The 72,089-nt window shown below is 30.7% G+C and overlaps 3 protein-coding genes across 4 annotated transcripts; 2 read left to right on the top strand and 1 right to left on the bottom strand.

The window, feature by feature from the left end:
- Positions 1-27,507: 27,507 nt before the first annotated feature.
- On the bottom strand, positions 27,508-27,981 carry LOC124924467 (bZIP transcription factor 11-like). The gene has a single exon (XM_047464501.1). It carries the CDS (start codon positions 27,979-27,981, stop codon positions 27,508-27,510), a length of 474 nt encoding a protein of 157 aa, XP_047320457.1.
- A 15,079-nt stretch (positions 27,982-43,060) lies between these two features.
- On the top strand, positions 43,061-44,489 carry LOC124927610 (protein NONRESPONDING TO OXYLIPINS 2, mitochondrial). Of its 2 annotated transcripts, none has more exons than XM_047468058.1 (3): positions 43,061-43,343; positions 43,416-43,534; positions 44,148-44,489. In XM_047468058.1, exons 1-3 carry the CDS (start codon positions 43,186-43,188, stop codon positions 44,165-44,167), a joined length of 297 nt encoding a protein of 98 aa, XP_047324014.1. In that variant the 5' UTR covers positions 43,061-43,185; the 3' UTR covers positions 44,168-44,489. The 2 variants fall into 2 exon arrangements, with proteins under 2 accessions (XP_047324014.1, XP_047324013.1); XM_047468057.1 differs by lacking the exon at positions 44,148-44,489 and adding an exon at positions 43,695-43,996 and having other exon boundaries at positions 43,062-43,343.
- A 17,891-nt stretch (positions 44,490-62,380) lies between these two features.
- On the top strand, positions 62,381-66,346 carry LOC124925914 (cyclase-associated protein 1). The gene is made up of 10 exons (XM_047466049.1): positions 62,381-62,831; positions 63,033-63,201; positions 63,298-63,362; positions 64,153-64,486; positions 64,566-64,713; positions 65,126-65,235; positions 65,325-65,380; positions 65,480-65,536; positions 65,632-65,775; positions 65,961-66,346. Exons 1-10 carry the CDS (start codon positions 62,550-62,552, stop codon positions 66,045-66,047), a joined length of 1,452 nt encoding a protein of 483 aa, XP_047322005.1. The 5' UTR covers positions 62,381-62,549; the 3' UTR covers positions 66,048-66,346.
- Positions 66,347-72,089: the final 5,743 nt, after the last annotated feature.

The following is a 72,089-nucleotide window of genomic DNA, read 5'->3' on the forward strand; positions in this document are numbered from 1 at the left end:
CAGTAACAAAACCAACACATGTCTATTCCAACAACAAAGGCTGCAAATCACAAGCAGCAATGGATTCAAGCAAGCTTGTGTGAGGAACACCAAATACATCCAAATATGTCGTCAAAGTATTCACTGCCTCAAATACCCAAACAAGTTCATTAACATCGTGCCGAGACTTGTCGTATACAACTATAGTTTTGTCGTCCTCGGGCTCAACAAATGGATTCTCCATTTCTTTAGTAGTACCTCCTCCAGCAATTACAAACCCCATCAGATCATGTTTGTAGGCCGGGATGAATTTCCCTGCAAATATAAAGGTGTAACTGTCGAACAGTTTCGGCAGCTGAAAGAAAATACAAAACATTTTTAGTTATCATGGAGAATTGAATATCATATGGAGGAGGAGTAGGAATCAGACAAAACTTACATAGTTCAAATACCGCATTCTGCCAGCTCTTGGACCGCCAACAGTCCCATGATTATCTCGCTGCACCTCGTACGGTTCCTCGTCGACGTAACATTTAGATCTGATTGATAATTTTATCCCTGTACAAAAGCAATTGGTATTTTTAGTTTCATAGATGTGAAAATGAATATTAAGTTAACAGTTAAGAGTTAAGAATAACAGAGTCTCACAATCAATGGTAAGGACCCAACTTTCGTTCAATATTGCCTTCAACACTTTCATAGTGCGACCGCATCCACCATTAACATCGGTGGATGCTATGACGTGGGTCACATCGTCTCGCCACCTCATTGTCACAGTGGCACCACATGTGTTAGCATATTGTTGCATCAAGTGCTGTTTAAGAACAATCATAAATATTTCAGATAAACAGGATGAAAACTTAAACAGTATGGAAAAAAAAGGGATATATGTCAAGAATAGTACTATCTCTTCACTTGTTAATTGATTTGGGCATAAAATCCAGTCTTTGCCAAAGTTTTGGACGGATGCATTAGCGGTGGCCTGCACATGCATGAAAAAAACAGTCTTTGTTAGTATTTACTAAGGTTTCATGAAAATAATATCCTAAACCCTAACACTAGGTAAGTTTTCCTAAATAAGATGGATTTTCATTCAACGTGACATCTTAAGAGTAGGGTTTCCTAAAGATTACCGAGACAACGACATCACATAACATAATCTAGGGTATAGTGGTTTCATAATCCTAAATATGAAAAGTTACTATTTAGGAGTACGTACCATTGTGGAGACGTGAAGATGTTGCTTCTGGTCTGGTCGACGGGGAGCCGGTTGCGAATCGCCGTGAAAGGAGGCAGGAAGAGAGAGAGATGAATCGGGCGGAAATGATTATAAAATAATCATATTAGGGTGTATATATATTCATGGAACCTGGGCGAACATGTCTTCTATCGAAAAGCGACTATTCATTCCATTTCACATGACACCTGGACCAGGGGCGAATAAGTGTTCTCTCGAAAAGCGACTATTCAATCTATTTTACATGGAACATGGTCTAGGCGAACAAATATTCTCTCACAAAGCGTCTATTCATTCCATTGAATCTGGGCGAAGGGGTATTCTATATGGAAATCAAATAATTGAAGCGAATAAGTATTCGCTCCTGAGCGTCTCCCCGCCAAAAAATAAATAAAACAAAATAGTGAAGTACTTGAAGCAAAGATTTGTTCGGTTGCTTCATGTTATTTTTAATAAATTGAATTAATATTTAATAAACGGAAATATAAAATCCATGTAATTTTGGTCTTTACATACACGGGTAAGTGTATTTACATGGCAGGCAAGCGGTCTTCTCATGGGTGGGTTGGGGGGTTTACATGCAGGTCAGGTTAAAAGTAATTCAAGCGAAGATTTCTTCGCTTTAATTCGTCTCCTAGTTAAAAAAAATAATATAAAAAAATAAAAAATAACTTTCAAGTAATTGAATCGAATATTTGTTCGTTGCTGCATGTAATTTTTAATTCATTGAATTAATATTTAATAAACGGAATTATAAAATCCCTGTCATTTTGGTCTTTACATAGACGTGTAAGTGTATTTACATGAAAAGCAAATGGTCTTCTGATGGGTGGGTATGGGGGGTTTACATGAGGGTCAGGGCTCCTGGGCGTGGAAATCTTCGCTCCCATCGCTTCTCACCCTTCCCTCTGACACGGTGCCCTGAGCGAAGATATCTTATCCGGGTTTCATATGAATATTATATTATTTCCTGGCGTTAACAGGCGCTTCCGTTAACGGCGTCTGGTGTGAACCCGGAATGAAACCCGGATTCCGGATTCCGGATTCTCCCTCTCTCCGTCTCCTACCCAGATTGATTTATTATTATAATAATAATGCTGCAATTTGATTGGTCCGCAACAGGGGACACGGGAATCGGTAGCAGAAGATCTAAATTGCCAGTAGGTACTCGCATGATGGGCATTTTTGCGATAGGAGAGGAGTGTAATGATAAATTTGAACATTTATTAATAATATAAAAAATTTAAATTAATTGTTTTTTATTAATTATTTACATATATAATAATAATAACTTTTGAAACATGGTTAACAGTCCATCAACACAACACATAATCCATCCGCCTTCTTAACTAACTTGAAACTGTTAATTATAAAAATATATGATTAAAAATATTAAATATATGTGTTGAACTTACTTGAAAAATATTAGATGTGTAACAATATAATCAACAAAACTATTTTCAAGAATAAAAAATTTAAGAGTGAGGTTCTTTAAACAATTTAGAAGATATTGTTCATATAAATATATTTATTTATATATTTTAATATATTTCAATAAAAAATCAATGTTTTATTATTGTAATGTAATATAAATTTATAGTTAGTTAGCTTAGTATATTGGTTGAAATTCTTAATAAAGATTTTTAAATATTTTGATAGTTAGATAAATTTATTAAATATTATCTATTTCCAGCAATATTTCTTATTAACGGAGAAAATTTAAAATGTGGTTTTATTTCAAACTTGAATTTGAAAATTTATATTATTAAAATAAGATTGTATTTAATAACTCAAAATGTTAAAATAATGGAAACAGTTATTAATTGATTATTTTCTTAATATAAAAAGAGAAATGCTTAAAATCTTTAAAAATATTATGTGTACAAATTAATTTAAGTTAAAATAATTAGATCTTTTTAAAAACTTCTATCAATGATCCCGAAATAAATAATTTTGGTGGTTTATAAAGTGGTAGCTAGAAGAAAAGAAAGAATTCAAAATATTTGTTTTCCCTGTCTTTGAATATGGAGTTTTATTATGTACTCAAACAGTAGTTAAGACCCATCTTAACCTAGATTTTATTTGATATAATTTTTGTAATGTAAGAATTATTGTTTAGTAATTAATACCGAGATATTATAACATTTTTAATCTTTCTTTCAAATTCTTTTCCTTATTTGTAAGTTTTAAATAATAAATGATAACTAAATATTTTAAAAACATAAATTAAAATTAAAATTTAGAAAGAGTTAGAAAAATTATTTTTACCACTTTATAGCCAACATTATTTATTTTTAACATTTATATATTACAATCTCAGTAATAGTTAATATATTCACATGGTCATCAATACCCAATTTTTCTAAATTATGTCAGATTTAAATTCAAATTCTATTTAATGAATGAAATATTGAGTTATTTTTATATTTCTTGATTGGAACAAAAGATTATACAATTTTTAAATTCATATTCAAAGTATAAGCTTGAAATTAACATGTGTTTAAAGTTGAAAAATTATTTTCTCTGAACCCATATATATAATTATTTAGTTTTAATATAATAATATTTAAAGAGAAGTTATTAATCTGTATTGTACCACAATAAAACATGTTTGCAAAGTTAACATAAAGGATTGGTAAATAAAATAATAAATTGATCATTTTAACTTCTAAACTAACATGTATATTCTAAGTAATATAATACATCAAAAAATAAACAAAATTACTAGTTCGAATTGTTAATAGTCTCGAAGTTTACACCAAAACATTAGGAACAGACATGTCTTGCCTCATGTGGCTTCCTGAACTTCTCGTCCACACAACATTTCTTCGTTGAACAACAACACTAACTCATATTTAAGAGTTTTATTTAAATTTGAGTTTTATTTAAATTTAAAGCACTTCAATTATAAAAGAGAACACAAATTCATACAAAAATGTTATTATTAAGAAATAAAAAAGGTAATAGTCTTGCACTTGAAACAAACATGTCATACAATAAAAAAAAAAAAATTTTGAAGTTTATGATATGATATGTATTAATTGTAAGTTATATATCTACGATGGTTTATATAGAGATATCACAAGATAGTTAGATTAAGATATATATGGGTTTGATGATCGCAAACATCAAACACAAATATATAAATATCTTACTAAAATGTAATTAGTCTATATAAGCCATCATAAATATGTACCTTATTATTTATACTTTCAACCTATTCTAACCTCAAAACACATAGATTTTAAATTGCATTCTTCTCAAATGTAAAATTATTCTATTAAAGTTTAATAAAATCATTGATTATATGTGCTCCCACTATAACTATTTCAAAAAATAGAGACTTTTAAATATAAGAGAGTAATGTTAATGAAAAAAGATAAATTAATTTACAAAATCAAGTTGACAAGATTAAAAATTCTTCCAATAAACTCTACTTCATGATGCAAGAAGTTAATTTTAATAATTAATATATAATATTTCTTTTAATATATGTAGATCTACTTATAACATTAATAAACATCAAACTTGTGATTGAAAAAAATAACAAAAATGAAAAATGTATCATAGAAGAAAGAATTATAGAAGATATGAGAGTGTGAGGGTGATTGTTAAAACAACTTCTCTATTTATATATCTCTATAGAGTATTCTAGATATTACTTGAATTTATATATGATAAAAATAATAAATCTCATTAAAATTGTATTAATTTTGTTGTAATCCTACTTGGATTCTAGAAATAACTTTTATGTGTAATATAAAAATAGATTTACGTAATTAATTAAAAAAAACATAAATTTGTATTTTTAGATAGAGATATATATAATTTTTGATTTATTTCTATATATATCTTGTTGTAATCATACTTGGATTACATAAATAAATTTTATGTGTAATATAAAATTAGATTTAATTAATTTAATATATTTTTATATATATATATATATATATATATATATATATATATATATATATATCTTTAAAGATGTTTTCATACAATAAAATAAAATTTCAAAATGTTATACTAAGTAAAAAATAATAATTTAATACTATAAAACCACACTAAATTAATTAACACAAAGGAAAAAGTAACTTATTTTATTATTTTTGAAATAAAATATTCTTAATATTTGATTATAAATTTAATATTTTTATTACATATGTTAATGCCTATCTAAATAGTGAATGTTGTATACTCAAATATTTAATCTGAATAAATTTAGTTTGAGACATAAAAGTTTTAAATTGATTATTAATTTCATTTAAAATGTAAACCCTAAATAATGCACTCACTGGGAATACATCTTAATATTATATGTTATATATAATATTTTAATTGATGATTAATTTTACTTCATATAACAATAATATCATCATAATATAATAATATAGAATCATGTATTTTTTTGGTGAAGATTAAAAATTTATTTTGAAAATAAAAACGACTTCAAATCCAATGACCTTTGGGTCACAATTTTGAAAGGAACTCCGAAATTTGCTTATATTTTCACTCTCAAAATATATTTTATGTGTCAAGAATGAATCATTAAAGATAGGAGTTATGTGCTAGATTTCACTTAGAATATTTTAAGTGGAAGTGAAGGTAATAGTTATGGATATAATGTTAATTTCTAACTTTCATAAAAATATAATTTAATAGAAAAATATCACACTAAAACAAATATGGAATACAATGAGAATATACCATTAATGAATTTTTTTGATATTATAAGTTTAATAGTAAGATATATTTTATAATAATTTATATAAAATAATAAAATGTTAGTTATATTAAGATATATATGGGTCAATAAACAAACTTGTTAAAAGTTATAAAATAATTTTTAAATCGTTAGACACAAATATAGTTAAATCAAATCAACAATAGATTATATACCTAACATTAGGTTTCCAAAATATATTAAACCTCGAAACACTTGAATTTTTATCGTATTCGATATAAATGTGAAACCCTTAAATTTTTTTGCCATATTCGGTATAAGTGTAAACTCTTAAAAAATATTTGTCGTATTATGTTTAAGTGTGAAATTAATATATTTATTTAATTAAATAATAAATATTGAGTACTGTCCCAGTAATTACAATCTTTACAACAGCCCCAGTAGGTGCTCGCACTATGGGTCTCTTTGCGATAAGAGAGGAGGAGTGTAATGATAAATTTGAACATTTATTATTAATATAAAAAATCTAAATAAATTGTTTTTATTAATTATTTACATATATAATAATAACTTTTAAAACAAGGTTAACAGTCCATCAACACAACACATAATCCATCCCCCTTCTTAACTAACTTGAAACTGTTAATTATAAAAATATATGATTAAAAATATTAAATATATGTGTTGAACTTACTTGAAAAATATTATGTGTAACAATAATAAAAAAATTTAAGAGTGAGGTTCTTTAAACAATTTAGAAGATATTGTTCATATAAATATATTTATTTATATAATTTATATATTTCAATAAAAAATCAATGTTTTATTATTGTAATGTAATATAAATTTATAGTTAGTTAGGTTAGTATATTGGTTGAAATTCTTAATAAAGATTTTTAAATATTTTGATAGTTAGATAAATTTATTAAATATTATCAATTTCCAGCAATATTTCTTATTAACAGAGAAAATTTAAAATGTGGTTTTATTTCAAACTTGAATTTGAAAATTTATATTATGAAAATAAGATTGTATTTAATAACTCAAAATGTTAAAATAATGGAAACAGTTATTAATTGATTATTTTCTTAATATAAAAAGAGAAATGCTTAAAATCTTTAAAAATATTATGTGTATAAATTAATTTAAGTTAAAATAATTAGATCTTTTTAGAAACTTCTATCAATGATCCCCAAATAAATAATTTTGGTAGTTTATAAGGTGGTAGCTAGAAGAAAAGAAGAATTCAAAATATTTGTTTTTCCTGTCTTTGAATATAGAGTTTTATTATGTACTCAAACAGTAGTTAAGAGTCTTAACTACTGTTTGAGTACATAATAAAACTCCATATACAGTTTACACACACTTAGCTCATTATTGAACAGAACACTTTCTGTTCAATTACAAGAAGATGAAGAATATCACTCAGTTAATGGTGTTTTGATTCTAGCTCTCTATCTCGATTCACACACAGTACAATCAGAAAGAAGCTTCACAAAATAACTTCAGTAAGCAAGATGATTGAGTAGTCTCTCTCTGCAAAATCAGAATGCTTGTTCGTAAGATTGGTTTGAAAGATGATAAGTCGTTGCTTCGTCTGTTGCTCTAAGGATTGATTAAATACTGAGCAGGAGCCAACAATCGCATCTTCAAGAATGATACGTGGCGCCCTTCCAATTGAAAGCCTCCATTGTACACAGCAGGTTCTGAGCACAAGGATCGTGGCTGTACCAATCTGGTAGTGCGCCGAATATTCCATCAGGGATATACCTGCAAAACGGGTAATGTGAGGAAAATTCTCTTACGTGGCATTCCTTGATTGGATGCATATAGCTGTTGTACAAATCTTCACAAAAACGTGGAGCAGGAGTAGGGTACAGCTATAGCACGTGGGTAGGAGAAATGCTAGATTCAAGCGTACTGCTTAAACAGAGCATCAGACGTATTTCAGTTAGACGGATTTGGGAAAATCAGTCTAATGAAATAAGTCAACTCCTTCTAATGAAAAACGTCTATTAGACCGCCTGGTCTAATATAATTAGACTCGCGTCTAATTTACATAACCATTAGACGGGTACGTCTAACTCCACTAAGTTAGACTACACGTCTAATTCCGGTTCTACCTCAGACTAATCTGAAGGAGTTAGACTCACGTCTAACTTTCACTAATTAGGCAACCCGTCTAATTATAATAACCATTAGACTGGCACGTCTAACTCCACTGAGTTAGACTGCCACGTCTAATTCCGGTTCTACCTCAGACTTGTCTGAAGGAATTAGACTCACGTCTAACTTTCACTAATTAGACAACCCGTCTAATTATAATAACCATTAGACTGGCACGTCTAACTCCACTAAGTTAGACTGCCATGTCTAATTCCGGTTCTACCTCAGACTAATCTGAAAGAGTTAGACTCACGTCTAACTTTCACTAATTAGACAATCCGTCTAATTATAATAACCATTAGACTGGCACGTCTAACTCCACTGAGTTAGACTTCCACGTCTAATTCCGGTTCTACCTTAGACTTGTCTGAAGGAGTTAGACTCACGTCTAACTTTCACTAATTAGACAACCCGTCTAATTATAATAACCATTAGACTGGCACGTCTAACTCCACTAAGTTAGACTGCCACGTCTAATTCCGGTTCTACCTCAGACTTGTCTGAAAGAATTAGTCTCACGTCTAACTTTCACTAATTAGACAACCCGTCTAATTCCGCATATTCATTAGACCATTTGTCTAATTCTTTACGTCTATTAGACTTACACGTCTAACTCCGATGAGTTAGACTGTACGTCTAATTCCGTGTATTCATTAGACCATCCGTCTAATTATTTACGTGTATTAGACTTACACGTCTAACTCCGATGAGTTAGACTGTACGTCTAATTCCGTGTATTCATTAGACCATCCGTCTAATTCTTTACGTCTATTAGACTTACACGTCTAACTCCGATGAGTTAGACTGTACGTCTAATTCTATTAGACTCTATCTAATTACGTGTATGCATTAGACCATCCGTCTAATTCTTTACGTCTATTAGACTTACACGTCTAACTCCGATGAGTTAAACTGTACATCTAATTCTATTAGACTCACGTCTAATTCTGTGTAATCATTAGACCATCCGTCTAATTCTTTACACATCTATTAGACTTACACGTCTAACTCCGATGAGTTAGACTGTACGTCTAATTCTATTAGACTCACGTCTAATTCATGTGTCTATTAGACTGCCCGTCTAACTCCGTTAAGTTAGACTGTGCGTCTAATTTTATGCGAAAGGAGATCAAAATAGGTCTAATGACCAAGTCTAATAACATGTTGTCTTAATACACCTGTATCAAGACTCATAAATTATTTCATCATCAAAATATCAGTGGGTAAATTATTTCAACACTTAGTCAAAATAATTTGACCCAACATAATATATAACAATATTCAATAAAATTACCTAATAAAAATTAAATAATAATGTTCAATTACGATTTCAATATTAAACTCCCAATGCAATGCAAGCCATTAATTAAAACTTTCGCGTAACATAACATAAACAATAGTTATCAAAAGAACATTTCATTAAAGTGGTTTGTAAATCAATATTCGAATCCTTCATGGCTTGCAAATCAAGTGGTTTGCAACATGACATCGATCGGTGGTTCTTGCTCCAAATATTTATAAAATTAAAATTAATAAAACGGTATATATATATATAATTGAATATGAATATTAGCGAATACCGAATCGAATATCTTGATTTTGTATTCGTATTCGTTTATTAGTCGAATCGAATCGAATATTTTATTCGAATTCGAATCACAAATTTATGAATACGAATATCAAAATTCGAATATGAATACCGAATCGAATCAAAAGTATTTGATTCACTTACAACCCTAGTTAAGACCCATCTTTTCTTAGATTTTATTTGATATAATTTTTGTAATGTAAGAATTATTGTTTAGTAATTAATACCGAGATATTATAACATTTTTAATCTTTCTTTCAAATTCTTTTCCTTATTTGTAAGTTTTAAATAATAAATGATAACTAAATATATTATAAACAGAAATTCAAATTAACATTTAGAAAGAGTTAGAAAAATTGTTTTTACCACTTTATAGCCAACATTATTTATTTTTAACATTTATATATTACAATCTCATTAGTAATAGTTAATATATTCATATGGTCATCAATACCCAATTTTTCTAAATTATGTCAGATTTAAATTCAAATTCTATTTAATGAATGAAATATTGAGTTGTTTTTATATTTCTTGATTGGAACAAAAGATTATACAATTTTTAAATTCATATTCAAAGTATAAGCTTGAAATTAACATGTGTTTAAAGTTGAAAAATTATTTTCTCTGAACCCATATATATAATTATTTAGTTTTAATATAATAATATTTAAAGAGAAGTTATTAATCTGTATTGTACCACAATAAAACATGTTTGCAAAGTTAACATAAAGGATTGGTAAATAAAATAATAAATTAATCATTTTAACTTCTAAACTAACATTTATATTCTTAGTAATATAATTCATAAAAAATAAACAAAATTACAAGTTGTAATTGTTAATAGTCTCGAAGTTTACACCAAAACATTAGGAATAGACATGTCTTGCCTCATGTGGCTCCTGAACTTCTCATCCACACAACATTTCTTCGTTGAACAACACTAACTCATATTTAAGAGTTCTATTTAAATTTGAGTTTTATTTAAATTTAAAGTATTTCAATTATAAAAGAGAACACAAATTCAGACAAAAATATTATTATTAAGAAATAAAAAAGGTAATAGTCTTGCACTTGAATCAAACATGTCATACAATAAAAAAATAATTTTTTTTTAAGTTTATGATATGATATGTATTAATCGTAAGTTATACATCTACGATGGTTTATATAGAGATATCACAAGATAGTTAGATTAAGATATATATGGGTTTGATGTTCGCAAACATCAAACACAAATATATAAATATCTTACTAACATGTAAATAGTCTATATAAGCCATCATAAATATGTACCTTATTATTTATACTTTCAACCTATTCTAACCTCAAAACACATAGATTTTAAATTGCATTCTTCTCAAATATAAAATTATTCTATTAAAGTTTAATAAAATCATTGATTATATGTGCTCCCACTATAACTATTTCAAAAAATAAAGACTTTTAAATATAAGAGTAATGTTAATGAAAAAAGATAAATTAATTTACAAAATCAAGTTAACAAGATTAAAAATTCTTCCAATAAACTCTACTTCATGATGCAGGAAGTTAATTTTAATAATTAATATATAATATTTCTTTTAATATATGTAGATCTACTTATAACATTAATAGACATCAAACTTGTGATTGAAAAATATAACGAAAATGAACAATGTATCATAGAAGAAAGAATTATAGAAGATTTGAGAGTGTGAGGGAGATTGTTAAAACAACTTCTCTATTTATATATCTCTATAGAGTATTCTAGATATTACTTGAATTTATATATGATAAAAATAATAAATCTCATTAAAATTGTATTAATCTTGTTGTAATCCTACTTGGATTCTAGAAATAACTTTTTTGTGTAATATAAAAATAGATTTACGTAATTAACTAAAAAAATATAAATTTGTATTTTTAGATAGAGATATATATAATTTTTTGATTTATTTCCATATATATATCTTGTTGTAATCATGGATTACATAAATAAATTTTATGTGTAATATAAAATTAGATTTAATTAATTTAATATATTTATATATATATATATATATATATCTTTAAAGATGTTTTCATACAATAAAATAAAATTTCAAAATGTTATACTAAGTAAAAAAAATAATTTAATACTATAAAACCACACTAAATTAATTAACACAAAGGAAAAAGTAACTTATTTTATTATTTTTGAAATAAAATATTCTTAATATTTGATTATAAATTTAATATTTTTATTACATATGTTAATGCCTACCTAAATAGTGAATGTTGTATACTCAAATATTTAATCTGAATAAATTTAGTTTGAGACATAAAAGTTTTAAATCGATTATTAATTTCATTTAAAATGTAAACCCTAAATAATGCACTCACTAGGTATACATATCTTAATATTATAAGTTATATATAAAATTTTAATTATTGATTTATTTTACTTCATATTTAACAATAATATCATCATAATATAATAATATAGAATCATGTATTTTTTTGGTGAAGATTAGAAATTTATTTTAAAAATAAAACGACTTCAAATCCAATGACATTTGGGTCACTATTTTGAAAGGAACTTGGGAATTTGCTTATATTTTCACTCTCGAAAATATTTTATGAGATAGGAGTTATGGGCTAGTTTTCACTTAGAATGTCTTAAGTGGAAGTGAAGGTAATAGTTAGGGAGATAATGCTAATTTCTAACTTTCATAAAAGTAAAAGATAATAGAATAATATCACACTAAAACAAACATGGAATACAATGAGAATATACAATTAATAAAATTATTTCTATAAAATAATAAAATGTTAGTTATATTAAGATATATATGAGTCAATAATCAAACTTATTAAAGGTTAAAAAATAATTTTAAAAACGTCTGACACAAGTATAGTTAAATCAACTCAACAATGTATTAGATTATATACCTACTATTAGGTTTCCAAAATATGTTAAACATCGAAACACTTGAATTTTTTGTCGTATTCGATATATTTGTGAAACTCTTAAATTTTTTGTTGTATTCGGTATAAGTGTAAAACTCTTGAATTTTTTGCTGTATTACGTTTAAGTGTGAAATTAATATATTTTAATTAATTAAGTAATAAATTCGGTTCTATGTAAAAAAAGACGAAGTTAGTATGAGACCTTACAAAGAAAGACTAATACGTTACTCACACGCACATATATTTTACAAAAAAAAAAAAACAAATGTTCATTTCCATTCATAAATAAGTGAATGTTTTAAAAGAAATAACATTTTATTTAGGTTTGTGGATAAAACCAAATTACAATCGTAAACGCATACACCCCTCATCCTCACCTTTAAAATGATAATTCACTCATAAATTTAATAAAACCATAAGAAAAGAAAATTTGCACTAGAGCAAATTAAAAAAGAGAAATATAACTTTAGTTTTTTTTTTCTTCCTAGCCTCCTCATCCTCGCGACTCTTTCATTTAGCTCTCCTAGTAGTTTGTCTCTTGATTATCTCTATATAATTCGTCTTTTTTAGTGGGATCTCGATCTTGGTCGCATTGTTCTACTTTTTGAAGTAAGCTATGTATTTCTTGTTGTGGATCGAATCATATAATTGAGAGCGTTCCTTCGACGAGCCTGATCTAGTAAAGTCCGAACTGTCTGAAGAGAGGAGTGGTAAAGTAGGACACAGTTTTATCTAGTCCACATACTATGACCACTAGTTGCTTTTTTATAGAATAAATCATTATGTCGCTCTTGTACCAAGGCATTAGATCCTTAATTGGCATGTTGTTGTTAACCGTTACTTGCGTCTTGACTAATCCGAGTCGTGTCTTTTGAAAATTCAATATGAATAGTGTATTGGTGGGAATAGATGGGAGATCTATGGTATTATTGAGGAGCCACATTCAAAGGACCTTGGGCGATCCTCGTGTTTCAACATGCCTTGAAAATGGTCATTGAGATCCATAAGCATTTCTTTTAGAACTAGTCTTGAAATGTCATGGTGTCCTCCTCGCATGGCCTGGTAAACCTCAAACACTTTTGAGGAGGGCTTTCCATCATGGGGAAATTGTAGGAAGTGGACGATGAGAGCCATCATTGTCATCAAGTAGATATTCCGTGAGTTTGGAATGATGCCATCCTCGAGCACGAGCACGAGCACGAGCACGAGCACGAGGTCATGCTATTTATGAAAGTCAACGAGATTTCCCTTGAATTTTATGTTTGTATTGACTTTAGTGTAGTCAAGTTTTTCTTTCATGACTTTCTTAAGTATACTCATTCTACAAAAGGCTTCAAAGTTAGTAGATTATTCGGTCTGAGCATCATGATTGCTCAGAACTCCTCGATAGTTGGGCGCATATGTATATCGCCCAAGTTAAATGTTCGAGAGATAGGACTCCACCTCTTATGCATATCGATCATGAAGTCAACGTGTGCTTGTGTCCCGGAGTCGAAGGATGTCGTTTAAACCGTACATGCTACAATATAGTCTACCTTCCTCAAATTTTCTCGACCATTTGTTCATTATCCTAGCGACTAGCATCAATAAGATAATCTATGTAATGAAGACATAAAAACAAGAACTCGTTACGTTAGACTTTTCTTCATTATATATTGTTAGTTTAATTATTTTTTTATTTAAGATGAATGAATGTACTCATGAGCGCATATTTATAACTATATGCTTATACGCTTATACGTATTTACATATATGGTAGTCACATAACGAAGCAAAAAGTTTCCGACGTGGCTTTGTTTCTTAGGCACAACAAGTCAATGAGTCTGATAGAAATGGTTTATGGATTTTCATATGTTTATGGCTTCGATGGTAAGAGAGAGTTGTTCCACCGACAAGGATGATCCGAAGGCCATCGATATAAGGAGGTTTCTCAGTTGGGGATATCCCCTTCACCGTCAAACATGATCCCCTCCCCTATTACTAAGGGAGCTCACTAAATGGAAGAAATGGCTAACTCCGGGTTTTTTCCAAAGTTCATAAGCTCACGGAATAACACTCAAAATGTCTCAAAAGCGTGTGGAGATTGTCATTCCTCATTGAATAATCTTAGCACGCAATCAATAGATGTATAGTCGTCCAATGACGTAAACCTTATACAATCACAACATTAGAGCCTCAATAATCATGCACTTTAAGAAAACAAAATTTAGGGAACCAACTTTATAGTGTAAAATATATTTCTAAAAATCCATATACCATTTTTAACATGAAAAAGAAGGCCAAACTCCTCTTGGTCAATAGAGATGGAGTCTCAAATTGTCCTTTTAACATGAAAAAGAAGGCCAAACTGCTCTGGTCAATTGAGATGGAGTCTCTTGATGTTAATCCTTGAAAAAAAAATGCATTTCTGCTAAATATATATATATATATATATAATGGGTATTATTAATTAGTAGTAGAATTTAACAAGGGAGGTAGATACATTGCACTCTGAAAACTGATGTAATTGTTTTCATCCAAAAAGAGAAAAGCATGCATATGTTTACTGTGGGTATCGATGTCTTTTTGGCTGTTTTCCACTAGTCGTCTGGAAGAGCAAACTCAAATTGTGTGTTTGAAGTACAATAAATCATAAGATTCCTTGAACATTAAAGTTAGAAAGTTGGTAGTGCTCAAAAGTTGAAGAAAGTCTATCAAATAGAGGGTATATTCTTATATCAACATCTTAAAAAAATGTGCAATTTGCGAGTATTTGGAGTTTATCTTATTTACTAAATTAGACAATAAATACAAACCTATTATTATTTTAAAGGATTGGGATACATTATGTTTGATATGTAATAAATATATTAAAGCATAAAAGTGGGTTTAGGATAGTTCTGTCTCTGACTGTTTCAGTTGCTTAAACATTTTTTAGATCAAAAGTCTTCCATCAAAGAAAAAAGAAGAAGTATTTTACATTAAGTAACACTTTATAGGATTTGAGTATCTTTCTCAAGATAAAAGAATCCTACTCTACAAAAGATTAGTTATTCTATGACTTGATTTTGAACCTGTTTTATTTGTTACACTTTATTTGTCTTTCCATAGATATTTAATGAAAATGAATATATTGAAGATCATTTTTTTTCTTTCTATCTTCCTTTGCCCTTGTGAAGAAAATAAAGGAATGTGAATTACATATAGGATATTGCAAAAGTGAAGAGCAATTTCTTGATGGGAATGCCAATTTTTACTTTTTCCTTTATTGTTCTAATTACATTTTGATAGCTGATTCTTTTGAAAACACCAAATGAAGAAAACCTTACTACTGAGGCAATTCTATTCTAATCACCTCTAGGTAAAGTCTGTTTACTTTTGTCTTGGGTAAAAATATCAAATAGACCTTAAAATTGCAGTTGAAGATTAGATAGTCCCATAAACAACTTCTAGTAAGATCAAATGTCCCAAATTCATATAAATTTGTTTAAATCAACAATCCATTCTTTGTTAATTTTTTCATTAAAGTCCTCTAATTTTTCCTTTATGTTTTATGTGTGTCCTAATTGTGTGACATATGGCCTTATTCAGTTTTGAGTTATTTAAATATGTGGTTTGAGATTATTTAAATAATTCTTTTTGATAAAGGGATATAAAAATTGGGTTACAGTTGAAAATACTTAAAATGTATTAATTTTTAATAAAAAATATTTGTTAAATAATAGTATTTTGATTGTTTTATTAATTTAATTGATGAAAGAGAAATGTGAGTTACTAGATTGTTTAAATAACCTAATAGTTATTCAAATAACCTTATAACAAAGCCAACAACTTCATCTAACTCCCTACCAAGTCACACTAAAAAAAAATAAAGGTAATTTATGGGAAAATAGTTTATGCATAATTACGTTTACATGTCTATTAAAATAAGTATGTCTATACGATTATGAGTCAAATGAAATAAGATGAATTTGTCGTTTTTTAGCCATTGACGCTCTTAACTTGTATGATTATTATAATTTCGAGGATTTCTTGATCGTTTTTGAAGATCATTGGGCTCTGATCCTAAGATACCAGTTCAAAGGGAATTATAAATTACCTTACTTATTGCTGGCCTTTGGGATTTATCTTTTTTTTTCTGGCCATTATACAGAAAAAAAAAATTATTGTTGTCTTTTGTCTGATTATGGCTAATGGACGAATCTTACGAATTAACTCAATGAACATTAGATATGGTTTTTAGAATTTGATTGAATTTATCTAATTATTTTAAAAATTATATCTTTATCACATTGTTATTATATATTATTATAATTCAATAACTCATTATTATTAATTACAATACTAAAATATTTTATTTTATTAATTTTAAATATAAAATTAAATTTTAATAATTAAACTACTTAAAAACTCAAATAACATATTTTTTTTTATCTAATAAATTATTTTAGATAAAAAAAAACTCCACATGTTATTTTGATTCGATGTATTACCATCCTTTCAAGAAAGTAAACATTTTTGGTGCCTTTGTATTGTGTACAACTTCGGTGGATGTTTTGGTGAGTCGAAAGTGGCAATTATAATCTTGCTTTGTGATGATTTGATAATTGACGAATATCTTATATACTTCATAAGGATAAAGGCTGACAGGAATATCATTATATATGCCTGGTTTAGTATACAGATTGTATTCTCTTAAATCATAAAAGTGACAGTGGTAAGAATATTTGCATGATTAACATTAAGAGTTTACGGGTTCAATTTAATCTGAAAACATTTTGAGTTGAAACATGATGCAATGTCGTTAGGGTGTTATGTTATTTCTTCTCAATTCAATTTTTTTATTATCACAGCCAATTAGATTGTGCCACTTCAATCTCTCACTTATTCTCTCTTCCAAACTTTTTTCCTCAATCATTTCTAATAAGAATTATCTAGAAGATTTGTATATATCCTGACGCTCAGGACCCTCAAACTAGACCCAAGCCTCTTTTCTGACCGAGAAAACTTAGCCCCGGGTTATACTTTTCTCGCACCCGGTTCCTTTAGACCTCCTTAGGATTATTTTCTTTATTATCTTATTTTATTTCTTTCATTAGCCTGTTTGGGCTGTAATTTGCACCCAAGAAGGACCTACTGCCTATTTAGGACCGAAAGAGGGAGCTGCTACTGGCTAAGGATCGACGCTTGCTACACCTAGCGACCGAGGACCGCTGCTAACCAAACACCGACGCTCACTACACTTGTGTGATCGAAGACCGATGTTTGCTGCACTTGGAGACCGAAGACCGACGCTTACTTCACTTGGCGACCGAGGATTGCTACACCCAAAGACTGATGATCATTTTTACTAATCAGGGACCGACGCTGACCACATCCGAGGACCGAGGACCGCTTCTGCTGATCAGGGACTGACGATGGCCGCATCCGAGGACTGAGGTATGCTTCTGCTAATCATGGACTGACGCTGGCCGCACCCAAGGGTCGATGACCGCTTCTGTTGATCATGGACCGACGTTGGTCACACCTAAAGACCGAGGACTACTACTTCTGATCATGGACCGACGCTAGCCGCACCCAAGGATCGAGGACGCTTATGCTGATCATGGACCGACGTTGGCCGCACCTGATGATCGAGGTCCGACAGATGGTGTAAATTACGACCGAGGGTTTGCACCTTGGCTAAAATCAGGTATAGGACCGTGGAGGCTAACCACGGTCCTTTGCTTTATTTTTCATATTTTGTTGGTTTTGTTTTGTTTGGTTTGGTTGACTTTATTATTTTATGTAAGTTTGTGGTTTATGTGATCCTAGGTTAGCATAACAAAATTTAAATCTAAAATGTAAAGCGTAAGGATTTTGTTTAAAATAAATGCCAAAATTAATTAGTAAAGACCTTAAGAGCGTTGTGGGACATAGCGTTCAAAAATCACTTTCCCACACATAACCAAACGCCGAACTCACTCTCTTAATTTCCTAATCTTTAAAATTAGGTGGCGACTCTTTAGTAGTGATGTTAATTAATATTAAAAAAGTTAAAGCATGTTTATGGCATACTTCTCATTAAAAAACTCTCAATCACTCCCAAATTTGACGGGACAGAAAAATATGGAGTTGTCTACAAAGCCTCGTTTTTAAACTTAAATTTTCAAACCTTAAAATTAATTCCCCTCATATTTTCAAAATAATTTTTAAAGAGCGTTCCATATTTGTCAAACTCGTGGATCAAAAAAATAGTTTTTAAAAATCGATCACAATTTTAAATGCAGAACATTCTTGTTGTTTATTATGAGGATAGCTCATAACTCTTCTATGGTTTGGCACAAAGACTTTCTCCCATGTAATAAACCCGTCTTGTATGGCTCCACCTTCTTTGTATTTACATAATGAAGGTGAGATTTATTTTAAAGTTTGTGAACCTCATGATGGAGGTTAGTCCGTAAATCCCATGATTCCACTCGTTTTCGTGTAAACTTTCAATCCATGGGATTAACTCGACATATGTCAGCATGAAAATTATCTAAGATTGGAAATTCAAAATATTTATAAATATGCGTTTGTTTTTGAAAAGAAGGAACATGTTTGAGATGCTCACTTAGACTATACATGCATACACATAATACATATATAGTAGTCACATAAGGGGTTGTAGTGATGATGTTTTGGTTGTTTAGGCACAATAAAAAATCCAGCTTGGTGATAATAGCCAGGTTTTTTGTTCTAAGGGGAATCATAAGAGAGTATCATTCGCTGATAGTGGAAAGGGTAAAATCGTCGCCATAAACCAGGGAATATCAACTCAATTGGGAATTTTCCCCCATCTCGATAATTTCAGCGTTCTATCGGATGACTCATCGCTAAAGAGTGAGGTTGATCCCCGTGCATTCTAGTTTTTCCTCTCGCAACATCACTCGGTGTAACAATTTGTCATTCCTCATTGACAATTTTTGCACATAGGTGTAGAAGTACCGATTTTGGTCGTGTACTTCTTTCCAAGTAAGAAGAGGGTGATGCACCATTCACACATAAAGGCTTTAAATAAGATAAAACATATGCGTCTTTTAGGTATTATTACTTTCAAGACAAGCCTATTAAGTTGAAAACGTGATACAAGCGTTTTAAAAACAAGTTTATGTTTTCTCGTTAAACATTTAATCCTCAGTAGAGTCGCTATAAAGTTGTAACCCCAGAAAAACTCTTTTAGTTTAGATTTTTTGGAAAAGCTTGAGGTTCGAGAATTTCAACCTCGGTTTGCGTGTCAAAAAATTTCTTTTAAAATAAAACATTATTTTTAAAAGATTTTTAAATGATCCCTGACAACTTTTGAAATTAATTAAAACTAATTAATTTCGGGGTTCAATTTTAAATAATCCGGGGATTTGTGATAAAATAAATTACAATTTGATTTTTTGGAAATCATTTATTTTAAATTAATTAAACATAATTAATTTAAAAGATTATTCATTATGAAACATAGTCGCCAATTAATTTTTGAAAAATCAATCAAAGTTGGCATACGTGTACAAACATCTTAACTAGAGGTTTCTTTTAGTTCGTAATTCAGTGATACTCGAGAAAGGGCTTTCACACTTCATCCTCCATACCCGTTTTATAAAGAGTTTCTACTTATAAAGTTGACTTTTGAAAATCGGTTGTATAACGTTGAGTTTTAACCAATTATTCTTCTGGTTCTAGAATACTTCTAGGTTTTAACGTTATTTAAAATATTGAAAAATTAATATTTAAATGTTGGTACTTATTGCTGATGATAACTAAGGATGATTATACTTGAAGAATATATAAGTTATTTTTAAGGGTGTTAGGTTTAGAAATAAACACCAAACATGACTTAGTCAAAATATTGTTTTTGGAAATATTCAAAAAAATATTTTAAAATTATTTTCTAAATTTTCGGGATTTTTAGAAAATGATTTGGGGCTCCAAAATTGCAAAAATAATTTTAGATTTTCAAAAGTGGAACCAAACAGGCCTTAGGATCGGAGTCTTAAGCCTTGGGTCTGTTTTTGTCGGTTGGGGTCTAAAAACTCTCGGCCTAGGTCAAGGAGCCTCTTGGTCGAGGCTCAGGATCTTCGGTCGGAGTGCCGAAGTCCCTCAGTCTAGGTTTTAAGGACTCTCGGTTCTTGGTTTAGATTATCGATCTATGTGTATAAACTCCACGGTTCTAGGTTAGTTGTGGGCTAAGTTCATCGGTCTTAGGTTCGGGGATCCTTTGTCCTAAGTCAAACCTCTCAGTCTTGGGTTGGACCTCTCAGTCCTAGATAAAAATCCTCGGTCGGACCTCTTGGTCCTAGTTCAAGAACATCGGTCAGACCTCTCGGTCCTATTAAAATCCTCGGTCCTAGGTATCAGTCCAAGGTTAATTCTCAGTCATAGGTCTCGGTCCGGACTAATAATTATCGATCGGACCTCTTGGTCCTCAAGAACACAAAAAATGCAGATTTTGTATTTTTTATTTAAGTTTAGATTCTTCGATTCAAGAGTTTGGGTAGCTTCTAAAATCTCTCATGAACATGTTGATCATCATCTCAAGGTATCAATCAACCTGGATGATGATCAAATCGTTCAAAACAGTTTGTGATTAAAAATTAAAATTTTGGTTTTAAAATTGTTTTGAGGAGAAATGAACTATCCAATAGCTTCATTATATCACATATATTTGATTACCAAAACAAGAACACTAGCTATTCATTTTCACCAAATCAAGAACTCAAAAATTTCAATTATTTTGAAAATATTGATTTTGATCAAACATGATCGGGATAGATAAAAAAATATTCAAATAGTTTCGCAACATGATTACAATCATGTTGGAATTCTTTCTATGCTATGATTCAAGAGAATTAGCCTAAGAACAACAAATACATTTTTTTGATTTTTATAATTAAAAATTAGGTTTTTTTTGTTTTAGGTTGATTGATTGTTTTTAACATATCCAGAAAGTTCATAAATGATCCTATGATCGATTTCCAACCATATAACTCCATAAACAATAAACATACAAGCTTATGAAATTTGAAATATAAAAATTTCAAATTCAAACCGTAAATATAAATTAGAGGGTGATTGGAACCCTATCAAGGCTGGGAGAACACTCATTGATCTTTAGAGAAACTTTGGGATACTCAGATCCAAGCTTTAAGGACTTAAACAGAAAATTCGAAAAATCCAAAATCATTAAACTTTAATGGCAGATTTTTTATTTTCTTTGATTTGAAGGTGGAAAGTGGATTCTTTTCCTTCGCAATGACTCTGGGGAAGTATTTATAGCATCGCTAGGTCGGTTGATCGATCCAAGTGGATCGAATCAGCCAAAAACCATTATTGATATTTTGGTTATTCTTGAGTCAACTAGATAGAATATGGATGAATCATCCCTATTTTTGTAAGAGAATTGATCACTGAAGTAGGGTGATCATTTCAGCCTTTAAATCAGCTGTTTTAGTGGACTCTGAAGAAAGTTCCAAAAATAGAAAATAAAGGGATATATTTCATCCTTATCTCTCTTGCGTCGCGTTGAAGACGATGGTGGCGTTCAGAACAACTTCATTTTGGGCACATTTTTGTGTTTGAGGGGTGTTCCGCCAATGGTCCATTAGAATGCGGGCGTTCTGTTGTGTTTTGATGGACGACACTAACGTCCGCCTTAAAGGATCCGGTGCGATGCGGTCGTGCTTCCTCTGTTACAACCGGCTATGTGGGCGCATCTAGAACCTTAAAGGACAATATAGTGATCATCCTTCGGATATGTCTTCGGTTGTAGCTTCTTTCCCGAGTTTCGGCTACACTCGATTACTGATTTTATTTTTATTTTAAAACCTTAAGGGTTTGTTTGAAATCGATTTCTTTCACCCTTTAAGTTTTAATTTTGATCTTTTTAAATACATAAAATATTAAAATGAATATAGAAAATATTTTACAATTTTTTTATTTTGTTTTGTATATTTTATGGTTAAATAAATAATTTTTGGGATGATCGAAATGGGTACCTTATTTCATCCTAGATTATATATATTAATCCCTTAATTTTTTTAAAATTATTTTAAGATAAATGAGTAAAACACTTCTCACAAATAATTTTATTTTGTATTTTGACCATTTTTCTTAATTAATTAAGCTTTTATGTATCACAATAATTAGTCTATATAATTGTTTTAATTAGGTTTTTATTATGGGATTAATTATTTTGATCCTATTTATTCAAAAATAAATCAAAATAATTATTTTAATTTTATAAATTGGTGTGTAAATTTTTAGTGCTTACAAAGTTATTATATTATAATTACTAAAATATTTTAAATTAATTATAATGTGTTAAATAAGAATTTATAAAAAAAAATATTAAGCGATGATAATATTTATTAAATTATATTATAATATTTTCAATATATAAATATATAAGAATTAAATTTAGAATGTATTTAATAATAATATATAATATTAATAAAATTATATGGTAGGTGAGTTTAAACTGTAAACTACTTCTAAACTAACTAAAATAAGTTATTTTAATAAAAAAAAAAATTGTTTGGTTGGTTTTTTCTTCAAAAATTTAAGCATAATCAAACATTACTTTATTAATTTTTATTAATTACCTCACTTAATAAAAAAATATTATTTATTAATTAAAATACTAAAATATGTTTTATAAAAATTATTATATATTATTACCATTTAATATTTTTTACCAAAAAATATATCAACATCTTCAAAATTACCACCAACATTTTTTAAATAAACTGAAGTTTATTTAAATCAAATCTTATATAACAAACTCACAATCCTTATCTTATAATATTTTTTGTGTTAGGGTAAATATTTAGGTCTTCACTCGTGGAATAAGGGCTATTGAAGGCGTTGTTTTGTTCTCGCTGATACTTTTTATCAGCGATGACGACCAAAGAACCGTCGCTGATAAAAATTATTAGGACGTCACTCTGTCATCGCTGATATATTTTTATCACGACTGTTTTTTATAAACATTGTCACTACAAAAGAAATATTTTTAACAACGTTATTATGCTATCGCCGCCGTTGATGAGCTATAATATTAACGACGATATTATCGTGTGTCATTGCTGATATTCAGGTTTTCCCACCACGTTTTTGAACGATTATCCGTCGCTATAATATCAGCGACGATACACGACAATACCATCACTGATAGTTTGTTACATCTCCCAATCATTTTTCTTATTTCTTTCTTCTCTCTTTTCATTTCTCCCGTCGTCGCTCCTTCCACTAGTAATGAAATCGACTTCTGATCCGATTATTTTTTTTGTTTTGTCGTTTACTTTAATATGTTGTTCTTTATTTTCAGTTTTACCGATCAAAATCAACTATTCGAGATTTACATTTTGTTGGCATTCTCCATTTGATAAGTTCCAAAAGTTGCATAAGTTTTTGATTATTATGGTTGAATGTTTTAGAGAAATGACTTACTTGGAACTATAAGTTAGGTTTTTTCATTGTGTTTTGGTGTTAGGTTATATGTATCATAGGTATTGATTTCATTAATTGGTTGGTTAGTATGTTGATTAATTGGTCATATGTTGATAGTAATTAACTATGTAGATGTTAATTTCATTATTTGTTGTTAATTCTTAATTAAAATGGAAGTCCCCAATAAAACTTAGATGACTCTATGCCGAAATGATCCAAACTATATTCAAGGGGTTGAAATTTTCATAGACTTCACGATTAGGTCTACAAACTGAGATTCCATTGTTTGTCCGTGTGCGAAGTGTGCAAATTGAACTTATGAGAATAGAACAGTGGTCAGAGATCATCTAATTGTATTTGAGATTCGTCAAAATTATATTTTTTGGTACTTTCATAGGGAAACGAGATCTTATAAATGAAAATCAAGGTGTAGGAGAGAGTGACTTTAATAATGAAATTAACAAAGAAATTATCAAGATGGTCAATTTATCCAATCGTTGAAGCCTCAAATAATTAATGCCTTATTGACGATGCTAAGGCATTCTACCGGTTTTTGGATGATTCTAAACTTCCCTTGTACGAAGGATCCCAAATTTCAAAAGTCTTAACCTTACTTAAATTACTTCACATAAAAAAATGTAGATAGTTTGATGGACATTTCAAGGACTGAGGTATAAAAGTCGATAAGTATGGGGTTGTAAGTGTTAATGTGAACAGGACATTGAGAACTCAGATTCATGATTTGTTTGTAATGATAAGTCAAGCAAAACAGCTTTTTACGCTATCTATATGGCATCTAGACCTAGATGAAAATTGTCACAAAGATAAATTTGCGTTATTCGAATATTTAAGGTTAGTTTGTCTCAAATAGAATAGGATCACCTCTATAAAATTTTAACTTTATTTTTCTTAAAGATATCATGGCACTTAAGGGACAGGTACACGGTAAGACCTATTGAGACAGATAGACGAGCTCCAAGCTTATACCGATGATGTACAGTTCGATGATCCTCTGATCTTTATGGGATCACTTGCGAACATTGAGGGACTAGGGATCCAAATTCCACCATTCCCAAGGAGTACGTAGAGGCCACCCTAGAGGAGACCGAGACATGTAGTTAATTATAACTTATACGTGATATTTAAATGATTATATAAATTTTAACAAATGTCGTTTCACTGATTTTTTGTAGGGTCTTGATCAAGGAGGAGAGGACGGGGAAGAACAAAAATACTATTATCGGGAAACTACCAACTAGGTAGAAGATGTGGTTGGAGTTTAGAGAGGTGGATGGAAAACAAATTTGCGATAATGCCACCTACTGATCGAGGCATATTTGCACTATTATTTGGGATTCCACGATCGTGCCACATCGTCTAGTACATTGGTCCGATATGTCACATGCCCAATTAGACCATCTATGGCGGTCCATCATCGTGAGTTTGATGATTTTTAAAATGTTATCTTATAATTTGAAACTTTCATAATCCTAAAATTTGTTGTTATTTTCAGGATCCTTTCGAAGCCGTGCCCCAACACAGTGATACCTATAGAGCTAGATCGATGGTACATGTGAAGAAAATCTAGGATAGGTGGAGATGTAAGAACCACAATGACTACATCAAACCACATCGGGCAACGACCAGCTAATCTAAGCAAACCCTACTATTGAATTTAACCACTCAGATTAGGATTATCTCCTGGACCATCTGTACTTCACAAATAAATTTTAAGGTATAGTCGTCATTTTCAAACCATGGGTATCATAACGTGAAGAGACGCAAGCACTGCGCGAGGAGAATAAGACGTTGCAGGAAGAGATGGAGCAGATGCATAGATGCATGCATAACAAGATGCTCGTGCAAATATACGCGTAGAACAATATGCTCTACGGGTGCAGATCGTTATGATTATGTCTAGTATGTCCCCTCCCGATCAACGGTAATATACATTATTGACATTTTGTATTTATACGATTTGCGATTTTTTATAAACACGAATTGATTTTTATTTAACCTTTTTGTTAATCGTAGTTGAACAAGATATGAAACAGTTTTTCTCAGCCAAAAATGTGCCAAAAATCCGAGAGCAAGGATTACCAACGACAACAAATGGGGTTTGTCGTCATTGATATTGTTAACTATCAGCGGCGGAGAATGGAGATCTGTCATCGTTGATAGTTAATAATATCAGCGACGGTGAATGGGGATCTGTCATCGCTGATAATTAATAAAATCAGCGACGGCGAATGGAGATTTGTCATTGCTGATAGTTAACAATATCAACGACGACGAATGATCAGTGACGACCGGAAGTGACTGAACTAGCCTTTGGGCTTAAAAAAGCGGCACTGTCCCTCTTTGTCCAATGTCCCGGGGACTCATTGTACTTAAAGAGGAAAGAGGGTTCTCAAAGGCTTTTATTCTTTACTGGCCATACTACATCGTAACTAAAATACATTGTCTTTACATTTTCAACGACGAATGGCGACGATTTACCTAACATAATATTTTATAATTTTTCACCTAATAATTTTATAAGGAGTGATAGGGGGAGAGAATTTTGGAGAGGGAATAGGGGATGAAATGACGTGTCACTACATTATCGGTTGGAAAAAGGATAAAGTGTGAGGAAATAGAGAATAGAGAAAAAATTTGTTAATTTTTCAACGAATTAAATTACGCTACGTCATTCCCTCTAAAATTCTCTCACCCAAATTTTCTCCCCTAATCATTTCTCTAATTTTATTAAGGGATAATATATATAAATTAGATTTTTTTTGTAAGGATTATGAACTACTTAAATTATGTTAAATAAGTCTAAATTTTAATAAATGAATCAAAATTATATTAAACTGTCCATACTTATATTCAACTGGTTTGGCCGAAATTATGTTAAACAACTCGCAAAATATTAAATATATAAAAAGAAATATGTTAAACGGGTAATATATAAGTTTATAAGGTCAATGTTAATGTGTCAAAATATGGGATATGTCACAATTATCTTAAACTAGTTAAAGATAATTCTAAAAATGATTAACCCAAAAAAAAAAAAAAAAAAAAAAAAAAAAAAAAAAAAAAAAAAAAAAGTGTCATGTATAATTGATACTTAATACATTTGCCACTATCTTAAAAGAAAACTAGACAGATATTTCCAATATCCCACTATAATTAAATACAAAAAAAAAATGTGTATAAGAAAACAAAATCATTTTTCATTTCAATTAAAAATGATTTAAATTGAATTGAGATTATGACTTTTGGGTAATTATAATTTCCTAAATTCAAGAAAAATTATAATATATTTTTTCATGAAAGTCTTAATCTAATATTATTTGTAAGCATTTCAAGATGAGTTAATGCTAAATGAAGGAAACACATTATTAACTTTATTGGCTGAAAAAAAAACTACATACATGCACTAATTTTTGAAACCCATATTAGTTAGTCCAATTTGCAACAACTCCTAATTTATAATTGAGCCTACATATCTCCAGCTGGGGCCATGATTGATTGTTGTTGGTTGATAGACAGGTAATCCCATGACCATGAGTTGCTAATGAAACCATCTCTAGACTGGGCTGCAGAGTAGTATTGCTCCTTGTTTACACCAAAACAGTCACTGCCAGCATCATTTACTAAACTAACTATATCATTCAGATACTCCAATCTATGTGTAAGCTCAGCTATCTGAGCTCTCAATATTGAGTTCTCAGTTTCAACATTCATATAGTTTTGGGTAGTAAAGTGAATGGCTGGAATCATCTGGTTGTTCTCTTTCTTGAGTTTCAAAAGCTGAGCCGTCAGATCATCAAGATAGTTCTGTTTCCTCATTCTTGATCGCCTGGCAGATTCACGATTCGATACCATTCTTTTCTTCTTCCTCTGCTGTTTCTGAAGTTCTGAATCAGAGTTGTTAAGCATAGATGAACAAATCCCACTTAAGGAAGAAGCCATCATTATTAAAACAAACAAAAACACACTAACAGGATTACAGTTATATTAGTTATATATCACTAATGATAATATTGAGAGGAGGAAATAATCATGAAATGCAGTAGAACCAGTAGAGGAAAACAACTGAGAATGATTGAACAAGATGGGTTTTGCGTCTGTATATGGAATTTATCATAAACAATAAGTATAACCCAGAGAGAAATAATTCAGTTAGTAGTATTGATGATGAAGAAGACATGATAAATTATTTCAAACATTAGAACCAAGAGGAGGAAGTTAAGAAGCATCAATAATCAAAGAGATGAGATGAGATGATGAAACTTTGATGGGTGGTGTTTATAAGGAAAATTGAGTGAAAGAAAAAGTAAGTTAAAATGGGAAGAATTGCAGAGGATGGAGTAGGCAAAGAGTGAAGTGGACAAAATAAAGGAGTTTGGAATGTACTGTCTCTAGAGAAAAAAAGTTGCAGTTGAGAGATGGCATTTGAATGGGACATGTAGGGTTGGCCGAACATCCACCCACATAAAAACAGAGAAAAAAAAACAAAAAAACATCCACATCCAGCTGTTGAGCAACAACAAACCATCATTCAAGGATTTACTTCGGGCTGGTAAAAAACAGTTTCATGATTACTCATTTTAATAAAAAAATGAAAAATTTAACAAATATTAAGGAAAATAAGTCCACGAATTAACGTGGCATGACAAGTGGGTAAGAGAGAGAAATTTTCCAAATGTCCCGAAACGGTAATTTCAAGTCCCGAAACGGCCATTCGGGGGAAAAAAATTCTTCCCGAAATGACCGTTTCGAGACTCGAAATTACCGTTTCGGGACCCGAAATAAGTAGTTTTAGGACCCGAAATGAGTGGTTTCGGGACCCGAAATGAGCGGTTTCGGGACGTGAGGACACCTGAAAAGCCACGTCGGATTCGTGGACCTACTTTCTTTGAATCTTTCGTTGAGTTTATCAATTCTTCTTTAATAATAAGTATAATAAAAATGTTTCATGGTTTTATTTGATCGATTTATTTAGCTAGATGCAAATGGTTACCGGTTTGATATTTTCGCTTTAATCTTTTCCGTTATAAATTTGATCGGTTTAATTGATTTTTTTACGAATTTGTTAAAATATATATATATATATTATCATGTTAACGAATAAATAACAATATTATAAATATTTAATTTATTAAAAATTATAAAAAAAAAAATTATATTATATTTATATTAATAATGCAATGAATAAGATCCATTTAATTAAAAAAATAATTATTCTCCAAAACATAAATGTATTATAATAAAGATGTTTATTATTTGTTGTATATCAAAATAAGGGATAGTTAATAATTTTGAAATAAGTATATCTAATATTAATAATAGGTAATATTTTTGATTTGTTTATTATTAAAATTTTATTGAGTTAGGTTACTCTCTCATTAATTTTATTTTAAATATGTTATGATTTAATAGTTATAATAAATCATTTATGAGTTTAAAATTCGATTCACATTTCTCGTCTTATTTAAACCTTATTTTTATATTATTTGATCGATTAGAGTGATCTTAACTGTGTTAAACCGATAAAAAATAAACCGTGATAAATTCAGCTTGATTAGTTCAATTAGATATTCGGTTTGGTTTTAACAGTTGGATTAAATTTAAACCCTTGAATAAGCAAAATTCTTAAACTTTTGTCCATGAAATTTGAGTTTTTCTTAAAGACTCTTCACAAACTATCAATTGGTCTCATCATGAGTATGATAGTGTTTCAAGAAGAAGGCAATTTTAGTAGGGGACTGTTTTAATTATATCTATTTTCAAGGGTACAAAAGGTTATCGTCGTCAAAGGAAAATTGTCACTTTTGTGTTCCATGGGGAAAAGACAAAATTGAAATTTGACCTTTTGTATGGTGTAGTAGTAGCAGTGGTGGAGAAGTACTATTTACAATTACAGTAGGCCTACAATATTGCTACACAGACTTAATTAGTGTTATTATATATTATGATTGTTTGATAACGATTTATCAAGTTTTCATCAATATATAATAGTTATCATTATAATTTATTATGTACAAATTTGCAGTGAAGATATGAAGTCACAACTATTTGGCTAGTGCGGGTCATGTCGGACCAAATGAGAATAACTCCCCTTAGCTTTTTCTTCAACACTTAAAACTCCTTTTTCCAATCTCTATTGCGGCCATTAACCAAGATGCTATTGTGATAGAATAATAGTTTGTCTAGAGAGTCTTCAACTAAATTATGTAAAGTGTTTAAGATAATCAAAAAGAATCTATATATATATAATGATGCTTAATTTTTAAAGTGTTCGGATTGCCGGGTCGAGAGCTGTGGTTAATTTGGATACTTGGGTCGGATTGTGGGTTTACCCGTTTTTAAATTTAAAACGGTTAAAAATAAAATTAAAAATGCTAGAGGTATGTTTCGAACTTGCAACCTAACAAAACAAGTACAACTCTTTAACCAACTAGGCTACAAAGACTTTATATTTTAAATTCAACACCAAATTTGATAAACGCGGGACGTTTTAACACTAATATAAGTTCAACTTTTTAACTAACTAATCTATATATATATAATGATGCTTAATTTTTAAAGTGTCCGGATTGCCGGGTCGAGAGCTGTGGTTAATTTGGATACTTGGATCGGATTGTGGGTTTACCCGTTTTTAAATTTAAAACGGTTAAAAATAAAATTAAAAATGCTAGAGGTATGTTTCGAACTTGCAACCTAACAAAACAAGTACAACTCTTTAACCAACTAGGCTACAAAGACTTTATATTTTAAATTCAACACCAAATTTGATAAACGCGGGACGTTTTAACATTAATATAAGTTCAACTTTTTAACTAACTAATATATAATAATGTTGAGTAAATGGATACTTGGGTCGGATTATGTGTTGACCCACCCATAAATTTAAAACGGATAAAAATAAAATTAAAAATGTTATCCGTAATTTTTTTCACGGTTTTTTGTATTATTACTCGTGCAAATGCACGGACTAAATGCTAGTTAACTTTAAACGACTTGATTATAAGCTGTTTCGAGTGAAAAATGTTCAATACCATAAAACACACCCTTTTTTCAGGTTGAACGACCTATTAAATAATTTTTACATCTAACTGAAAAATAGATAAAATTAAAATCAATTAATCCATTAACTCTAATTAATATTAATTAAGCAATAAATTAATAAAACACTTCAAAAACAAGCTACAATTAATACTAATATATATATATATATATATATATATATATATAATGATGCTTAATTTTTAAAGTGTCCGGATTGCCGGGTCGAGAGCTATGGTTAATTTGGATATATGTGAGAGTAAATAGATACTTGAGTTGGATTGTGGGTTGACCCGCCCATAAACTTAAAACGGTTAAAAATAAAATTAAAAATGTTATAAGTATGGTTCGAATTTGCAACTTAACAAAACAAGTACAACCTTTTAACCAACTAGGCTAATAACACTTTATATTTTAAATTCTATCCAAAATTTGATAAACGCGTGACATTTTAACAATATAAGTTCAACTTTTTAACTAACTAATCTATATATATATAATGATGCTTAATTTTTAAAGTGTCCGGATTGCCGGGTCGAGAGCTGTGGTTAATTTGGATATATGTGAGAGTAAATAGATACTTGTGTCGGATTGTGGGTTGACCCGCCCATAAAAATTTTACCGTAATATTTTTTTCACGGTTTTTTATATTATTACTCGTGCAAATGCACGGGATACATGCTAGTAATAATAATAATAACAACGTGTTTTGGAGTAAGTCTTACCCTCATTTTATTCTTACATTCATTCCCTTAAATTGAAATTACCTAAGTTTTAGTTTATTTTGTTAGCATCAAGAACTCTCTATCATATTTCTTAATTTCTTAAAAGCTTTCTTTTGTCATAATATCTACCAATTGTTTATCAGTTGGGTAATGAACTAACTCAATTTATCTCTCTCTTGTCAAATTCTTATAAAATGACATCTCACGTGAATGTGTTTACTTGTACCATGTAATACTGCATCATTGGACTATTTAATAGTTGTCACATTGTAAAAAAAAGAGTAACACATTCTTTGAGTAAATAGTTAATAGCTTTCATAATCTTCTTTATCTATTTACACGTACAACTGGTTGTTGCCATAAATTCAGCATTGGTGATAGATAAAATTATAATAGGCTACTTCTTTGAAAACCAAGAAATAGTTGCACTACCCAATATAAAAGACATAAATGAGATGATTTTCTATCATTTACATCCCAGCATAGTCGCTACTAATTATCCCAAAAATTCCTCATTTTCACAACTTTTCTTATATAGTATACCATAACTCATGCATAGTTCATTTAATATATCTACACAAGGCCAACAACAAACATAAAATTTAGGCTTATACCTCAAACTACCTATAATTTGTTTGTTGATAGTATAATTGATCATTATACTTCCATCATCTTTAATAATCTTAGTTACTCACACAATAGGATTCTTTACAGAATCACACAAACTCATTCAAAAATTTAGCAACATATTTCCTATTAAACCCTTTTTGAATGAAGTATGACTTCGATATGGCTTAACTAGACTCTTTGGGGATGACTTTAGGCCATATAGAGTCTTTTGCAACTTATATACATTATGTTCCTTGAGTTTTTTCTAAAATCCTTTGCCGCGTGATTACACATACACATCTTTCAAGATCTCATCATGAAGGAAATCACTCTTGAGATCAAATTGATATATGTTCCAATCTCACTTAAACACAGGTTATCATCATTCTAATGATGTCTCATCTAGCCACAGTTGTAAATACTTCTTTGTAATCAAGTACGTATTTTTAAGCATATCCCTTCACCATTCAAATGGGATCCTCTGCTTTCATATGACTGTGTTTCCCTAATAAAAAAACAGAAATTTTTTATTTATTACGTTATTGCCCCTGTGAGAGGAAACATAGGAGCACGGCCAAATGGGAGCAGAGATCTGCCCTTTCACCATTAGTCTTGCCTTGTACTTATTAATTTATAGCGTTTAGTACGTAGTTGTATTTATATAAGGTATAAGTTGTATTGAAATATAAATTGTAACGAAGTATATAAATAGTATAGGATAGTATTAATTGTATATGTTATTGATGAATGGTATGAATAATAAGAAATGATATAAATTGTATATAGTTTATAATTATGTAATATATATAGTATAAAATGTAGAATTCGTTGTTTAAATATAAATTTAAAATTATTATTATTATTATTATTTTCTATATTTAATTACTTATATTATAAATAATATTGTTTATTATTATAAATTATTACACTGTTATTATTTTATAATTAATATAATTTTAAATAAAATATTAAAAATAATTATAATATATACTGTAAATTATATTTATTTAATTTAAATATTATTAATAATTGTAATAAAATAAATTAATACATAAAATAAACAATATTATTTATAATATAAGTAAATATAGAAAATAATAATTAATAAAATTATCGTTATAAAAAAAATTAATTAAAATATTGAACTATTTAAAAAAAATATATATTAAAAATGATTATAAATAATAATAATATTAAAACTAAATAAAATATGTTTATTATATTATATAATAATAAGTTATATATAATATTAATAAATTATATAACAAAAATTAAAAATTAAGTGATATAAGAATAGTATTGTTACTAGGGGACTAGTTACTATTTTATATTAAATATCAAGTATAAAATATATAGGAGTATAAATTTATACTAATAGTAAAAATATAATACACACCGTAATATAAAATACTATTAGTATAGTTTATACTATATCGATAGTGTTATACCTCTTTGTACCACAAACCAAACACTATCTGAGTTTCTTCTTAAACACCCACCTTACACCAAAATTCATTTTTCCTCATTTGAAAGTTTAACCAATTTACAAGTCTTATTCTTCTCGATTCATTACTTCCTTCCAAACACTATCTGAGTTTCTTCTTAAACACCCACCTTACACCAAAATTCATTTTTCCTCATTTGAAAGTTTAACCAATTTACAAGTCTTATTCTTCTCTATTCATTACTTCCTTCCAATGATTATTTCTAAGACTTTTTCGAATCAAACTAGATAATGTGTGGCAAAGAGTATTATATTTTCTTCATCTTCTTCATTATCGGGAGTGTCTCCAATATCATAAACTTTTTGCCATATTAGTATTCTTCTTATTCTTATTGATATATTGGTATTAGATGAATTTTGGGATATCAGGAGATGAAGTATTCCTTAATAACAATAATAAATAATTGCATAAACGAAATAAATGAACTAATGAAAACAAACACAAGATTTATAGTGGTTCGACCAAAATAGACATACATCCACTTTCGAAGCACATGAGACTTTACTTTACTATCAAGATTGTTACAAGATTATTACAACTCATAAGGAAGCGGCTTGACTTTTTAAGGTGTCTGATTACACTTTTAAATAACCTCAATTAGGTCAACACTAATATTTTATATATAATTCACGAATAGTTACCATATTTTACTAGTTGACTTATCATAATAAAATATCTATTTTTTTTTGTGTGTTAATCTTATTTGTATTATCAAAATTATACACCAAAATATATAATTTTATTTTATGAATATACTATTTCCTTATACCAAGATTATATAACATAAATATACCATAATTATAATATTATAAATTCATTCTCAACCCTAAATTTGTGTCAAATTAAATTGGACTTTCATTAATATATGTGTAGTAACTATTGGACTAGCCATTGAAGTTACTGCCTTACTGGACATCAGATACACTAAGAAAAACGTCCATTGGACTTGTGAAAGCAATTTCCTAATTTTTAACTTCTTCGAAGATATTATGAGTTTCTTTCAATGATTCATCATGACTATCACTATCTTGCTCCATTAAGTCTTCTCTCCATTTCAAATTTCGACTTGTTTGAGAGAAATTGGTGTTCTAGTCCCAAATTCATTTCTTTTCAAATACAACATCCCAACTTAATACAATCTTTTTGGAGACAAGACTGTATAATTGATATGCTTTTGATTCAGTACTTACATTAAAGAAGATACAACATTGACTTTTTTTCATCTAGTTTTACTCTTTCCTATCTAAAACATGCATATAACCAAGATATTCAAATATTTTGAAGTGACTTATCCAAGGGATACTATTTCTCCATTCTTCTTGAGGTTTCTTTCCATTCTTCTTGAGGTTGGTAGGTTGTAGTCAGATTTCTTTTAATGCCATTCATTTCACATAACTCATTGAAAACGCTTGAGGTAAATTCTCTTCCTCTATCTATTCTTAGACTAGTTAAGGACTTGCCACACACTTTCTCAACAAGAAGTTTAAATGCCTTGAATTTGTCAAAATGTTTAGCCTTTTCTAATAACATATATTCCCAAGATTTTCTGCTAAAATCTTTAAGGGTGTGTTTGATGATGGAGAATTGGAATTGGAATTGGCATTGGAATTCTAATTCCAATTCCATGAGAATTGGCATTAAATTACAATTCAATTCCTATGTTTGGAAAAATGATAGAATTGTAATTCAATAATTCCAATTCCTATGTTTGGGAAAATGATAGAATTGTAATTCAATTCTAATTTCTATGTTTGTAAAATAAAATATCGGTTCAAAATGTTAACTTTTAAAATATGTTTTGACGTTTTGGCACGTTTAATACGTTTTTGACATTTTTTTCACATTTTCACACGTTTTTCACACGTTTTAACAGGTTTTTCACATTTTCACACATTTTTCACGTTTTTCACACGTTTTTCACGTTTTTCACACGTTTTTCACGTTTTCACGTTTTTCACGTTTTTCACATGTTTTTCACGCTTTCACACGTTTTTCACATTTTCACACGTTTTTTACACGTTTTCACACGTTTTCACGTTTTTTACACGTTTTAATACGTTTTCACGTTTTTCACACATTACAACACGTTTTTCACGTTTTTCACACGTTTTTCACGTTTTTCACACGTTTTAACACGTTTTTCACGTTTTCAAACGTTTTCAAATTTTTTACACGTTTTAACATGTTTTTCAAACGTTTTTCACGTTTTCCACACATTTTCACACGTTTTTCACACGTTTTTCACGTTTTCACGTTTTTCACACGTTTTAACACGTTTTTCATGTTTTTCACGTGTTAAACATGTTAAAACGTGTTAAACGTGTTAAATGTGTTAAAAATGTGTCAAACGTGTCAAAAACGTAAAAAAACATGTGAAACATGTCAGCGTGTTAAAAACGTTTTAAACGTGTTAAAAACATGAAAACGTGTCAAAAACGTGTTAAACGTTCCAAACATGTTAAAAACGTGTTAAACATGCCAAAACGTGAAAAACATGTTAAACGTGTCAAAAATGTGGTAAACGTGTCAAAAACGTAAAAAAACTGTTATATGTGTTAAAAACGTGAAAACATGTTAAACGTGTCAAAAACGTAAAAAAATGTGTTAAATGTGTCAAAAACGTGAAAACGTGTTAAACGTGTCAAAAACGTGTTAAACATGTGAAAAACTTGTTAAACGTGCCAAAACGTGTTAAACGTGTCAAAAATGTGGTAAACGTGTCAAAAACGTAAAAAAATGTGTTAAATGTGTCAAAAACGTGTTAAATATGTGAAAAACTTGTTAAACGTGCCAAAAACGTGAAAAACGTGTAAAACGTGTCAAAAATGTGGTAAACGTGTCAAAAACGTAAAAAAACGTGTTAAATGTGTCAAAAACGTGAAAACGCGTTAAACATGTCAAAAACGTAAAAAAACGGGTTACATGTGTCAAAAATGTGAAAACGTGTTAAACGCGTCAAAAACGTGTTAAATATGTGAAAAACTTGTTAAACGTGCCAAAACGTGCAAAATGTGCTAAAACATAAAAAACGTGCCAAACGTGTCAAAAACGTGTTCAACGTGTCAAAAACGTGTTAAACGTGTCAAAAACGTGTTAAACGTGTCAAAGACGTGAAAAACGTGTTAAATGTGTCAAAAATGTGTTAAACATGTCAAGGACGTGAAAAACATGTTAAATGTGTCAAAACGTGTTAAACGTGCCAAAAACGTGTTAAAAACGTGAAAATCATGTTAAACGTGTCAAAAACGTGTTAGACATGTTAAGAACGTGAAAAACATGTTAAATGTGTCAAAAACGTGTTAAACGTGCCAAAAATGTATTAAACGTGCCAAAAACGTGTTAAACGTGCCAAAATATGAAAATATGTTAAACGTGTAAAAAACGTGTTAAAAACGTGTAAAACGTGTTTAATGTGTGAAAACGTGTTAAATATGTCAAAAACATGAAAAACATGTTAATTTGGAATTACAATTCCGACCTAAAAAGATAGGAATGGAGAACTATCAAATTACACTATATTGAATTCCATTGGAATTCTAATTCCAATTCCAATTCTTAATATTAAAGTGTCTAACAAACATAAGAATTGGAATTGGACCATTCAATTCCAATTCCAATGCCAATTCCAGGGCTATCAAACACACCCTAATAAAAGTTAATAGATAAATCTTGCCACTAACTCAAGATGGAGAAATAGGGTTATGCACATCTATGAACAAGTTGATGTCTTCTAGTGACTTTCTAGTTATTCTTCTTTGCTTGTTATTGTTTTAGTTGTTTTCTTGACATAGTGGGAGCTTATTATTTCAAGTGAGCTAATAAAATGTAAGCCTTCAACCATTATGTGAGACTACATAATTTGAAGACTCTTATAGCTTAAGTGTCCAAACCTGTAATGCCATAAGTGAGATGCTTCTTCTGTCTTTGTCCACTTTCTTTTCTCATTCAGTCATCATAGTGGAAGTTAGTGTGAACATCTTGTTTGGTCTCATTTTAGTAGTCACGATGAGGTCCCTTTGAGGGTGATAGAGTTTGCATTCTCTTCTTTCAATCAAAGTGTTCAACCCTTTTTCTTGTAGTTGTCCGATACTTAGTAAATTACTTCTCAAGTTAGGCACATAGCACACACCAGAAATTGTTTGTTAGCAACCTCCAATTTAAGTTGCATATTACCTTTGCCATTCACATTCATTCTAGTATTGTTTCACAATTTAACAATATAATTATACTTATAATATATTTCAGAGAAGTAAGATAAATTACATGTCATATGATTGGAATAGTTAGAATCCATGTACCAAGTTCTATTTTCACATTTTGTGGAGGGTTCTTCATAAGCCATCAAACACATTTCTTCTTTTTCCTCAGCAAAATTTTCACATTTTTCCTAGTGACTGTGATAACTCACTATTCAGCTATATCATAGACTCTCCTTCGACATCTTCTTCGGTTGAATAGAGGTAACTTTCTCTTCTAGTATGTGTCGAAACTCTTAAAACTTGATTTTCTACTTTTTATATTTTTCTAAACTTTTCATCAATCTTCATCTCTAGAATGTCTCTTGCCTCTTCAATACACAACCACATGAGTGAACTTGTAAGTCAAAATTATGAGTATTGTTTCGACCATTGTGGTATCCTACAAGTCTCCCCATTACTTCGTATATGATTTGCTACATTCGTAACTCCTACGAAGTTGTCTTTATGGTTTCTCCATCCTTCGTCTCAAAGATTTTGAACTCTCTTCTCAAGGTATTTAGTGTGAATTGTTTCACCATTTCGTTCCCTCCAAATTTACTCTTTAGAGATTCACATATAATCCTCAATGTTCTTCTATCAAGAATTTGTTCGAACATCACAAATCGATCACATTATATATATATATATATATAGGTACTTCTTTACCTTATTTATAGTCCTTCATCTTCAATTACTCAATCTAAGATTGGAGTGAGATCTTTTTCATTTGGTGGCTAATGAATTCTAGTTTCCACTAAACCCCATAACTCTTTATATCTCAATAAGTTTTTCACCAACTCACTAATTAAATGGTCGGAGTGAATGCAATTGAAATGAGGAATCATTGATTGCCTTAAATCACTCTTATTTCTCTCGTGTCTCTCTCACAATTTTCCTCGCACTTCACTCGTTTTTATGCACGAGCTCTCGACTTTACATCACACTTCACATGTGTTTCACTCTGAAGCCCCAACTTATATTCTCACACTTCAATCGTGTTTCATTCTCAATATCACAACTTGTATTCTCACACTTCACTTGTGTTACTCTGGAGGACCTTTTCGCTCTAATACCAAATGAAGTAAAGAAGTTCACAACTAAAAACCACATACTTTATTCATGTTATATGGGAAATTTTGAAGAAATGATTCTAAAAATAGCCTTAAAATGCGCGGGTTAAATTGCGTAAATGACCGTTTTAAATTATTCTAACGAAATTACCCCCTCCGCATAACGCGAAGGGCAGGATCGTCACGCGAAGATAAAACCTGTGAAATGTCCAAAATATTTTCGCAGAATCATCACGCGTAGGACAGGATCGTCACGCGTAGGGCAGGATCGTCACGCGAAGGTCAGGATCGTCACGCGAAGGACAGGATCGTATCACGAAGGGCACAATCGTCACACGAAGGGCATGGTCATTCTGAATTTTTCACATATTTTTTTTTCGCGAGACGATCCTGCCCTTCGCATTACGCGACGGGATGATTTTGTCGGAATATATTTTTGAAGTGGTCATTTCCACAATTAAATTTAAGGGCCTTTTTAAGGTCATATTGTCAAATTTCCCATGATAAGAGGTATTAAATAACATTTACATCTAACTGAAAAACAGATAAAATATAATCAACTAAGTCACTTCCAACGGGATTTGGGCAATTCAAATTTGAATTTGAATTGGGATTTGGGCAATTCAAATTTGAATTTGAATTGGGAATTGACATGTCTTAGAGCATTTGTTGAAGAACAAGTCAAAGAGTGTCACCTCTTGGATTCACGGTCGTGCAACCGGTAGAGCGCTCGGTCGGGCACCAATCATTTTTTTTTTCAAATTTACCCATTTATTCCAAAACTTTAAAAAATAAAACATATTAATTATGAAATCAATCATTTCAAACATCATTTATAACTAACTCCTATCAACCAGTTTAAAAAACACCAGACTTAGGTCTTATTCCCCAAAACTTATTTATAATTTTTTTTTTTTTTTTTTTGTAAGAATCCAAGTTTTTTTTTAAATGACTTAGCGTCATTTCATTAAAAATTCCCAAAACGAGAAAAAACCACGAATTTAAGATATCATTCTAGACAGGCCTAGAATGATTTTGAAGTCGTAACATTCTGAATAAAAGCTAAAAAAGCTAAAAACGTAAATGAATTATCTAATTACAAATCTTTCAATTCTAGTGAGTTCAAAAAAAAATAAATTTCAGTTCCTACAGATATTTCAGTTCTGTTCCGTGCTTGGAATTCTTCTCACGTTCCCGCGAGGGCGTTGTAATTCGATACAATATCTTTCCATAACTCTTTAACACTCCTACGAGTTCTGCCATATACCCTTGCATTCCGTTCTTGCTAAATGTTATACACCACTGCTCCTAAGCCGTACTTGAACACGCTTGTTATAAATCTATTTCCCTTGGCTTTGAGTAGTGTCGTTTCTTTGATTTCATTACATTTGCTCGGGAAACTGATCAGCTCCAGACTTTTATAGAATCTATCTCAAAACTCCGAAGCAATACAACAGCTCCCGAATAGGTGATCTATGGTTTCTTCATTTCCTCTGCATAGAAGACAACTCGCGTCAGGATGCTCATATACTTGCTAATACGATCACGAGTGTTAAGTCTTTCCCAGAAGGCAAGTCATATGATGAACTAGTGTCGAGGGATAATTTTCGTTGACCATACAAGAGGAGTCCATTCTACTTTCTACGCTTTTTCCCGGGTTACCTCCCATATTTTCTTCGATACCAGTTTCCCATTGTCCTCAGTTTTTCATTCATGAATATTCGGTATGTCGTGTAGTTGTATGTTACTTATATGATCAAGTATCACATGTTCTTCTAAATTTCTTCTCAGGAGTGAGTCCCAATTTCCATCTTTAATGTCTCTGATTTTCGCTTCTACATAGTCCCTTCTGATACGGGTATTTTGAAACTCCTCATTGTGGATGATAGGTTGGTTTTCGAACCAGGGGTCGTGCCAGAATAAAGTGCCTTTCACATCCCCTAGCCGGATGTCATAAAGATTTGTAATATCGTTTCTTAGTTTAAGAATCATTTTAGAGACCAGCTCATACCTTCATGAATTTTGCAGGTCTAGATGTTAGTTTTGTATTTCATAAACCTCGTATGCACCCATTTGATCCATAGTGACTCTTGATTGCGCTCCAAAGCCCACAGATGCTTGAAGGTGAGAGCTTCGTTCCACTCGATACAATTCTTCAAGTCGACGTCTCCTTCGTCCTTCGGTTTACAGAGAGTGATTCATTTGACTTTCTTTCCTCCTCTTCCGCTACTGCCCCAAATAAAGTTCATCATCAGCGTGTCGAGCTCCTTCATTACCTTCTTCGGAATGACCATCTACTGCGCCCAGTAGCCAACTATGCCCATGACCACGGTTTTGATAAGTTCGATCCTCCCTGCATAAGAAAGTTTTTTCGCTGCCCGGCTAGATATCGTATTTTTTACCTTTTCAATCAGCGACTTGTAGTGTGAGATCTCGATCTGCTTCGCGGTTAACGGAATTCCTAAATACCTTACAGAAAAGTTGTCTTCCTTGATGCCCATGATATTGAAGATGTCCTGCTTTATTTCATCTTTCACGCCTCCACAAAATGTCACACTTTTGTTTTCATTAATAGTTAAACCTGTAACCTCAGAAAAGAACATGAATCCAAGTTGATTCAACACTTAATTAAAAAAAATTATCTATGGTAAAGAAAAGAAACCAAGTTAAAAGTAGTTATTATAAAATTATTTTTTTTAAATTAATTTATAAATTAACGATTTTATTGTTTTCTTTCTTAAAATACATTTTAAAACTTTATTTAATTCTTTTATAGTTTAATCGTAAAATAATTTTTTACCAAAATTAATTAAGTATTTAGAAAAATGTTCTTATGTATAATAATAGCTCAAATTATTTCAATTTAAACTATTGTCACTTTATTTTATTGAAAGTCCGAAATTAATTATTTTTAGAACACAATTGACACATTAATGATTCAAAAAAATAAGCGTTAACTTAATAATTTGTGTAATGAGTTCGTATATTGATTTTGTATAACAATAAGCTCAGAATTTATCAAAATATATTAACTATATAATTGGAGAGTGAAAATGAGTATCATAACACACTTAAAATACTTTAAGTTGAAGTAGTTATTATAAATATAAATACTTAAACTACTTTAAGTTGAAATGGTTATTAAAAATATAAATGTGAGGTTATTCTAACTTTCAACATTAATATATTCATTTTGAAATGCTTTATTTTCAGGCTTTCCTGAATCTCTTTTAAAATTAGACCATTTGGGTTCCAACTGAGGTCTCCCCTATTATGCCTGCTCCCCCTATTTCCTCTCATAGGGAGGGGAGAAAGTCTTTTGAGCCGAACATGAGGGACTCATGTGCCCAACTAAATACATATGAGCTCACTTCAAGCTTCATTGTAAAAGCTCGAGTTAAGCACGAGCCTCGAACTACTCGGTTACTCAACTCTTTTATATCCCATCGTCCACAACCCTCGCCACAATAGTGTTGACTTTGTTGAATATTTAAATATCATCTTTACACCAAATACATTCTTTATAAATTAAGAAATCATTCTACAAAACATTCCACTTTCTTGTTTAGAAATGGTAGGTTTTGAATTAATCAACAACATTTAAAACAAAATCCCGGCCTAGCCAAATTGCGTCACTTATTCTCTTACTCTTTTCCAAATATTATTTATTCAATCATTTCACTTTAAAAACTTGTAAGTATGTTTATTTTAAAAAAATATACATAGAAGTTCCTATTAAATTATAAGTTCAAGTTTAAAATTAACCAAAATAAAACCCAATTGTCCATATCAATATCTAAGACAAATTTAACAGTTAAAATAACTTTTCCAATCTTATGCTTGCGATGGTTTAGGGTTTAAGCCGCGCTCATGTAAAAATTACACCAATTTCACCATCTATTCAATTTGAACTCCATGATCCCGAGCCCCATTCAAGAGATTTAGAAAGAGAGATTGCAAGATGTCTTCCTCTGCCTGCAGATCTGCTTTAATGGCCGCCTCAAGGTCTCTGGCGCCGCGATTGAGGCCTTTACTATCCAAAACACAGTCTCCAAAATCCGCAACTTCCGCTCTACCTTCTTCCTCCAATAATAAATCATTCGCCTTTTCTGCTTCAAGGTAAACTACTTGCCTTCATATTCATTTTCACAGGTGCATATCTTAACATTACTTATGTCACTTCACTTTCAGGATTGTTTCCGCGCTGGGGATCGCTGAATCTATGATGCCACTTCATAGTGCTGTTGCATCCGCTAGGTTGAGATCCAATATTGGCGCTGACTCCTCCTGCTGGAGCTTGCTATCACAAGGTATTATTAAACTTTTTCGTTTTCTGTTTACATGAGTATTTAGAATCTTTGTTTGAACTGAATAGAAGTTCTAGATAGGTTGAGATTTGGAAAGCTAAGAAATTGAATTCTACCCACATGAACTAAGCAACTAATTAAGTTATTCTGCTTGCTGGTATAGGAGTTTCCATACCATTGTGACAAGATTGCTGGGATCTGTGAAGAATAATTACTACTTCAATTTCCTGGCAGCTTCTGTGTGACCTTGTTTTTTCATGTAATTTGATGGTATTTGTCATTAGTTGGATTTTTTTCAAATAATCTTGGTAATTTCTCTTTTCAAGATTTTCAATTTGTAATGTTATTGCTTGCTAATTGCTTAATAAGTTATTCCTTGTCACAAAGATGAAAATACCCACTAATTATATGATCATATCTAACACTTCTTTTATGACATATGGGAAGTTAATGTTTTTGTTGGTTTGATCTTTTTGTTCATTATGATCATACTTAATTCAAATTACTGTCATTTTTGTAATATTTGTGATTTAGATTTTGTTCTTGAGATGTTGGCACACAAAAGTTTATCCTGCTGTTAATTCAATTTGTTATTGGGTATGTGGTTGATGGATAGATTTTGCTGTTCCTCGGTGACAGGAGCCGAAGTTGGTGATGTTACATGAACCTAAATTGGTTGTATGTGAGTTGTCTCTTCTATTTTATTGACTATTTGCTTGTTCCATTGATAGCTAGCCTCCATCTTCCAATTTGAACCAAATTCTTTGTAACTTCATTCAAATGCCAGTTTTGTTCTTTTGCTACCTGGTTGAAAATCTCTGCATAATTGACAAGGGATAACACTTGCGTCACAAAGTGAGTGTCTTTCAGTGAACAGTAGTTACAACCTGTTTCTGTATAACTTTTTCTTTAAGGGGAGAACCTAATTGCAGTATTCAGTGGTCAGTGTTGATTTGAATTAGACTTATAAATGCAAATTCTGATTAAATAGTTCATTGCATTCAAAGACTCTCAAACTATCCATCACAAAATAAATAGTTCAGTTAAATTTTGTTTAATGTAGTCAGTAGATATTTGATTCACACAAATTTTGATGTTATAATACCATAACATTTAGATAAATTCCTTCTACATAGAGTATTTATTTCAACATTTTCATGAGGCAAAATCAGAGAAACATTATAGTTGAAGTTATTAGAGACATGGATAATTTGTAACATTTAACAAATATCTGAATTCAATGTTCTAACATACTATTGACAAACATCATAGTCAATCAACATGAGTTAAAACAATATAATTATAAAACTATTGACTACATGAGTTAAAACAATATAATTATAAAACTATTAAATATTTGAACAGGATTGTAACGGCGTAATTAGAGAGTTAGGTCAAGCGTTGTCAAATGAGTAACACTAACCTTTAACAAATATATGAATTTAATGTTCTAACATACCAGTGACAAACATCACGATCAATCAACATGAGTTACAATATAATGATAAAACTATCAAATATTTGAACAAAGAGTTAGGTTAAGCGTTGTCAAATGAATCACACTAACATTTAACAAATATATGAATTCAATGTTCTAACATACCAATGACAAAGATCACAATCAATCAACATGAGTTAAAACAATATAATGATAAAACTATCAAATATTTGAACACGATTGTAACGGCGTAATTAGATAGTTAGGTCAAACGAGTCACGCTAATATTTAACAAATATTTGAATTCAATGTTCTAACATACCAGTGACAAAACATAAGTTAACATTTGAACACGATTGTAACGGCGTAATAATAAGAGAGTTAGGTGAAGCGTTGTCAAATGAGTCACACTAACATTTAACAAATATATGAATTCAATGTTCTAACATACCAGTGACAAACATTACAAGCAATCAACATGAGTTAAAACAATAGAATAGAATGATAAAACTATTAAAGGTTTGAACACGATTGTAACGGCGTAATCAAAGAGTTAGGCCAAGCGTTGTCAAATGAGTCACACTAACATTTAACAAATATATGAATTCAATGTTCTAATATATCAGTGACAAATCAAAAACAATCAACCTGAGTTAAAACAATATAATGATAAAACTATCAAACGTTTGAACACGATTGTAATGGCGTAATCAGATAGTTAGGTTAAGCATGGTCAAACAAGTCACGCTAACATTTAACAAATATCTGAATTCAATGTTTAAACATACCAGTGACAAACATCACAATTAATCAACATGAGTTAAAACAATATAATGATAAAAACTATTAAAGGTTTGAACACGATTATAACGTGTAATCAGATAGTTAGGTCAAGCATTGTGAAATGAGTCACGCAATAAACCAAACAAACAATAAAAAATGTCATGGATATCAAATTTTTAACTAAAAAAGATAACCCTGTGCACTACATATCAGATCTGGAAATGATTAGCCCTAAACTATGGTCAAAATTTGGCTCTGACAAACTAAGAGAAAGGACTTTGCCAAAGGCCTTGTTCTCTTTAGGTTTTTTAAAAAATTTATCCAAAATTAATTTTCCAATCAATCAATTCTCAACAATCACATCACTCATTTCATTAACCAAAATACTAAAATAGTCTTTATTTTAAATTATTATTTTTTATTTTATTCATATATATCAATATCTTTTAAGTCTTTTTACCAAAAATAATCATCACAACCTCAAAATCATCACCAATCATTATTTTTTTTCCCTATCTAGGTTTTTTCAAAAACCCCAATCCGAACAAGGCCTAAGTCCACAAAACAATAACAGACAAACTATAGGAAAATTATAGTCTTCTTATGCAAGGATGAGAAATGATTTGGACAACGAAAGTAAGACTACTAATCCGAAGTGGTCTGTCACATTTATAGAAGAGAGAAAAAAATTAATTTTTTATTGTTTTAAAAAATATAGTCATGTGTAGGAGAGAGAAAAAAATTTATTTTTTGGGAAAATATCTATGTTCGGGAGTGTTTTTGTCTCGAACATGGTTCGAAAGTTTTTTTGTCCTGAAGAGAAAAAATTATAGGGAAAATGGACAACTTCAGAAGATTTTTTTTTAATTTCTCTCTCATCCACAAGTGGTAGGCCATGTCAGATTTGTGTCATTGCTTTTGCTCTGAACTTCGTTGCCCTTATCATGACTATACAAAGATATCAATCTTTTGAAAAATAATTTCATTTTATCGAAGAGAAAAGGAACATGAAACCATGAAGGAAATGGAGAAAGAAGAACTATACTATAATAAAACTTATAATAAAACTTAAAACGAAGTAATTTTAATTTGAGGAATGATACAGTGTGCGAGTTGGAGCATACTGCCCTAGTGATTGCCTGAGAGCCAGTGTGATTTTTTGTTTACATAATAGCACGGGCTTCCTCATTTTCCCCTAGTTTTCTCTCTCTCTCTAAAAAGAGGCGCATTCCATCGCAAGCTCGCGTCTGGTGACGATCTCTGAAGAGGACAAACTCTATTTTCACCATCGCAAGGACCGTGCTCCATTTTCTCTATCTGAAGCTCGTCATGTCCGTTTTCTGTCCACTATTTTCTCCATTGTAAGTGTAAGCTCCGTATTCACCATCTAAAGGCTTCATGCTCTGTTTTCTTAAAGATTTGAAGTATCTGAAACTACGTTTTCACCTTCTAAAGCTACGTTTTTACCATCTAAAACTATTGTATTTTCATTTGTATATAAACTGCATTTTTATTTGTATTTATTTCATTTTCATTTGTATATAAGCTGCATTTTTTTTTTAACTTAACTTATGTTCATTCTGTATTGTAAAGTTTTGTATTCTATGTTATCATGTTTCATCAACTACGTTGTAATGTTTTATAAACTGCGTTGTCATGTTGTATATTAACTACATTAATATGTTTTATATTCTGCATTTTAACTTAACTTATGTTATTCTGCATTGTAAAAATTTTGCATTACAACGTTATAATGTTTTATAAACTGCGTTGTCATGTTGTATATTAGTTGTATTAATATGTTTTATATTCGGCATTTTAACTTAACTTTTCAGTATGCACTGTAAAATTTTGTATTCTGCTCATGTTTTATTAACTTTGTTGTCATATTTTATAAACTGCGTTATCATGTTGTATATTAATTAGCTGCATTAATATATTTTATATTCTGCATTTTAACTTAACTTATGACAATTCTGCATGTTAAAGTTTTATATTCTATGTTGTCATGTTTTATCAACTGCGTTGTAATGTTTTATAAACTACATTGTCATGTTATATATTAGTTGCATTAATATGTTTTATATTATGTATTTTAACTTTCTTATGTTCATTATGCATTGTAAAGTTTGTATTCCATGTTGTCATGTTTCATCAACTGTGTTGTAATGTTTTATAAATTCCGTTTTCACGTTGTATAATAGATGCAATAATATGTTTATATTCTGCATTTTAACTTAACTTTTTATTCTTCATTTTGCGTTTTCATATTTTATTAACTGTGTTGTCACATTTTATTATCTGCATTGTCATGTTTTTTTCACTGTGTTGTCATGTTGTATAGTAGTTGCATTAATATGTTTTATATTATACATTTCTAATTTAACTCATGTATTTAAGGAAGTGTTTAAAGAACGAAAATCATACATAATACACATTTTTTAATAATGTTTCTAGGGAAGATCTAAGTATATATAAGAAACTTTGTAACTTGGGAATGTTTTAATGTTTCTGAATTGTTTGTTTTATTTAGAGTGTCATTTTGTTTACACAGATTAATTGTTTATCTCTGAGACATGAACTAGTATTCTTGAGGAGGGTTATTCATACTATTGGTCCAAAGTATGATGTAAAATATTATACTACTGATTGGTGGTGATGTTGATGTTGTGTGTGTATAACAAGGAAAGATTAGCATAGTCAAAGAATGAGTTGGATGCTCTGCTCTCGGACTGAAATTTAATATTTATTAAACTGGAATATCATTTTCTTAAACTGAAATAATAAACATAGACATTTGATTTAGAAATTGACAATTTTTCTGTTCAATTGTTTTACATAAAATGTATTGAAGTTGTTTTTGTAAGTTTTATTAGCTTGATACGCTTATGTCATGTTCTCATAACATAGATGATATGTTCTCAAAATTGCGTTGTCATGTTATATTAAAATTTATGTAATATTTATTAAACTAGAATATCATTCTTCTCAAACTGAAATCTAATGTTTATTAAACTAGAATGTAATTTATTGAAATAATAAACTTAGACATTTGATTTTGAAATTGACAATCTTTATGTTCAATTGTCTTGCATATTGAAGTTGTTTTTAAGTTTCAGTTTAATAAACATTAAATTGTAGTTTAATACAACATTACAACGTTTTATTGAGAACATGACATTAACATTTCAAGTTTAATGTAAGAACATTGAACATACAAATTGTCAATTTTATATGTATTAAACTGGAATGTTATGTTTTTATTTCAGTTTAATAAACATGACATTCTAGTTTAAAAAATATGAATTTCATTTTAATAAACATTAAATTCTAATTTAATACAAAATAAAAACGTTATATTGAGAATATGACAACGTAGTATTGAAAATATGACAACATTGTATTGAGAACATAACAATATATATGTTTCATTAAATCTACATGTAAATCTAAAATATATATGTCTAGTTTAATATAACATGACATTCTAGTTTAAAAAATAAGAGAATTCACTTCTAAATAAGTTTTTGTTACAACAATTCTAGCAGCATTGCAAGATTTCGATTGTTTTGTATAATATGTCTGCCTCTCTCATTCTTCTTTCTTACTTGTTTCAGCTGCGTCGTCGTTCTTATCTTCATCAAACTCAATCAGCTGCAAAGATAAAAAAAAACATGAATGAATGCATTCAAAAACAAAACATTCAAAAACAAAACGTAACACACAAAAGAAAAAGAAGGGTAGGTTGGTTGTAAAATAAACCTACTTGACTTCACCATTTTATTAAACTAGAATGACATGTTTGTTATTTCACTTTTATAAACATGGCATTCTAATTTAATACAAGACTAAAATTCAGTTTAAAAAATTTAATTACAGTTTAATAGAAAAAATTTAGATTAAAACATGACATAACTACGCTTCGTTAAGAATATGACAATGAAGCGTTGAGAGAATGACATACATTTTCAAGGTTAATAAACCTATGTTTATAGAAACATTTTCAAAACGTTTACATAAAATTTTAAATCAAATATATAAGTTTTCTTAAAGTTCTTGAAAAAATGATTTGTAGTTTAATAAAAAAATCATATTAAAACATGAAATGACAACGAAACATTGAGAGTATGACATGCATTTTTCAAGGTTAATAAACATATCAATTTACATAAACATTTTTAAAACGTTTATAGAAATTTTTTAGTTAAATGTATATGTTTTCTTAAAATTCTTGAACAACAAATGAATAGATTTTTTTAAAACAATTGCAGTTTAATAGAAAAAAATGAGATTAAAACATGACATGACAACATTTAGTTTAGAACATGACAACACTTCGTTGAAAATTTGTGATAGGAACAGTGAAATCAATAGAGACGGAGGTCTAACTATTGATGACAACTTCTGGAAAACGGTTTGATAGAAATCATGTTAGGGATTAATATCACTTTCTATTCTTCACAAACCCTTGCAAACTCTTGAAGCGATTCAAATGCGGAACTGTTGGCTCAGGTTTGAAGCGACGAACCAATGAGAGAAGGAAAGACAGAATGAAATGACACAACAAGTTATTTATGGATGTTCGTAGCAAACTCTCCTACGTCATCCCTTCTTCCAACAACCGGAAGGATTTCATTATACTTTTTGAATCAAATACAGTTTACTAGCTAGATAACACTCTATTGAAAAGAACAGCTTTGTTCAACTTACAATATGATTAAGAACATTTCTCATCTAGACAAATTTTGATTCTCTCTCTCTTAAACTTGAAGATGATGTACAAATAAGTAAGCGAGTGAGCAAGCAATCAACAATTCGTGAGACAGATAGTCCGTTGTCCTTTAGCATCTATAAGTAGAAGAAGGCACCAACGGTCGAATCTTCTGTATGGACACGTGGCAAGCGTCAATTGGAAAGTCGCCCATAGTACAAGAGTACAACAGGCTTTGTGCACATGGATAGTGGTCGTACCAAACTGGTAGTGCACCAAATATTCTTCTATAATTGTCCTGCATGGAATAAGTAGTGGGAAGAATGTTTACTTACGCGGCATTCCTTCATTTGATCAAATAGTTGGCATACTGGACTGCACGGATGAGTGGAGCAGGAGTAGCATATAGCTAGTTGATCGTGGGTAGACGTATGCTAACTTCAAACAGCTACTGAAGCGAGGCATTAAACGTGCTCCATTAGACCACCAAGTCTAAGAGAGTTAGACGTCAACGTCTAATAGCAAGATCCATTAGACCACCAAGTTTAATGGAATTAGACTGCAACATCTAACTACGTTTTACTTCAGACTAGTCTGAAGGAGCTAGACGTCAACGTCTAACTTTGCATCCCATTAGACTCATACATCTAATGGAATTAGACTGCACGTCTAACTACGTATCTGTTAGATTGCACGTCTAACTATGTATCTGTTAGACTGCACGTCTAACTACGTATCTGTTAGATTGCACGTCTAACTACGTATCTGTTAGACTGTACGTCTAACTACGTATCTGTTAGACTGCACGTCTAACTACGTATCTGTTAGACTGCACGTCTAACTACGTCTGTTAGACTACACGTCTAACTATATATCTGTTAAACTGCACGTCTATCTATGTATTTGTTAGACTTCATGTCTAACTACGTATATTAGACTACACGTCTAAATACATATCTGTTAGACTACATGTCTAACTACGTATTTGTTAGACTACACGTCTAACTACGTTTATTAGACTACATGTCTAACTTGTAATGCGTCTAAGTTGGCCAGATCTTGATACTCCTACATAAACACAGTTTAGAAGACTTGACTTCATTCTTATTTAAGTTTTACACAAATTCATCATCAAAATATCGTTAGTAAAAAATTGTTTGACCCAACAATTTACCCCTTTTTGATGATGTTAAAATTTAAATAAAAGATTAGAGATGTATAAACACATTTGATAATCATCAACGCAAAAGATAGAAAACGATTATATATTCATATTTTCAAAAGAGACAAAAATGATCGATAATCGAATTTTTTTCAAAAACAGCAAAAGATTTTATTTCCCCCTAAATCTAATGCCAATCTTTTCCTTTTCCCCCTTTTTAACATCATCAGGAGAGATGGTTTCTACTGATCATTTTATAAGAATTTCCTACCCTATTTCCGGTCAGCAAGGTATTACCATGCTGATCCTTAACTAGGCATGCATGAGTTTGGAAATCAACCGACAAACCATTATCACATAATTGACTAATGCTAATCAGGTTATAACATAGATTGTCAACAAGTAAAACATCATTAATAGTTAAATTATCATGGATAATCTTACCCTTACCCATGGTCTTACCCTTCTTGTTGTCACCATAGGTGATCTTAGGGCCTGAGCAATCTGCTATATCAGTTAGAAGCCGTCTATTTCCTGTCATGTGTCTAGAACAACCGCTGTCTAGATACCACACATAATCCTCTAGGAAATTACTCAGATGTACATACACAAAACAATATTTACAATCGTTTGGTACCCACATTCACTTGGGTCCTCGGTTAATCAGTCCCTTAGGAATCCATATTTGAGTTATTTTGATGGATTTCTTATTTTGTGTTGTGATTAATGCGTATGATTTAGACTTAGCAGACGTCTTTCTGCTAACCACTAATCCCTTAACTTTAGAGTATGATTTTCTTTTAAAACTCCTTGACCTCTTGTCAGGTTTTGGTTTTCAAGATTTGCTAACTACTTCTAACTTAATTTTCAGCCAGCTAACAGTCGGCAGAACATAAGTTATTTCATCCTTTAAATCCATCTCTTCACGGATTGGATCAGTTTCAGTATCAGTTATACTCCATTTGACAAAGCTTATTATTTTAAGCTTGTCAATTTATGGGTTTAACTTTTTACAAGACTGGTCTAGGTCATTGCTATCAAATCCTAAACCGGATTTGGATCCAGCAGGTTTCAACAGACTAATCTGATATTTGATAGTTTCTTTAGACCTTGTCCATGAACTGACAATATAGTTTAACCGTTTGTTTTTAGAAGATAGAGTTTGAATCTTTTCTTTGAACGTCTCATTCTCAGATGAGAGCTCAACCATTTTATTTTCAGAAACATTTGGTTCAGAAATTTGAGATGAAGAAGAGATATTGGTCTCATATTTCGCTTTCATTTCATTAAAAGAATCTAATAACTTCTTATACTCAATGGTCATGTCATTGAGTGCGACAGTTAACTCTCATCGTTGGTAAACTCTTGTGGGGGAAGATCAGTTACCTTGGATTGATCATGTGCCATCAAGCATGTGACGACGTCTGTATCATTTTCACCAGATGAGTCCTCTAAGTCGTTATCGGCCTATTTGGACTTGTTTTCAGCGCATATAAGAACCTTCTGATCTTTTTAGTTCTTCTTAGTTTGAACGTTACGACCATAAATCTGAATTAGCTTCTCCCAAATATCTTTAGTAGAGGAGTAGGACTTGATCTCACAAAATACATTCATGTTGATTGATTGATGTAAGATATTTTTGGCAACGTTGTCCAAGTTGTTTGTCACCTTATCTTCTATTGTCCATTCACATCTTGGCTTTGCAATCTTTATAGGACCATCAGTAATGACACTCCACATATCGCAATCAAGAGCAGCCAAGTGCGCTTGCATTCTCATCATTCAATAATCGTAGTTTTCTTTCGAAAGTAGAGGGATATCGTTGATGATAGACATGATTCAGGTTCTTGATGCTTGAGAATAGAAAACAAGGCTCTGATACCAATTGATAGGAACGGTGTAATCAATAGAGACGGGGGTCTAACTATTCATGACAACTTCTAGAAAACGGTTTAATAGAAATCCTATTGGGGATTAATATCACTTTCTATTCTTCACAAACTCTTGCAAACTTTTGAAGCGATTTAAGTGCGGAAATGTTTGCTTAGGTTTGAAACTACGAACCAATGAGAGAAGGAAAGACAAAATGTAAATGACACAGCCAGTTGTTTATGGATGTTCGGAGCAAACTCTCCTATGTCACCCCTTCTTCCAACAACCAGAAGGATTTCACTATACTTCTTTGAATCAAATACAGTTTATTGCATAGCTAACACTCTATTGAACAGAATAGGCTCTGTTCAGATGGAGAAAATGGAGCTCGGTCCTTGCGGGCGACGAAGAAAACGGACCTTGTAAGCTTCAGATGAAAAAAATGGAGCATGAACTTTGCGATGGTGAAAACAGAGTTTGTCTTCTTCGGAGACCGTCTCCCGTAAACTTGCAATGGAGAGCACATCTTTTTTTATAAAGAGAATTAAGGCAACAATGAGGAAGTCATTGCTATTAATTAAACTAGCATGTAGGCCGTGCAGTTGCACGAGTAATGTAATTATATAAAAATCCAAGGAAAAAAATTACGTTAAAAATGTGATTTTATAATTTAATTCAATATTTTGTTATTTAATTATTAAAATATATGAAAAAACTTACATTTATCCACTCGTTTTATTTAAAATTGTTTTGTTATTTTTTTAACCTACCCAAAATCATATAAATTGAAAACATTCATTAGGTGAAAATAAAGTAGTTTCGATAAAACAAATCTTCAAACATTGAATTTTGGATTAAATTACCAATCAAATATAAAGTTCTACTGGGTCTAATATTACTTATTATTATATATTTATTTGAAAAAAATAAGAATATTAAAAAAATTATCTAACCAATTCATTTAAGTTTTTATATTTTGTATATCTATTATGATTTTGATTATTTAATAACCAAATTTGAGGGTGCATTCTTAAACATTCGATAACACATTTAGGCATAAATCCTTAGGTTTTTATCACTAAGGTTTGTGTTACTCAAACCGACATTCCCTCAATTGACGAACCTTTAAGTTTTCTCACCAATGTTTACGTTACTTAAGCCAACATTCTCGTTTCTGCTTCATTTACCAATATTCGCGCATTCACATATAATAATTTATTCTTTTAGAGGGATTCAAACCCTGGTCTTTAGTATTAAATATTAATACTTTAACCGCTAGACCACTTATAATTGTTGAAATAATTTTATAATTTTATAATTTTGTGTATATATATATTTTGTAAGTTAGATTTTGAATAATTATATAAATTATCTAGTGAGGTCTAATATTACTTATTATTATATACTTATTTGAAAAAATAAAAATATTAAAAAAATCAACTAACCAATTCATTTAAGTCTTTATATCTATAATAATTTTAATTATTTAATAACCAAATTCGATGTGCATTTTTAAACATTCTTGGGCATGATCCTAAGCCCTAAATCACCCTCCGTGGACGAACTATTAGGCTTTCTCTCCAATGTTTTCTTTACTCTAAGCTGGCATTCCCTCCATGGACGAACCTTTAGGTTTTATCACCAATGTTTGTATTACTCAAGCCAACAATTCCTCCATAAACGAACCCTTAGATTTTTTTCACCAATGTTTGCGTTACTCAAGCCAATATTCTCACTTCCATTTTAACTACCAAGGTTCGCGCACTCACATATAATAATTATTTTTTTGTAAGGATTCAAACCCTAGTCATCAGTAAGAAATGTTAACACTTTAACCACTAGATCACTTATGATTGTTGAAATAATTTTATTATTTTGTGTATGTATATATATTTTGTAAGTTAGATTTTGAATAATTATATAAATTATCTACTGGGGTCTAATAATACTTATTACTAGGAAGAATCATGTGCGATGCACACTATTAAAAATATAAATAAAAAATAATATGTATTCAATGTTTAAAATTCTTAATAAATCACGAATAATATATTTAAATAAAAAATAGAACGCTCTCATTCCACATTTTATTCACTTCGGTAAACAACTTATATTTTCACATATTTTTTCGAATAAACATCTCATCTCGTGACTTTACACTTTCACTTTGGTCAATCAGATATTTGATTCAAATTATTTAATATTGTGACCTAACACTTTGGTCAATCAAATATTTGATTCATATTTTTTAACTACTTTCAATTGATACCGACCTATTATCTCTCGGTAAACAACATCTCACTCACACTTGGTTAAAGTGTTGTACTTATTTTGTTAGTTTGCAAGTTCGAAACATACATATAACAATTTTAATTTTATTTTTAACCATTTTAAGTTTATGCGCGGGTCAACCCAAAATTCGACTCAAGTATCCATTTACTCGCACATATATATCCAAATTAACCACAACTCTCGACCTGGCAATCCGGACACTTTAAAAATTAATCATCATTATATATATATACATATAAATTAGTTAGTTAAATAGTTGAACTTATATTGTTAAAATATCCCGCATTCATCTAATTTGGTGTTGAATTTAAAATATAAAGTGTTATTAGCCTAGTTGGTTAAAGGATTGTACTTGTTTTGTTATGTTGCAAGTTTGAAACATATATATAGCATTTTAATTTTATTTTTAACCGTTTTAAGTTTATGGGCGAGTCAACCCACAATCTGACCCATTTATCTATTTACTCTAACATATATATCCAAATTAACCACAGCTCTCGATCCGTCAATTCGAACACTTTAAAAATTAAAGATTATATATATATATATATATATATATATATATATATATAATTAGTTAGTTAAAAAGTTGAATTTATATTGTTAAAATGTCTCGCGTTCATCTAATTTAGTGTTGAATTTAAAATATAAAGTGTTATTAGCCTAGTTGATTAAATAGTTGTACTTGTTTTGTTAGGTTGCAAGTTCAAACATACATATAACACTTTTTATTTTATTTTTAACCGTTTTAAGTTTATGGACGGGTCAACCCACAGTCCGACTAAGATATTCATTTACTCTCACATATATATCTAAATTAACCACAATCCCCGACAATTCAAATACTTTAAAGATTAAGCATCATATTATTATATATATATTATATGTATATATTTTTCTTTTAATTTATAATTTTTTTATCTAAAAGAGAATATATTACTTTAAAAAATGTTTTGATAAATAGTTGAACCCTTTAATCTTTAGAGAATCAAGGCCCAATCAATCTTAAATCAAATAGAACCATTTCACTAACAACTTTAAAGTTTGATTTTCAATCCCATTTTAAGATGCATAAAATAAACCAAATTTTAGGGGAAATTTGACGAAATAACCCTCATAAGAGGTTTATTTTCAAACTTAGCATAGGCCAAATAAAATTTTCAAATATAACCTTTTGCCTATGTCAAAAGACTCTTTTGCCCTCAAATTAAAAAAAACAATCTTTTAGTTTCTTTTCTTCCCTCTCTCTCTCATCTTTTCATATTTCCAAACCGCTCTTCCCTCATCCCTAGTTTCTTCCTCTTCCAAACACCCGACGACGACGACCACGATCCTCCCCCAAACACCACCTCTCCTCCGACGACTAACCGAGCCCACGACGACTAACCGAGCCCCCGACGACGATCCAAGAAGAACGAACGACTATCCAAGGTATCGAACGACTAGAACGAACGAACGACTATCCGAGGCATCGAACTCCCGAGGCATTGAATGTGAGTTTTTTCCGTTTTCTATCGTTTACCTTCAATGCATGCTAAAATCGAACTATGGTTTAGGGTTTTAGTCATCTTAGTGTTTAGGTTTAGGTTTAGGTTTTGGGCTGACTAAATCGTTTTGGATTTGAAATGGATCTGTCGAAGGCTGTTGCAGGTTGTCGAAGGCTGTCGTAGGCGAATATGCATCTGTCGCAGGCGAATGCGCATCTGTCGCAGGCGACATATGCGCATTCGTCTGCGACAGATGCGCATTCGTCTGCGACATATGCATTTTTCGCCGGATGCATTTTTCGTCTGCGACCTTTTGGTTACTTGGTTGTTTGTACAAACAATGTTAGTTTGCTTTCTGATATTGTGATTTACTTATCAGATAACTCAGCACAAGTGGGCATGACCCTTTATGTAGTATGTTGATATTGAAGGTCTTGGGTTTGATGACTACTATGAGTTAATGTACTTTTTTCTTTTCTGGTTTACATTTCTATTGATCTTAATATTGGAAAGTGTGTATAGGTTATTGACAGACCTATGTACTTCAGTACTATAAAGAATCAAATGGAGGCCAATGATGGAACTGGTTATAAGAATGTCCGTGACATTTTTGCTGATATGAGGCTAGTGTTCGACAATGCAATGCAGTATAACGATGAAAAGAGCGATGTTCATTTGATGGCGAAGACTTTGTCAGAAAAATAAAGATATTTTTACAATTGTTTAGAACATTCAAAGTAAGTGTTACAATAAATGATACATGGTGATAATTTAAATAATGATGAGAATGATTAAATCTTAGTACCTAGCTTCAATTGATTGTTTTCAAATAACACTCATTTTATGTACAAAACATCAATAATATAAATATTTTGATTAATGATTATTAGATTGGACATGATTATTATATTGGACAGTAAATTATTAATTATCAATATCATGACATGTCTGATTGGTTTAAATGAAACTTAGTTTCTCAACACATATATCAACAATTAAACATCATTTCTAGTAATCTGATTTCAATAGAAATGATTATGACAAAAAAACCGCAACAACAAACACCACCACTTAGTGATGAAAATAAAACCCTTCTAATTCACAAACATATCAATCAATCAAAATATCATTCTTTGGATTCAAATTTAGAATTGTTCCTCTTTTACTTAGCATTTAAATCAAACTCACCCTTTCCATCACGCCAATCGTTTTGCCCATTATAAGTCTCTTCGTCGTTCAGAAAATACTCTGAAGGTTCTCTCTGATCATCCCTTTGTGCATTCACCTCTCCACACCCATTGTTATTATTACCCATTTCATTCGGGCTCCCTCCATCCTCAACGCCCATTCTGTGTGCCCACTCAATGTTATTATTACACATTTCATTCGGACTCCATCCTCAACGCCTATTTTGTGTGCCTCAAAAGCATTCAAACGTACAGGCTAGTGAAGTTATGCTCATTCATTGATTATAGACATCAAAATAACACATGCATAGACCAGTAAGCAAAACATAAAATGGAGATTGAGAGATACATATCGCAAACGTCGTAGACGAATGCGCATCTGTCGCAGGCGAATGCGCATCTATCACAGGCGAATGCGCATCTGTCGCAGACGAATGCGCATTCGCCTACGATAGCCTTCGACAACTTGCAACAGCCTTCGACAGATCCATTTCAAACCCAAAACGATTTAGTCAGCCCAAAACCTAAACCTAAACACTAAGATGACTAAAACCCTAAACCATAGTTCGATTTTAGCATGCATTGAAGGTAAACAATAGAAAACGGGAAAAACTCACCTTCAATGCCTCGGGAGTTCGATGCCTCGGATAGTTGTTCGTTCGTTCTAGTCGATATGCAACCTTAGTTCGTTCTAGTCGTTCGATGCCTTGGATAGTCGTTCGTTCTTCTTGGATCGTCGTTGGGGGCTCAGTTAGTCGTCGTGGGCTCGGTTAGTCGTCGGAGGAGGGGTGGTGTTTGGGGGAGGATCGTCGTCGTCGGGTGTTTGGAAGAGGAAGAAACTGGGGATGAGGGAAGACGGTTTAGAAATATGAAAAGATGAGAGGGAGGGAAGAAAAGAAACTAAAAGGTTGATTTTTTTAATTTGAGGGCAAAAGAGTCTTTTGACATAGGCAAAAGGTTATATTTAAAAATTTTATTTGGCCTATGCTAAGTTTGAAAATAAACCTCAGGGTTATTTCGTCAAATTTTCCAATTTTAGAGATTAGAGTGAGATAGATTTCAAGAATTAAATTTAGATTGAATTCTTTAATTCATTCTTTTAAATATTATATATATATATATATATATATATATATAATACTCTTTTTTTGTCCAAATTTATTTATTATATTCTTTTGTTACTTGGTAGGTGGTGATCAATTTATAATAAGAAGCACTCTTTTCACCGAAATGGTGAACTTCAACCTAGCTACAAACGAGGAAGGAACGGTTAATGTCTTAAATAATTTATTATCTTTTTATATATATCTTATTATAAATCAATTTAATTAATTATTCAAGTTGTTCAAATAATAATAGTAAGAAATCATAGTTAGATTTTTATTTAAAATAATTTTTTATTAAATATTAATATTCGTTTAAATATTTTTTATCAAATAATTTAATCTTTTATAATCTCAAACTAAATAAGATTCCAAACACTTTTAAATTCAAAATTTGTTAGTATATAGTTACTTATAGTATTATTCCAAACACTTTTAAATTTATAAAAAGCTTTATCAAAGATAGATAGTGTAGTATAATAAGATATATAAAATGCAAATAAAAATTTAGATAACTTAAGTGACAAAAATAATTATTAAGAGATCATTGAATCTTAAATTTTTTAATTAAATATTAATACTCTTTTAAATATTTTTATCAAATAATTCAATATTTCATAAACTCAAACCAAATAAGATTAATCTAAAATTTGTTAGTGATATAGTTAGTTAAAATGTTATTCCAAACACTTTTAAATTTACATGGAATTTTATAAAAGATAGTGTAATATAATAAGATATATCAAATGCAAATAAAAATTGTTAGAATATTATAGATATTATCCCTTTCAAATTTTGTATTGAAGATCTAGACTATATGGCCGGGCTCTCCACAATTAAGTCATCAAGGGCTTGCTTGTTTGATAATTCTTATAAAAAAAAACCATGTTTGAATAAATTTTTAAAAAAATAATTTTTTGTGGTTAAAAGTCAAAAATATCCTATATTTTTTTAAAGATAAATTAATTTTATATAAATAAAAGATAATTTTGGTATTTAAATATATAAAAGAATGGATTAGACGGTTGAAATTAGGGCTGCAAATGAGTCGAGTCAAACTCAAGCTTGTTTGCGCTCGAGCTCAACTCAATTAAGTATTTATTAGTTCGATTCGAACAAGTTTATAAATTTGAGTTCGAATTCTATTATTTACTTACAAACTCGGCTTTACTCGAAAGCTTGAACAAAAATTAAATTTTCAAGCTCAAAACTTGAGCTAGAATTCAAACCAAAATTTATTTTCAAAATGAAAAATCAAACTTACCTACCTATTCAACATTCAAAATATGATATTTTAAAATGAAAATATAAAACCATCGTAACATTCAAAATTTCTAAATATGATAAGTAAAAGAGTTTGTTTTCTTCTTTTTCGCCAATTTCTTTAAACAAAAAAAATTAGAGTTGTAAAAACAAAATAATAGCAATCCAAGAGAATATTACATTTATGAATAAATGAGAGATAAGAAATGAAACAATTTCTTGTGAATGAGTAAAAAAATAGTGTAAGTGAAAGATAATATAAAGAAATGAAGAAAACTCTTTTAATATGTGAGAGAAATTGTGTAAGTGAAAGATAATATGAATAATGAAAAAACTCTTATAAATGAATAAGAGAAATTGTGAAGAGGAAGAGTTTATGTATGATATGACAATGTTTTAGGGAATTAGAGTTTTGTTTTTTAATTTTTAAACAATAAGATATAATAATGTGGATTGTGAACTAATATATAACTTTGAAAAGAGTAAAAACAAATATTTATTTTAAATTTTTAATATTAAAATAAATAAAAAATATATTATATATTATCAAGTTCGAAAAAACTCAACAATGCATCGAACGAAGTATTATATGAGCTCGAACTCGACTCGAATATTAAACGAGTCGGTTCGAGCTCAACTTAAACTCGACTCGAACTCGATTAAAGTCAAGATTTGACCGAGTGGCTCACGAACAACCGACTTGACTCATTTGTCGTCCTAGTTAAAATGATTAATAAAATAATGGTTGAAGTTTAGGATAAAATCATTAAAAAAAAAAAAAAACAACCACTACATTAAACTAGCTAAATGCTCATAACATTATTGATATTATCCTTATCAAATTTTAACATATGGCAACAAACTTCTACTAGTTTTTCTTTTTAATTTAGTATTTATTTATTTAATCATTAAAAGTTTGAGATCTTCCTTGTAAAATATTAATTTTTTGAATTAAATTAACATCACATTCATTTAACTAATGCATTTTTTTTTATTAAAATCAAGTTTAACAAATTGGCAAGAAATAAATTATTTTTGGAATGATTTTCTAAAAATACATATGAATGTGTGATTCACAATTCTATGTAGATTTATATATATGGTGATGATTAAAAAAATAATATTTGTTTTAATATAATTAATTTTTTACACTAATAAAAATATTCAATTCAATTTAAAATATGACGAAGAAATATGAGTAGGAATGCACGATTAAATATTTGTTTTAAGTTTTAATATTAAAATTAAAATAAATAAAAATAAATTATATATTATCAGACTTGAAAAATCTCGCCAAGTCATCGAACAAACGCGTCAACTCCGCTCAAATCATCGAATAAAAAATAAATTATATATTATATAAGTCGAAGCTCAAGTCCGTTTATGTTCGACTCAAACTAGGTCAAAATCAAACTCAAATAAAAAATTCGAACATTATTCTATTAATCATTAAAATTTGAGGTCCTAGTAAATGAAATAAAGAAGAAAAAAAGTCATAGAAATGAAAAGTGAGAGGTCCTCTTAGCAAAGAAAAAAAGAAGAAAAAAAATGGAGGTTTTGTGGTGAACACTTTCCCCACTATCTTTATCTCGTCTGTTCTTTCCATAAGTAAAGAACTACAGAGCAAATTGGCTGGCATCGCAATTTACATAGATCTGCCTAAATCTGACGACTTCTTGAGAGACAAATCTGGTTTCAAGAGTTACTGAAGAGACGAACTATGGATGAGAAGCTCATTCAAAGGCTGGAATCAGCGGTTACGCGGCTTGAGTCATTATCAACTGGATTCACCTCTAGAAGTTTGATCGAAAGCGATGCAGATGTTGATTCTGGAGCATCCGATCCTTCTATTGTTGCATTTGATGAATTTATAGCACAGAATGTCGGTAGGGTTTCATCTGCTGCGGAGAAAATCGGAGGGCAAGTTCTTGAAGTCACGAAAGTTCTTGCTGAAGCATTTTCTGTTCAGAAAGATCTTCTTGTCAAGATTAAGAAAACTAAGGTTCGTCTTACACAATTTCCAGTCAGGATTTCGAGATAATTAAGAAGGTTCTGGTTTATAGGATTACAAATTTATCTAGTGAATTTTCCTAGACTTTGACTTAATTGATAAGTATAAAGAAATTCTTGTCGCATTTTAGATCTATTTGATTTGGCTGATACTGTGGAACTGTTTTCACTTTGGTTTTATGTGGTCTTACAGAAACCTGAGATGGCGGGATTAGCTGAGTTTCTGAATCCATTAACTGAAGTCATGACGAAAGCCAATGCAATGACACAAGGAAGGCGCTCAGACTTCTTCAACCACTTAAAGACTGCTGTTGACAGTCTATCAGCTTTGGCTTGGATTGCCTACACTGGCAAAGATTGTGGTATAGACATCTTTGTTCTGCATAGAATTTATCATTTTCTTAAAAATCTAAAGTATCTCATGTTTGTTTGTTTGTTTGTTCATTGATTTTCTTAAGGTATGAGTATGCCAATTGCTCATGTGGAGGAGAGTTGGCAAATGGCTGAATTTTACAACAACAAGGTATACTCATAAGTTATAAGTTTTCAGAAATCTAGCTATGTTCAGTGCTTGCAAATAGAAGAATAGTAGTTGACTGTGCTGGGACTGTAACTACTAACTAGTAGTGTATTTCCAACTGATTTATGCTAGCTATTTATGTTTCTTTTACCTTGTTCCAGACAATTCTCTAAGTCTGTATGTACTATATCATCCTCACGTTCCATTTACTCATCCATACCATCTGATTGCTAAGATATGCTTATGTAGCTCAAGAAGAGGTTGAATGTATAAACTAAAGGCACCACATTCATTAGTTAGTTGGATAAATATTATATCCTCACAGAGTATTACTTGAATGTTGTGAAGTCTACAACAATCGAGAATGTACATAAATAAGTTTTTTTAGGTTTTCAGGGACTATCTCATAACACTTTGTTAGTTTGGGAATGTGTAATATAAGCTATAGCCTTTTTTACAACTGAGGTCTTGGAGCTTGCTTGATGTGGATTATTTATTTGGATTAAACCCAAGTAATCCAACATCCTATCAACCTATCGATTCTTCCATCAAATCATCCATTGAAATACTAAAATACCCCTTAATTTGATTCAAATTAACAGTTTAAAAATATAAAATGGAAGGATAGTTTGGTCAATTGACCAATAATCCACTTTCATTTTCTTAAAACCCCCACATCAAACAAGCCTTGAAATTGGAGATTTAATTCACTGTTAGTTTGAAGTTTCCTTCTATCCATTTAATGGTCATTTGTTTGGTTGGATATTGGTGACATTCTTAGTACACGATGTAGGTTCTTGTGGAGTACCGGAATAAAGATGCAAATCACGTGGAATGGGCAAAAGCTGTAAAGGAGCTTTACGTTCCTGGTCTAAGGGATTATGTAAAAAGTCACTATCCACTAGGTCCTGTTTGGAGTGCCACAGGTAGCAATAATACTGTAAATGCTCCACCAAAAGCTCTTTCATCACCTGCACCTGCAGCTCCCAAACCTCCACCTGCAGCACCCAAACCTCCTCCAGCTTCACTCTTTAGTTCTGAATCTACGCAGTCATCTTCATCACGACCAAAGGAAGGAATGTCTGCTGTTTTCCAAGAGATTAGCTCAGGCAAACCAGTGACTTCAGGTAGCTAGCGATTTTTTCTTTTGCCTATACCTGGCTTGGTATGTATTCTCACGTATTTGGTTTTCTGTTTGTTGTATAGGCTTACGAAAGGTTACTGCTGATATGAAAGCTAAGAACCGTTCAGACAAAACTGGCGTTGTTAGTGCTGGTGAAAAAGAGACTCGCACTATTTCATCCTCTTTCTCTAAAGCAGGACCTCCAAAGCTAGAACTTCAGATGGGTCGTAAGTGAGTATAATACATTATTATTACTATAACTTACTCAAGACATTGAGCCTATTTGGGAACTTGTAATTTGTCACGATCTCACAATCCCGTTATCGCCAAGTTAAAATTGAAACCGACTTTTTTTAGTTTTCTATAAGATATTTCTGGGTCATGATTCAGATTATAGTGTAATTTTGTAGCTTCTTTTGTTATACAAATTATTTCCTTGATTATGATCCAAATTATAGTATTTTTAAGAAAAAACATTGTCTTTTCACAAAAAAATTAAAAATAAAATCAAATTATAGTGTAATTTTTTGTTTCATTTGTTACACAAAGCTTTTGTTTTATTCAGAACCATGATCAGATTATTTTTTACTTCATTATTTCTTTTGGCCCAATATATTCAGTTGCTTCTTGTAATGTTGGACAGGTGGATAGTTGAGAACCAAATTGGAAGAAAAAGTTTAGTCATTGATGATTGTGATGCAAAGCAGACAGTATACATCTATGGATGCAAAGATTCCGTGTTACAGATCCAAGGTAAGCCTTTTTTTTATTATGTAATAAGTGTTAGTTGTTAAATTAGGATCACATGCAAGCTTATTATTCCATCTGTCATCGTCATGCAGGTAAAGTTAACAATATCACAATTGATAAATGCACTAAAATGGGGGTTGTGTTCAAGGTCAGTAGGCAAGCAATTTATAGAGAATAATAATCCATGTCCAAATTTCCACAAATTGTTTAAAAAGTATACTCATTTTCTTTATTACTGTTGGAACAGGATGTGGTGGCTGCTTGTGAGATTGTCAATTGTAATGGTGTGGAGGTGCAATGTCAGGTATGGGTGGTTCGAATCATTTCTTGCAATCCATAATGATTTGTGACGAATGGCAGTTAATATATATATATATATTTTTTGTGGGTGTTCATCAGGGTAGTGCTCCATCTATTTCAGTTGACAATACTTCAGGATGCCAGGTTTATTTGAGCAAAGGATCCCTAGAGGCTTCTATAACTACAGCCAAGTCCAGTGAAATTAATATACTCGTTCCAGGGACCAAGCCAGATGATGATTGGGTATGCTTCCTATTTTTACTTATTCCTTTGTTTCAGTTGTTTTTAATAGATTGGTAATTAGTACCCCCACCATAGTGGCCGAGTGGAAATGGTCCACCTAAGAGACCAAAAGGTCAATAGTTCGATTCTCGCTAAATATAATATTTCCGAAAAACAAAGAGGTAAAGAAGATAGGGTTTGTGCAGGTTGAGCATGCATTGCCACAGCAGTTTATTCATGTATACAAGGAAGGGCAATTTGTTACAACTTCAGCTTCACACTCTGGAGGTTAATAATCTGTATGTCTACTTCTTCTGGTATTATATGAGTTTGTTCATTCAACTAATATATATTTTACTTTGAAAATTTCTTCATCATTGAGGGAGGGGCTTGTGTTTTTTTTTTTTTTATCTGTTTGGTTCAAATTTTATGTTCATTGATTTTCTTGAACATCTCCTCCAATTTTGTGTGTTTTTTGGAGGATGAATGTTTGATTTGGGTTGGTGTGTATTATCTATGTATTTGTGGTATGTCATGCACTTCCTCTGGTATATTGATTCAATATTATTTGGGATTTGGTTGTTTGTTTCAAGAATTTTATTATTATTTGGTGGTTTTTTGATCATAATTGAGACTATTTCAATTTATTTAAATATTTCCCCAATCAAACATGCTAGCCTATTGGTATGATCAATGACACCGATTTTTTTTTTATACTTTTGTTTTGGTTATTTTTTAATTAAACCAGTTAATATTCAATATTAGAATAGTATATATTTTTTAAAATTGTAACCTTATCTAAGAGAGTACCATTTCTTCACTCCTTGAATTCTTCCTCGCTTTAAATTGTCCTGCTTTGTCGGAAGTTCGCCGATACGCGGTGTACCTCTGGAAAGGCAGGATTAACAAATTTCGAATTGAATTTCAATCTTGTAGAAAGCTTCCTTCGAATTTTATATCAACCAAACATAGCCTAACCTACTTTTAATCTAAACACAAAAAATCCGATCATTTCAAGATGTTTTTCGAAATTCTGCAAAATTTAACCAAACTTCAAATTGAACTTATAAAAATGATCCTAATATCTTCTAAAACTTATCAAGATTATCCATGGGTCCTCATTCTTGAAGAGGAGCTCATGAATAACAACCCGCTTGAATTTATTTTGAAATCGAAATTAGGCGTTTTCTAATCGTGAAAAATGAAACAAATCTAGCTCTTTAGATAGTTCTTAAATCATTAAAGGATCATTTATATCCTATCAATTCAAACAATAATACAATAAATCCCAACACACAAACTTAATATGAATGAACTAAAGTTTTATATGGAGAGTCGATTCCAACAAGTATAAGGACATAAAAACGTTTCAAGTAGCTTCTACATAACCTAATGAAGTTTTTGAATGCTTCCTCTTACAGCTTAACTTCCTTCCTAATCACTTTCAACATTTTAGAAAAAACTTCGAAACACAAAAATGGCCGAATCGAGATAATCGTTTATACACGAGATTGAATTTATGATTGATGACTTTTATATCAAAAACAAAATCAATTTTCTTTTGAGACGGTCTGAAGAATGATGTTCAAGATTAAATTCTGTTTTGAATTCAAACTAAATAGTAAATAAAAGGGTTAAGAAAGGTCAATATTTTATTTCAACTCTCAATTGCAAAATAATAATAATATCTCTATTTCAACATTAAGGACATTTTAGTTCAAAATAAATAAATAAAAAGCAAAACTCTTATGTAACACTAAGGGCATTCAAAAAATTTCTAAGTCAACTATAGATATTTTCAATAAAAACAAACAAACACAAAACCCTCTAAGTCCACACTAGGGATGTTTTCAAAAACAATATTTCCTAAGTCAACACTATGATGTTTTCAATAAATTAAAAAAAAAAAACTCTAAGTCAATATTAGGAATATTTTCAATAAATAAACAAACCTCAATACTAGGGATAATTTTATAAAATAATTACACGCAAAAACAAATAACCCTTATTCAACACTGGGACATTAGTTTTTCTAAAGAAGAAAATAAAATAAATTAGAAGAACAAAATAGAAAAAATAAGGAACTTGAGACATGATTTCTAAAGGCATGAGACACGTTAGATTTACAAACAAGATACATTAAACATATTTTAAGTTGAGGAAATATGTAAACACGGAAATTTCACCTATCTAATTTATAATTCTTAAATAATTATTTTAAATAAATAAATTCAAAATAATTAAATTTAAGGCCAAAACATGATTAAATAACTAATTACAACAATTATTATAATAATTAAATCTCAATTAATGAAAATAAAAGTCAAGAAAAATAAATAAAATAATTTAATTTGAGATAAATGTTGTATGCATTTTTATCTAAAATTAATTTTAAGGGTCAAAAGAAATTATAATAAATAATTTAGGATAAATGTTGTATCCATTTTATCCAAAAAATTATTTATAAAACCCCTAAAATATTAAAAAAAAACAAAATAATAAAAAAATAGGCAAAATAAATAATATGTCTATTTAAAAATATTTTTATATTTTCTAGGTTAAAAATGAAGCCAAAAGGAATTGGAAAAAATCAATTTCAAACAAGTTCCAAGGCTTTAAAAATGTCAGGATCTACTACAACCAAAATCAAGAGAAATCAGTGTAGCAAACCACACAACCATCATATGAGCGCTGTAATCTCATCCAACGCACATCAGCTAGCTGTGTCACCCGCTGCAACAAAGGAAACACGCGTTCGCGAAGTCACGAAACAACTAACGCGAGCTTCGACGTTGTTAGCCCGAACGTTGACGGAACGCCCAGACGCAACAGAACGCGGACAAAACGTCCAGGCATTTGCATTTCAGGCCGAAACGACGTCTTCTTCTTCCCGACGAATAACCATGATGATCGATCGAAACTTTTGATTTTTCTAAAGTGGAACTCGGCCGATACTCAACCAAATTCTGATTCGAAAGCTGAAATGATCACCCTAACAGGGTGATCATTTCACCACGATCATAGGCTTCATCATCGCCTATAACGATCAACTGGGTGAAAAACAGACAAAAGTCATTAATAACATTTTGTCAAAAATTCAATCCACTTGATCGATCAACCGATCTAAGGAGAATATAAATACCCCTTAGACAAACTGAAGCTAAGGAACACAATCTCAAGCCCTTAATCAATCCCATACAAAATTCATCGATGTAATTCAATTTATGGATTCAAATTGAATTTTTTATATTTCAGTTCGACTAGTTTTATATATTGCTTGATTGTTCAATTTCTTGACTGGAAACGATTCTAAGATCATTTAAAAACTTTATGTCAAAACTAATATGAATCAATCGATCTAAATCAAAAGTAATCAAATTTAATTTTGAAAATTTTTAAAATTAAATTTTTTTTATAGCAACCCCAAAACCCTTCTAACACGTTCCTAAAGATGTTAAAAGTATATATTCAGACAAATTTCAAACAATCTTGATCATTTTTTTTTATTAAAAACTATTTTTTTTTATAAAAATACAAATTTCAGTTCTTGAATTGATTGAAAACAACTAGTATTCATCTTTTGTTTTCATTTGATCCTATGAGGTATAAGGAAGCTATTGGCAAGCTCCTTACACTTCATTAAATCTTAAAATTCAAAAACACATTTTTGCTTCAAAACTATTTGATTTGATTGGAACATCACCCCGATCGAATGATGCATTAGGATGATGTTATAAATGATTATTGGGACTAGACGAAGTTCCTCATGCCTTTGGATCGAAGGATTAGGACCCCAATTAAAATCATCAAACCTATAGTTTGATGTTCTAGACGCCCGATCGAGAACTCGACCTGGGTTCGATTTCTGATTGAGAAAATTGAACCCTCCCCTGTACCCGACCGAGAAATTTTTAGCATATGCTTGATTTTCGACCGAGAAAACAAACCTGGTATAGTTTTTGACCGAGGATTTCCAGCTTCGACCGAGAACTCCCCGCACCTCGACCAAGAGCTCCCCACGCCTGACCGAGGATTTCTAACCCCGACTAAGGACTTCCTGCACCTCGACCGAGAGCTCCCCGCACCCAACCAAAGATTTCTAGCCCCGACCGTGAGCTTCCCGCACCTCACCAAGATATCTCCACACCCGACTGAGAGGTCTTGACCCAGGACCGAAGAATTTTAGCATGAGACCGAGGGATCGGCACCCTCGCCCGAAAGGACTAATCATATGGCCTATTTGTTTGGGATTTTAAATTCTTAATTTTTTTAATGGAAGCCCCAAAGCATGTTTAAAAATCTGAAAATAAATAGAAAACAACTTCAAAATATTTTTAGAATATTTTCGCAAAAGAATATTTCGATAAGGGTCTGTTTGGAGTTTAATTTTAATTCTAATGCCTTAAACTGATATTTTCAAGTACTTCCTCAATAATCGTCGACATTGATTATTTTATAATTTTAAATGCAAGAAAAACCTGTCCATGTTTAGGATTTGAAAATAATTGATTAGAAAATGTAGTAAAACAATTTTTTCAAAAGTCAAAATTTTATAAATTTTAGACCGTTTTTAACTGATACGAATAATATAGCGCAAAAACTCATTACCGAGTATCACTAAACATCGAACTTAAAAGAATCTCTAGTCAAATATACGTTTATATACATATACAAAACGTTTTATTGATTTTAAATTAAAAAACAATTGTCGACTCTTCATCAAATAAATAATCTTTTAAATTAATCTTTTAAAATACATATTTCTTTTAATCAAATTATAATTTGATTATTTTAAATCTAAAGATAATTTAAAATTGATCATAAAATTAATTATTGTTATAATTAAAAATGTCAAAACATATTTTTGTATAAATCTTTTAAAATAATGTTTTATTAAAAAGAATTTTGATACGCAAACTAATCACTAATGTTGAAATTTCTCGAACCTCGAGCTTTTTCGGGACAAAGAATTTCCATGAGTTACAACTTTTTAGTGACTCTGCTGGGGATTAAATTGTTTAACTCAAAAACATAAAACTTGACCATTGAAAAACGTTTTTATTACGTTTTCAAATTAATAAGCACATCTAAAAGGTATATCACTTGGCGAATGCATAAGCTTTTTGATGCGGTGCGAGTCGAAGAGATTGGAAGATAATCTAATTAAGGAAGGGATTGGAAGATATATTCTAATCAAGGAAAGGATTATAATATATATTCTAATTAAGGAAGAGATTACAAGGGATATTCTAAATTAAGTAGGGATATTCTTGTTATGGAAGGAATATCCTAAATTAGTGTAATTAAATTGTAATTAGACGTAATTCCTAATTTAATACGTGTAAGTCCTATAAATACCCTGAAGGTATTCCATTGTAAGGGAGAAGAAGATTATTAATCAGAAAACGAGGTTTCCTCAATATCTATCGACTTTCGGTATTCGTAAGAATCAACGAATCTTGATAAAGATTCATCCTAGCCACGCACGCTGCATCAGTTGGTATCAGTTTCCAGTCGACCCTGAGGTATGCCGCCCCGAAGACAGCCGCGCAACCCTACCCCTGGTGCTGATGATGGTGACCTTGCTGAGTTGCGACGTGAAAACGCTGAGTTTCGCCGTGATAACGACGATTTGAGGCGGCAGGTTGAATGGTTGACGCAACGGATGGATGCATCTATGCACATGCACCACCCTGAAGATGATGTTACGATGACAGATGAAAACCCTCTCGGTGGTCTTCGGAATCGATCCCCTGAACGCCCCAATCATCGCTGGGAGCAGGCTTTCAGGGTGGACATCCCTAAGTTCGATGGTAGTCTACCACCGGAAGAGTTTATTGATTGGCTTTCTCAGGTTGAAGAGATTCTGGATTTCAAGGAAGTTCCTGCAGATCGTCGTGTACCCCTTGTTACGATCCGCTTACATGGTCGTGCACAAGCATGGTGGCAGCAGTTGAAACAGACACGTGTTCGTCATGGTAAGGCAAAGCTCACGAATTGGGACAAATTCAGGAAGCATATTAGGGCTGCGTTTCTACCATATAATTACGAACGTAACCTGTACCAGCGGTTCCAGAATCTTCGTCAGGGTTCTCGTTCCGTGGATGACTATTCCACTGAGTTTTACACCTTTGTGGCTCGTGTTGACCTGTCTGAGTCCCCTCTCCAGTTGGTTTCTCGCTATATTGGTGGCCTTCGCCTCCAGTTGCAGGATATTTTGAATATGTTTGATCCCTTGACTGTTTCTGAGGCACATCAGCGTGCTTCACAGGCTGAGAAACAGCTAGCTAGGCGCGGTTCGGGTAGCTTTGGAAAACAGGTTGTCCCCACTAGTG

Source organism: Impatiens glandulifera, chromosome 2, assembly GCF_907164915.1.
Source record: "Impatiens glandulifera chromosome 2, dImpGla2.1, whole genome shotgun sequence".
NCBI classification, from domain to species: Eukaryota; Viridiplantae; Streptophyta; class Magnoliopsida; order Ericales; family Balsaminaceae; genus Impatiens; species Impatiens glandulifera.

What these genes read in the sequence shown, in the direction of transcription:
- LOC124927610 (XM_047468058.1), top strand. Translation starts at nt 43,186, where the DNA reads ATGTCTTCCTCTGCCTGCAGATCTGCTTTAATGGCCGCCTCAAGGTCT. An exon ending in TTCGCCTTTTCTGCTTCAAG is followed by an intron (nt 43,344 to 43,415) that starts GTAAACTACTTG and finishes CTTCACTTTCAG; the next exon opens with GATTGTTTCCGCGCTGGGGA. An exon ending in CTGGAGCTTGCTATCACAAG is followed by an intron (nt 43,535 to 44,147) that starts GTATTATTAAAC and finishes GTTGATGGATAG; the next exon opens with ATTTTGCTGTTCCTCGGTGA.
- LOC124925914 (XM_047466049.1), top strand. Translation starts at nt 62,550, where the DNA reads ATGGATGAGAAGCTCATTCAAAGGCTGGAATCAGCGGTTACGCGGCTT. An exon ending in AGGCAAACCAGTGACTTCAG is followed by an intron (nt 64,487 to 64,565) that starts GTAGCTAGCGAT and finishes TTTGTTGTATAG; the next exon opens with GCTTACGAAAGGTTACTGCT. An exon ending in CCAAGCCAGATGATGATTGG is followed by an intron (nt 65,776 to 65,960) that starts GTATGCTTCCTA and finishes GGGTTTGTGCAG; the next exon opens with GTTGAGCATGCATTGCCACA.
- LOC124924467 (XM_047464501.1), bottom strand. Translation starts at nt 27,981, where the DNA reads ATGGCTTCTTCCTTAAGTGGGATTTGTTCATCTATGCTTAACAACTCT.